Raw genomic sequence first — 60,948 nt, 5'->3', positions numbered from 1 at the left:
GCACTGGCTCCTGCCTGGGCCTTCTCTCCCCCGCCCCCCATCAACTCTCTCTACAAAGGGGCAGGGATTACGGGCAAACCTAGTGCAGGAGGGCCACTCCCACTGTGCAGACAAAAGCCTCATAGTTCTTAAAAGGACATCAAGGGACACGGAACCAGTGTCCTGTTGAAATACTTCCCTTTGGCGAGACAGACAGCAACCCTCGAAAGGAAACTTCCCTTACTGGGCTGTGATTTCCTGAGGATACCACACTTTAGATGTGCCTAGTGACTCAAAAGGAATTAGGAATTTGCAGTTTGTAGTTGTATGTGTTTTTATTTTTGTAACACAAACAGGGAGAGAGGAGGCAAAGGGGCAGGGCGCAGCACTGTCCCCAGCACAGCTTCCGTGGCATACGTTCATATGTGTTTGTTTTCAAAAGGCAATCCTGCGGTCCGTGTTTCAGGGAACTCCCAAGGCTGTCAATCTCAGTGCAAAGAGCTTAAAATAAAAACCTCCGGTCTGCTCACCACATGAGGATCCAACTCAAAATGCAAAACAAGCCTGCTTGGAAAGTGCCCGCCCTTAAAACAAGAGCGAGAGCTTTAAAGACACATTAAACATGGAGTCTTCCAGGAATCAAGTCAGCTGCGGCTTCAGAAAAACCAAACACACCAAACATATCCAACTGCAGAACTGCTGGCTTAAAAAAAAAGGTGGGGGATACTCTACGTAAAAAGGATCACAGAATGACAGGCGGAGAGGGGGGCTCTTCCCCAACACCTGCTTCTTTTTGTTCTGAACACACTTGTGAACCAGAGAGTAGAAACACAGCCTTGGCGAGCAGTGTGGCAGCTCAGTCTCTGGGGAACGGAGGGCGGCTCACTGTTTGCCCGCCTGTCTGCCCGGCTTCTTTTCCGGCTGACCTCTGCCTGTGCCTGGTATCCCACCGCGGCCCCGGCCGCCAAACACACCTGTGAGACAGAGGAGGGGGCTGCAGCAGAGCTGGGTTTGGAAGCCCAGCTGAAAACGTGGGGGTGGTGCTCCAGAAAGTTCTCAGTGTCAACAAGGGACAAGACCAGCTCCGAAGGGCTATGAGGGACGCCAGGGAGGACAGAGGTCAGCTCTACGTCACACTAGGGCTTGGGGCAGGCTTCCTGGGACAGGGAGTGGGGCCAGGGTAGGGGGCAGTCATCAAAAGGACAAAGCTAGATGGTTTCCCAGAAGAGGAAAGCACGAGGCAGAATAGGGGCAGGACTGAGCCCAGGGGGCCAGCCACAGGCCCCCAGCTCTAAGGTTTCCCTCTTTCTCCAGCACTGTCCACATCCACAGAGAAACAACTGGGAGATTGTGTGTGTCCAGCCGAGGAGTAGAGACAGGGGAGCTCCCTGCCTTCTAACCTCGGCCAGCCAGTGAAGGAGCTGTGCTTCTAAGATACGTGGAGCCCAAGGTAGGAGCTGTGTGGGAGGCTGAGTAATCAGAGACAGAACACACCCCAGCTCAGGAGGTCCTAGGAGGACCAGGGTGGCATGGGGACACAGAAGGGCACACATAGTCACCCTTCCACCACAAACATCATGTGGGTCCCACGAGAAGGGAGGCCCATCCCTGCCTGCCCTCGCCATCCCCAGGGGCAAGCCCAGCTTTGCCAAGGGCAGCTCTGCCACACAGGGTGAGATTTCCACCTGCTGCCGAGGGCCCCATGGCCTCTCTTCAGAGTGGCCCAAGCCATCACTCTTCCCTCCCTCCCTCCCTGCTCCTCTGGGCAGCTCACCCAACAGTGGTGGCCCCCAGCGTGAAGAGCCTGGCCCTTAGATATGGAAAGGGCCCTGCTCACCCCTAGTTCTTGGCAACCTCCCCACCTGCAGTGCCCTCCTGACCCCTCCCTCTGTCTCACTCCTGGCTGTCACGTGAGCCTCAGCTCAGGGCCGGCTCTTATATCCTTCCTGGCCCTGCCTGTGAGCCCCCATGGGGGAGCCTGGGCCTGGCACACCGAAGGCTCCTCCAGATGGAAGAGACAAAGCCGGGGCCCTCCAAGAGGAGGGGGGTGAGGGGGGAGGGAGGGTCTGCAGATGGCCTCTAGGCTCAATCCCCAGCTGACTGCACAATAAACTCAACTTTATGCCAGATTTATAGTCTCAGTGGCGCGGGGCGGGGGCAGGTAGGGTGAGGGGAGTTTATCAAAAAGGCATGAACTAGGCCTTGTGAAAAGGAGTGATAGCAGGGAAGGGGCTCGTGCCAGGCCCTGAGCCAGGATCCCCGCCAGCAGCCTTGGTGAGGCGGGGACCACCGGACTCTCCCTGCAGAGGGGCAACGAGCCGGGGAGGTGGCACGCCATTCTCCGAGCACCTGCCAGGAGACACAGGCGGCCATCGGGTGAGGGCTCAAGCCCCAAGTCTGCACGGGCCCAGTGTCTGTCTGCTGGGCCAGAGCCAGGCCTCAGGAGCATGGAGGGCTGCTGCTGGGCACCAGGGCCCGGGGAGTGGGGGAGTCAGCACTGCCCGCTGGGACTACACGAGGCTTCCAGGGCTGGGGCTGCGGGGCCCGGGGCAGGCAGCGAGCAGCAGCACGGCCGCCCCGCACCAGAGGAGGCCTGTGAGTCATAACCCCCAGCTCTGTGGAGGGGGCTCAGAGCCAGGCCTGTGGCACCATGACGGCACCACCCAGGAATGTCAACACTGGGACGGGATGGCTGCCACGTGCTGCAGTCACCCTTCAGCGGCAAGGCCCGGGCAGACTCTTCGGCCTAGCCTGCTGGGCAAGGGGTGGGGTAGCGGGGAGGGAGAGGAGGGGAGAGAAGGACCTACCTCGCCCAGCGCCCCCCATGCCTCGGCCCTTCTGCTGCTTCTGCTGCTGCAGGCCACCGCGGCCGCGGCCCTTGGCCACCACCTCCTCCTTGACCATGTCAATGATCTCGTCGGGGATGCGCAGGTACTTGATGGTGCTGCCGCGGATATAGCACTCTGGCATCCGCCAAAACTTGTCCCCGTCCTGTGTGAGAGGGGGTGAGTCTCGGATCGGGGGTGGGGGGAGGTCCCTGCAGGGTGGGTGCCAAGAACCAGGGCGCATCTGTCCCCTCGTGCCCCCGTTCCCAGCTGGGTCATCGTCCTAGCCTGCCTGTGCCTGGCATCCCCCCTGCACAGTTCTCAGTCCCGGACTTGATGTGGGCGTAGGGGAGCTGTCTTCCAGGGGACTCTCTCCAGACTCGTGGTCCCCTGTTACCCAGGAAGGGGCAAAGAATCCCATCAGCTAGCTTCCTCATCCTCAGCCTGTCCTCCAGTGTGGGATGAGGTTTGTTACCTACAGCCCAAAGCCGAGAAAAGGCTGGGGACCTTCGCACCAGCCACTGCGACAGCCCAGCCACAGCCCAGCTCCTCCACCCTCCTGCCCCCAGCCTTTGGAACCTACCTTCTGGAACCCTCTCTATGTGTCCTGACTCATTCATTCATCCACTTATCTCCTGATGGACTCTGAGGTGGGTGTGGGACACAGGTAAGTGGGATAGAGACTATGTGTGACCAGTGAAGAGGGCGGGAGGTGGGTGGGGAGGTGAGCCCATGGCTGGCCAGGGGCAGTGACCAATGATGCCAGTTTTCAGGGAAGCTAATTAAGGCCAGAGAGATTAGGAAGCTTGCAAAGTCACAGATTCTGGAGCAATGCCAACCCTGAAGGTCCAAGGACGTCAATCACCTCCCTCCCAAGCCCCCACCACCATGTACCCTGTGACCAGCACAAGGCCTTCCTCCACAGCCCCTCCTGTTGCCCTTGGGCAGGAGCCCAGGGCTTCTTCGTTCTCCAGCCCCACCCCTGGTGCCCTGAGCCAGAAGTCTTGGCAGCCCTCTCTGCTCCCCACATCCCTAGAAATCAGACCAAGACATTTCCCTGCTTAGGACCCAATCAGGGCCCCCTTGGCCCAAGGACAAAGTCCAAACTCCTCAGTGTGGCTCCCAAGGGCCCAAGATCCAGCCCCACCCTGGCTGCTCTCACTCAGCTCTCCCTGACGCGCTTTCCAGATGGAAATTTCTGGAACGCATACAATGGGCGTCTTGCCCCCAGCACTTTGCACATGCTGTTCCCACTTTTCTGTGTGTGGCTAACTCTGACCCCCAATAGGTCTTGTTCCTAGCCACCCTGAAAGGCCCAGAGTCCTCAAGCATGACAGTCGTTGGCAGTGCCTGGCTCAGGCTGGTCTGGCACAGCAGAGACACTCAATAGGACAAAGGGAAAGTTCAAAGGCCAACTCTTCCCAGGAATGTGCATAAGCCCCCAACCTACACTGGAACCCCATGAAGTCTCGAGCACTCCTTTCCCAGGAAGGGCAGGCAAAGGCCCAAGTCCTCAGGGATGCAAACTTACAGCCTGACAGATACATAATGATTCCAGGGAAGCTCAGGGCTTGGCGCTCCCTTAGCCGAGGACGAGCTGGGCCCAGCATACTCCCTGCAGGAACCAGAGCTTACTCTGTGTTCCATGGCAAGAGCCAAGCAACTTGAGCTAACCATTCTCCAACCAACCCTGGCTCTCCAGGGCTTTCTCAATCCTGCGTGTCTGCATCCTGCCCACGCTGCTGCCCTGGGGACAGGCTGCTACCCCGTTTACGGGGAGGATTCCGGACAGCCCAAGTGACACTGAACCTCACACCAGCCTCTCCTTGCAACCAGCAGGTCAGAGGGTGGACTACGCAGGATGAGCCACATGTCCAGTCTCCACTGGCTATGGAGGTCGGCCGACCTTGCTCTGCAAACCCGTGGTTGCTTCCAGGTCCCAGAGAGGGACAAAGACCTACTGGCCCCTCGCTCAGCTACGTACTGCAGCAATGGCTGCTATAGTCACACTGGAGCTGCCCAGAGCCCTGCCGCCACAAGTGCAGTAGCCAAACCAGGAGGAAGGTTCTAGTGGAAGACCTCGCATAATATACATCACAAGATGCAGGGCACAGAGCCTCACAGGTGAGGGGAGACGGTCACACTTACCAGTCTGCCTGCTGGATGTGGGCCATCCAGGAGGACAGACCAGGGGCAAGATGGGCTTCCTAGGGCTCTGCTATACTCTGGTATGGCAAGCCTCAGGGACACCTGCCCAGGAGCTCAAGACAGCCTCATCTTGGATGGGCCCGCGAGCACTTTCTTCCCTTGTAATCTAGGGGGCTGTCGCCAAGGCGGTTGGAAACTGGAATCAAGGCAGGAGGCAAGCCCCAGCCCACCCCAGCACAGGTTCACAGGGGGGCGCCCTGCCTTTGCCACGGTCTTCCTCATTGCTCTGAGAGTTTGCAGGAACCAGAGCTTACTCTGTGTTCCATGGCAAGAGCCAAGCAACTTGAGCTTGAGAACTGTTCCCCAGCTCTGGCCCACCAGGTGGTGTTCCTGGCCCTATACTTCCTGATTTCAGGCCTCCGGAGGTAAACAAGTCTCCTGGTCCACAGGGCCACAGGGCTGCCCTCGCCCCCTGGTGGCCTGGATATCCCACGGCCACACCACCCTGGCCTGGTTGGCTGGTGATGTCCACAGCCAGGACCAAAGGCAGCAGGGGCTGACAAGGAAGGTCAGGCCTGTCTTGGAGGCCACCCCTACCTGTACACTAGGGATTTGTAGCCAGAAGTGCCCCCCAGGCCTAAGTCCTTCTTGTTTAGGGCTGGCAGCAGCAGTGGGGCATGGGGCAGCATCCCCATAGGTACAAAGTCCAGGGCACTAGAGGGACTTGGAACCCTGTCCTTCTGCTGGCTGCACCCCCCACCCAGTCCCTCAGGCCCTGCCCCTCCTAAGCCCCACCCATTCCATCAAGCCTCACCGTGGTAGGAAGACCTGGCTGTGCTATGCCCCTCCCTACTCCTCCCACAAGGGCAGGGAGGGGCCTTCACTCCACGGAGGATGCTGAGGGTCTGGGTTGCACTTGGCGGCCACACCACCCACAGTCCCTATGCCAGCCTGGCCCTGCCTGACCTAGTGGGTCAGAGGGCCCTCAGGCGGTGGGCACAGGGCACTTACCCTGGATGTGCAGATCACCTCTCGAAGGTTAATGTTCATCCAGTTATCACAGCTCACCAGATGCCCATTGTATGTCTCCCCATTTTTTAGTTCCACCAACTGTAAGAGAAATGAACCCCAAGTCAGCCATGGGTCCCAAGGAAGGGCAGCCCTACCCCTAAGTCCTGGGTGACTACCACCTGGGGCTCATCCAGACACGGGACCTAGGGGGACTGTCGCCACAGCACATGGTGCCTAGTACTGTCCCCTCCCCCTCTACTGCCCCTAGTGGGCCATCTTATGGGCGACATGATTGGCATCCTCTGTACATTTTGCTGGGCACTGTGGTCTTCTATGATGAAACCAGATTTTTTTGTGCAAACAAAAAAGCAAAAAAACCCACCAAAAAATCCTCTATAAAACTTTAAAGGAAAGAGCGAGTTTAGAGGAACAGTGGCCACTAACTCAGAACAGCCAGGGTGACACGTCTTAGTTGGTCCAGACAGCGGCCTGGGGGCAGGTGTTCTCTGACAGCATGTGTACAAGCCTTGGTGGTCCGGAAACACCTTTTCAGTCCAAGAAATACTCATCTATTCTAATGTGTTCCGGGAAAATACAAAGGTAGCTCATCATCTGAAGCTCCGCTGAGACTTGAGAAAGAATCGACTCAAGGTATCTCCCCAAGAGAAATAAAGGCAAACATCCGTGCAAAAATGTGCGCACAAAGGGCGCATGGGGGGCTCAGTTGGTTAAGCATCTGCCTTGGGCTCAGGTCATGATCCCGGAGTCCAGGGATTGAGCCCCACGTTGGGCTCCTGGCTTAGCAGGGAGTCTGCTTCTCCCTCTGCCCCTTCTCCCACTTGTGTGCTCTTTTTCGCTCTGAAATAAACGAAAAATAAAATTAAAAAAAAATGTGTGCACAAATGTTCATGGCAACCAAAATATTCAAAGACAGGAAGTAAAAACCACCCAAATGTCCATCACCAGCAGACAAGTGAAGACACAAAATGTAGTATGTCCACACAGTATGTTACCACATGGCCAAGGCCATCAGGTAGGAAGCCCTGACACATGGTACAATGTAGCTGAATCTCGAAAAACATGCAGAGTTGAAGAAGCCACATAAAAAAGGCCACACACTATATGATCCCATTTACAGGCAATGTTTAGAACAAGCAAATCCATGGACAGAAAGCAGATTAGTGGTTGCCAGGGACTGGGGAAAGGGGATGGGGACTGCTACTAGGGATGGGGTTTCCTTCTGGGGTGATGGAATGTTCTGGAACTACACAGAGGTGGTGGTTTATGATGCTGTGAATGTACTAAATACCCCTGAGCTCTATATGTTAAAAGGCTGAACTGTAAAGGCGCCTGGTGGGCTCGGTGGGAAGAGCATGTGTATCTTGATCTTGGGATCATGAATTCAAGCCCCATGTTGCGTGCAGAGATGCCTTAAATAAAAGAATAAATAAGAACTTCAGAAGAAAAAAACTGTTATCGTTAATGGCAAAAGTCATTTAGGGAATAACGTGTGTTACGTGATCCCATTTGGGTTTTTAAAAAGTCACATTTGTATCTTTATTTTTTTAAATTTTATTTATTTTTTAAAGATTTTATTTATTTATTCGACAAAGAGAGAAACAGCAAGAGAGGAAACACAAGCAGGGGTAGAGGCAGAGGGAGAAGCAGGCTCCCTGCTGGAGCCTGACGTGGGGTTCGATCCCAGGACCCTGGGACCATGACCTGAGCCGAAGGCTGAGGCTTAACAACAGAGGCAGCCAAGCGCCCTCTCAGATTCCTATTTCTACACGTATGTTAAGCCTGGATGTGCAAGGCACCTGGCTGGCTCAACTGGTGATGCGTGCAACTCTTGATCTTGGCTCTGTGAGTTCAAGCCCCATGTTGGGCACGGAGCTTACTTTAAAAAGAAAAAAAAAAAAAACCATATATCAAAGATGTGGTTAATTTGCTGGCAAGAGTAATGACGAGCTTCTAGTTTCTACGTACCTCCAATGTTTGACATTTTTAATAAGTACGTATTACTTTTATAAGCAGAACTAAAAACAGGTCCTGACACGCGTAGGAGGGAGAAGAGGACAAGCGGCTGTTTTGTGGGCAGGCGGGACGCAGGTATGGCTGGAGGCCCTTCACCCTTGGCCCAGTGTCCCAGTCCCTGCGCTGAGGCTGGTCCCCACTGAAACTCGCTGCCCTTGACAGGCATGTACTCACCATGGGATGATTCTGAGCCGTCTTCAGCAGCGACAAGGGAAGCTGTAAGGGAAACAGAGGCCCGTAACTTGTCTGATCAGCACTGAGGGACGCCAGCCACCCGGGTGGGGCTGGGACTCCAATCTCGCCAATCTGCCACCTTATCGCTGTGCGGGGATACAGGGGCACATGGCCCTAACCCCCTGACAGAAAACGCATGCTCCTAACTCGGCCCAGCCCCAAGACACACACCTGCCTCCCAGTTTAGGACGTAAAGCCTGGAACACTCCCCCGTGCCCAATCTCAGAGGCAGCAGTCATCTGGTCTTGGTGCTGCCCATTCTGGGCGTTTCCTTATAACTCGTGTTACCTACCTATATCCACACTCTTGACAGGAGAGGGCCTAGCCTTCCATGCTGGTCATTAGTGCCACAGCACACGGGTCCTTCTCCTGCCTTCCTTTTTTGTTCGACTGATATCCCTGAGATGCAACCACATTAAACATGTAGCTTTTTTGGAACGCCTGGGTGGCTGAGTAGGATAAGCATCGGACTCCAGCTCAGGTGGTGATCTTGGGGTACTGGGATTGAGCCCCGAGTCAGGCTCTGTGCTCAATGGGCAGTCTGCATATCCCTTGCCCCCCCCCCCGCCCCAATGCACAGGCCCTCTCTCTCTCATATAAATAAATCTTTTTTTTTTTTTTAAGATGCAGCTTTCATTTTCATCCTCATATACGGTTACTGTCACACCTACTTTACAGATGGGGATACCGAGGCTGAAGAGACTGAGGAACTCGCTCGGCACTACAGAGCCAGTAAAGAGAACCCCACTGGCTGGAAGTCAGCTCATTCCAAGCCCACGCCCCAAAGGGCAGCCCCGACTGGACCAAGAGTGATTCTGCCAGGCAGTGGAGTATCAACCTTGATCCATGGTGGCTACATCTGAGCTGGTTTTTCAGAGAGAATTCTTCAGAAAAGGAGAAAAAACATCCCAGGGGGGGAAAAATCTGTCATTATTACAAATGTGATGGCATATAAAAGATGCAATTTTTTAAAATTCACCCACATAAAGTCAGCTTTCAAGATACTAAAAAATATTCTCTTTTCATTTTGGGAACACAAATCACAGTCCATACAACACTGGGGCCTGCGTCTCGGCCTCCAGGAAGATGACTCGGGTGGCAGTGCTTAGGTCCAGGATCCAATGACAGCCCATCCAGCAAGGTCAAATGAAGGTTCTGGTCTGAGGGTCCCACAGATGAGACACTCACTGCCTCGGAGAGGACGGAGCTTTACCACACCTTGCCCCAGCTTTGGAATTCTCAGTCAGCCATCCCCCCAGAAGCTCGCCACAGGGCAGTCTCAGCCTGCCCTCACACTCTCAACGCAGGGTGGCTGCTTCTCTACATGGGGGGAACTGAAGGCCAGAAATGGCCCTCAACCCCCACAGGACAGCTGCCAAGGAAAGGCTCGAGGGGGATTCCCACATCCCACCGCCTTTCCTGAGAAGAGCTGCCTAGGGGAGGTCCAGTGGCTGCAGGAAGCCAGGGCCATGCCCACTTCCTGCACTGGCTTCCTGGTAAAAAGGAAGAAGGGAAACATGGAGAAGGGGTGGCTGCTCAAAGGACCACCAGCAAGCAGGCTGGGGCCCCCAGCCTAACCAACCTGAGGCTCTAGCCCTCTCATTTGGAGTTCATCTGTGCGATGGTACCTGGGTGCCTGCGAGCAGAGAGCCATGGAAAACCAGGAGGCTCCCACTCACGCACTGGGGCCATGAGCCTCAGTTGCCTTTTACTGTTGCGAAGCCTCAGGCTTTCCTGAGCAAGCCTGTTTTCTTGTGTCCAAGACAGGAATGTGGACCAGTGCAATGACACACATGGGTCGTCCTTCCAGATCACCTGAGAGCGGACAGGACAAGGCCTGGAACGCGAGAATGAGGACGGGTTCAGCGGTGAGCCGCGGAGAAGTATAGCCAAGGCCCCTCTAGACAACGGACCAATGACCAGAGTGGGAGGGACCTTCCCAGGGACACCACAGCAAGATCCTGAGAAAGCCCACGAAATTAAGCTGAAGCCTGTCAGCAGGGGCCCCACAGGGGTCCTCTTATGGTGTGTGCAGCTCCTGCGCCCGTGCTGGCCTCTCCCTGCCCTGGAGAACCCATGGCTTCCCTGATTGTCACTGGCAGCGCCCTATTCACAAAACAGCTGAAAGGACGTTTAAGACACAGAAGTGACCAACACCTGCTCCCAACACTCCCCCAACAGAATCACAAGGCCAAGCCAGCTCCAGGAAGTAGCCCCTTCTGTTTCTCACTAGCCACGCCCAATCCTGCCTTCTGACCTTTGTTCCTGCAGTTCCCTCGGCCTGGAGAAGGGCTGTCCTTCCCCAGGCCGGTGGCTGCTCACGTGTCACCTCTTAACTGGCTTGGCCAGGCCCTCATAATAACCTCATCTAGGGGTTGAGATTTCCACCTGGGCCACCCCCTGCTGCTTTCATTATAGGACACTGCCAGTCTCTAATTATCTTGTTTATTATGTCTCCCCACCAGACTGGAAAACTCAAGAGGGTGTGGACTCTGTCCAGTGCCAAGCTCGGGGGCCAGGCACTCAAGAGGGACTCACTAAATATTTGCTGAACAAATACACAAGAAAATGCACACAACATCCAGGGAGGCACATGGCATGGGTGGGAAACCTGCCCCAACCCACAGATAAGAAAAGGAGAGGCTCAGGGGCGCCTAGATGGCTCAGTCAGTTGAGCATCTGCCTTCAGCCCATGATCCCAGGGCCTTGGGATCAAGCCCCAAGTGTGTGGGGCGCGCGGGGGGGGGGGGGGGGGGGGGTTGGTCCTTGCTCAGCAGGGAGCCTGCTTCTCCCTCTGCCTTTGCCTGCCTCTCCGTGCTTGTGCTGGCTATCAAATCAAATTGAATCAGAAAGGAGAGGCTCAGATGGGGAGAGGTGGTTTTGGGAGGGACAGTCCTCCAAGGCTGCAACAGTCTGGAGCAACATTCACATCTTGCCATTTTCCAGATCATCACCCCCAAACTGTTGGAGACGAAGGAGAGAGGAAGGGGAAGATCCCCAAGAACTTAAAAAAACTTGGTGGGGAAGTTCTTGAAGGTGCTGAGATGGGACTGGCTAGAACACTGTTCAGGAGAAGACAGGGCCATCTGGAGTTGGGAAAATCAAAAGCTTCAGGAAAGAGCAGCCTTTTCTCTGGGCTTTTTCAGAATGTCTGGGATCTGGTTGTTATATCTAGACCAATCTAAGACTAGACCATGTGGCTTCCTGAGGCTCCCAATTCAAGAAGATGTTAAAGAGACCCATCTCCTCTCCATACACACCCTCAGACCCCTATTTCCGACACCATCATGACCTTGGGGAACTGGGAATGTACCATGCCTTGTCTCTTCCTGGCTATTCTTCAGGCTGACAGAGTCTGTTCTTTGCACAAGCACTGTTCTAGACTCCAGAAATTTATCAGAGATAACAGGTCCAGTCTCCAAGGAGCTTAAGGAGGAAGGAACCTTCCAGTTCCACCCATCCCCTCAGGCCAACTCCCCTCCAGCACAGAGGAACCCACCCCCTCTCTCATTTCCTGCGCCAGCCAGCAGAGCAGTATTTAGAACGAATCTCCACTAAGCTCTGAAAAACATGTTAGTGACCTGCAGAGTGACTCTGGAGCTGATGGGCCAAGCACTCTCCTGCATCTCTCCTAGGAAGCCTGGCTCTGAATTTGTGTGGTCCTGTTTCCCTTCCATACATTTTTTTTTTTCCCTTAAGCTCGCTCCAGGCCCAACGAGGGGCTTGAACTCACTACGTTGAGATCAAGAGTTCCAGGCTCTACCGACTGAGTCAGCCAGACGCAACTCCCTTCTAAACGCTGAAGACAGAGGCACTCTCTGACCTAAACCTAGAACTTTCAAGATTGGAGAGCAGCATGGTCCTGGAAAGGGCTCCCGTCAGGGCCTCAATTTCTCCTTCACTGAACTGGAAGGATGCAGTTAGTCCACTCCTGGCTCAAAATGCTGCCCCTTCTCCTGAAACTACAACCAGTGTGATCCAGGGAGAAGCCAAACCCCCTCTCTAGGTCTGCTTTTTCAGCCTCAGAATGAGAGGCAGAGAAGATTGTGCTACATTCTAAAGTGCCTTGCAAGGCTTGAAATTCTCAACCTGGTTTAATTTGAAAACTCAAATCGGCCCCTTTTCAATAATATGAAGTTAGACCGCTACGGATACACTCGGAGCCACTCCCCTGTCCGAACTCACTCTGCGGCTTTCACCGGACCCTTTGGCAGGTCCCCACTCTCAAGCCTCGGTTCCCCATCTGCAAAGTGGAAAGACAGCAGCTAGGCTAACACATGATTACACGTTCGTCCGATTCTAAGTCCTCCGGGACTGACAGGCTGGATGCTCTGGGAGACCTCCATGCCCTCTCCGGCCTCAATATGCCCGTCTCATTCCGGGGAGCAGAACCGAGGCCCTGAATGCATGCTAGCTCCGCGTGCCCCTGCCTCAGCGCCCGCCGCGAGGGTCCCCGGCGGCCACGTTCCCCGCCTCCCGGAGAGACTTCGCCGCCTCCCTGCCCTCACCATGTTGTCGGCGGGGAGCGGGCTCGCCGACCACTTCCGCCGCCGCCGCTCACGCGTCCGCCGGTAGCCGCCCTGCCGCGCGCCACTTAGGCTGAAATGAAGTGGCAGCGACACGAGCCAGTCAGAGCAGGGCTCGAGGGAAGAGCAACCAATCCACACGGAGTAGGGAGGGATCAACTAGACACGACGGGCAGGATTGGCTGTGTTCTCGCGGGAGGGAATAAGAGAAAGGGCCGTAAAGTGTCGACGTGAATGCTGAAAAGCGGGGGCGGAGCCAGTGGGCCTGCCCTAGAGGCCTTGTGGGTAAAGACGCATGCGCAGGTGAAAAATCTCGCAGATCTCCTGGGCTCCACACTGTGGGCAAAGCCGGATATTGCTACAATTTGCAAAGGAAGGAGTTGAGGCTCCGTGGTTATTGCGTTGTGTTTAATGCCTCCCTTAGGGCTCCTTCACTTCTGATTTTCATTATTGTAGTTGATCCTTATCCAGGGCATGCCTTTTGGTGGGTTGAAATACTGACTGTGCCTCTCTGAGCCTCGGTTTGCCCCTCTGTAAAATTGGTTTAATGATAGTGTCTGTCCTAGGGTGTAGTGAGGATGAAATGAGTTAAGCCAAGTAAAATCATTTAGAAAAGCGTCTAGCACAAACGGAGCACTTAGAACCCAGGAGTGCAATAGTTATTGAGGACCTGGTATGTACCTGTTCCTGGAAACAGTAAACCAGACAAAACGGGCCCTCCTAGGACTTAGGAGCCCAGTGGGGAGATAGACGGTAAGCAAACTAAATAGGCAAATGTATTCGTTTCCCTGGGCTGCCATAACAAATTACCACAAATTGGATGGCTTAAAACAATATAACTTGATTCATGAGTCTGAAATCAAGGTATCACCAGGGTTGGTTCCTTCTGAAGGTTCTGAGGGACAATGTGTCCCCCACATCTCTCCTAGCTTCTGGTGGCTGTCAGCAGTCCTCACAGTTCTTTGGCTCCCAGAAACATAAATCTCTGCCACTATCTTCACATGGTTTTCTTTGTGTGTCTCCCTATCTCAAGTCTTTGTTTCACTTTGTTATAAGGACAGTATCTTATTATGTCCACCCTAAATCGAGGATAGAATCATCTTGAGATCCTTAATTACATTTGCAAAGATTTTATTTCAAAAAAGGTCCTATTCACAGATATGGGGGTTAGAGCTTACCTATGTTATGTTAGAACATATCTTTTTAGGGGACACTACTTTACCCATTACATCAAGTAATTAACAACTGGATGACCATCAAGGGTTCCTTCTTTTGCCTTGACCTTCAAGCCCCCAAATAAGCAATAGGTGCCCTCCACCAGTGGCTATCCTCCGGGCCTCCCAAGTGTCAGAATTGGCTTGAGAGCCTTTCTTTTTTTCCCTCCCTCTTTCTTCCTCCTTCCTTTTTTTTTTTTAAAATATTTTATTTCTTAAAAAGCAAGAGAAAAAGCAAGAGAGAGAGAGCACGAATGCACAGGCAGGGAAGGCAGAGAAGAAGACTCTCCACTGCTTAGGGAGCCTGTTGTGAAGCTTGATTCCAGGATCCTGGGATCATGACCTGAGCCAACGGCAGACGGTTAACTGACTGAGCCACCCAGGTTCCCAGAGAGCCTTCCTAACAAGACCAGGGCCAAGTTCTTCCAGCTGAAAAAACCCTGTGCTTCTTGGAGCTGGCTTGGGGAGGCCCTCATGCTCACCTTCTCAATAAAAGATTCCCCTGTATCAGGCCTCAGAGACCTGAGCAGAAGAAGATGGGAACCCATAGGCCACAGCTGCTTCCCACCAGAAAGGTTTTAGGCACTGATATTTCTCCTCCAGGATCTAGTGAAGAGAGGGCGGTCTGGATGCCCAGCTCTGCTATAAATGAGCTGAGTGACTCAGGCATGTTTCTCCCTTTCCTCCTCCCTGAAAACAGGAAGAATCGTCTCTACCAACCAGGGTTACCGTGTGAATTGATCAAATGTGGAACCCACATTTAAAAAAAAAAAAAAAAAGTGGAACTCACATAAAGTGCCAAGCACCCAGTAGGCCTGAACAGGCCATTGTCCTTCATATCTTAGTTTGGGGTCTTCCTGCCCACAGAAACCAACCCTGAAATGAAGACTCAAGGGCACAGAGTATTCAGAGGGTGACCTCAAGAAGCCCCCACTGGAGATGGGGAAGGGGACAATCTAGATCTCCACCTGAGAAAGGGAGGGAAGAATTTTTGCAGAGGGAACCAATGAGTAGGCAACACAGTAGGCAACTGGAGACCTCATGGAGACAAAATAAAAGCTGGTCAGGGCAGCTGGGGTATTTATTCAAGTTCCATCTATCATTGGCTTTGGGTTGCTCTTAGGGGTGCTGGTGAGATCTGGGATGTGTGCAGGACCCTGGTAGATGGCTAAATAGTGATGCCAGCTGGGTTAGAAGGATTGGAAGGACCAGCAAAGCTTAATTTATAAACTACAGAAACTGGGGTACAGCGAACTGTCTCAGCATCCACATGGTGGTGGAAGTAGGAAGAACATCATGTGCTGGTACACTCCTTTCTGACTTCTTGACTTCTCTAGGTGCCCTCTTTCTCCTTTCGCTGAGCTAGCAAACTCCTATTCATCCTTGAAAACTCTGCTTGGGTGACCCCATGTGGCAGACTGCGGTCACTGCAGTTTTTGTCAGTTCTTTCAACATAGGGCTGGCCAATCAGAGTTCTCCATGCCCCTGGCCATAGTGATTGGTTAAAGGGGAGCCTGTGACTAACCAAGGGCAGTTAGGTCTCCCTTGGGAGGGATACTGAGGCGGTAGAAGAGGGTTCTGAGGAGGTTGTTAGAACTGAGGCAGTGAAAGCCTCCGATTGATTTTCTGGATGAAGCTTTCTGCGGGGTGAATCCAGCGTACATTACAGCTGCTTTGTGGAAAGGAGGCATGGTGTGAGCCCCCGGATCCAGCTATATCTGAAGCTGTAGGCGTGCCATTCCATTTACATGAGCCCAGGAAGTTGTCCTTTATTAATTATTTTGGAGTCTGGACTTTGTCCCTGGCAATTGGCATAATGTGCACTAATGCGTAGCTGCTCTGACAACACTTCAATGACTGCCCCCCAAATCTAATCATTCCTTCTCATCCATCGAACCTGGGTAGCTTGCACTGATTTTCATCACTACCTGGTTTGTGCCACATTGTCATTGATTGCTTGCACGTTTAAGCCTTCTCAACTCTGACTTGTAGAAACAGTGCTACAAATATGAGAGTTTGCATGGGCCAGTTTGTGGCTGTCAGCCTAGTTCCTTCCCCCATCTCATTATGGACACACGACCCAGAATCAACCAGTCAGAGAGGTTCCCTGGGCCGGTTCTGAAACTGCAGAGCTGGAGTAATGTGAGTCAGATACAGATACTGTCTCTTCAGAATCTTGGCCCTGTTTAATCCTGGATCCAGCCGTACCGGATGTTTCATAAATCCACATCTTACCTTATCCCTTGAATAGTGCAATTTTAAAAATCCACTTTAAAATGTATTTCTGGGGCCGCCTGAGTGGCTCAGTGGATTAAGCCGCTGCCTTCGGCTAAGGTCATGATCTTAGTGTCCTGGGATCGAGCCCTGCTCAGCAGGGAGCCTGCTTCCCCTTCTCTCTCTGCCTGACTCTTTGCCTACTTGTGATCTCTCTCTGAGAGAGAGAGAGATAAATAAATAAATAAATAAATAAATCTATTTTAAAATTTATTTAATTAATTATCATTAATTATAATTATTAATTATAAAATATGATAATATATTATATATAATAAATATGATCATAAAATAATTGGTTGATTATAAATATAATCATTGATTATAATTATAAATATTTAATAAATTTAATAAAATAAATTTATAAATAAATAAATAAAATCTTAAAAAAATAAAATAAAATGTATTTCTGACAGCAGAAACCTCAAGAGTGAAGGTCAATGTACCTATCAAATTAACAAAAACACCCTACCCTCCACTAAAAAGGGTATGTGTGTGTGTGTAAGACCCAACGTTGTCAAACTTGTGGTGAAACTGGTAGACGTATATATCTCTTTTTAAGTGGGGAAAACATTGGCATGATCTGCCAATTACGTCTCAAAGTCCATAAAAGTGTTATGCCCTTCAACTCAGTAAGCCATTTCTGAAATTTTATACTAAGGAGGTCTTGGAAATGAAGGGAAACATTCGATGCCAAGGCCTTGCAGCAATGTTGCCAATTGTAAAAGAGCAGAAAGAACAGCAGTGGACTTGTTGAGTAAACTATGGTTTACCCACTAGACAGAATATTTTCCATTCATTAAAAATTATAGGTAACCTCACCACCATCACCAAGGGTGGGCTGGGCTCAGTGACTCACTTTCAAAGAATAGAGTAGAGAAAAGGGGTAAATAGTGACTTGACAGTAGAGACTTGTGATAGTTACCACACGCACTGGGCTGAGGGGCAGGTCCCTAAAGACATACCCACGTCCTAGCTCCAGAACCTGTGAATGGGACCTTATTTGGAGAAAGAGTCTTTTCAGATTTAAGTTAAGGATCCTGCGATGAGGTTGTCTGGAGTTTAGGCTGGAAATAAAACTAAATGACTGATGTCCTTCTAAGAGAAACACAGAGGGAGATTTGAGACACAGAGAAAACAGAGGCAAGGGGTTGGAGCCATGCTAACATAAGCTAAGGAACCCGCAGAACCTGGAAGATATAAAGAAGGTTCCTCCCTGGAGCCTCCAGAGGGAATATGGCCCTGATGACACATGGATGTTGTACTCCTGGTCTCCTGAACTCTGAGAGAATGAATTTATGTTGTTTTAAGCCAAGTCTGTGGTCATTTGTTACAGAAGCCACAGGAAACTCATACACCACCTGCACCAAGGGATCCAGATTACGCCACTATGATAAATTGAGAGGATGTCAGGAACCCCTCATATGGTGAGATAAAAGGGGCATCTCACCTCTGTGGTCTTCCCCAAGCACCCACAGCCCCATTCCAATCACAACAAGAACACCAAACAGACCCAGATCGGGGGCATCCCTTAGGACACCTGGCCAGGCTTCCTCAAGACTGCTAAAGTCATGGGGTTCCTAGGTAGCTCACTCAGTTAAGCAGCTGACTCTTGATCTCAGCTCAGGCTTGATCTTGGGCTTTTGAGTTCAAGCCTCCAAGCCCAGCATGGAGTCTAGTTTAAAAAAAGCAGGGGATACCTGGGTGCCTCAGTCAGTTAAGCATCTGCCTTCAGCTTAGGTCATGATCTCAGGGTCCTGGGTTTGAGCCCTGTGTTGGGCTCCCTGCTCTATTGGGAGTCTCCTCCCCCACCCCTGTTTAGGAGCTCTTTCTCTCTCTACCAAATAAATAAAATCTTAAAAAAAAAAAAACCCAAAAAACAAAACAAAACAAAAAAAACAACTGCTAAGGTTATGAACAGCAAGGAAAGATACAAATTTCATTTTATTAAAAAAAAAAAAAAGGATGCTCCATTCTGTATGACCACGTTGCTATCCAGGCTAATATTCCTATTTTAGATTTTACCTTCCCTCCCGGTACTCTCTAGGTAACCCCCCGCCGCAATCTGTAATCCCCATTTTACAGAAGAGGAAATTGAGGCTTGGAATGGGAAAGTAGCTCATCTGAGGGCATGCATTTGAACTCAAGCCAACTGGCTCTAACCACCACACTTGCTGTCTTCCATTCTCTCCCTAAGAAAATCGCATAAACATTTTATTTATTTATTTTTAAAAGAATTTATTTATTTATTTATTTTAAAGATTTTATTTACTTATTTGTCAGAGAGAGAGAGAGCACAGCAGGGGGAGCGGCAGGCAGAGAGAGAAGCAGGTTCCCTGCTGAGCAAGGAGCTCAATGTGGGATGTGATCTCAGGAGCCTAGAATCATGACCTGAACTGAAGGCAGTCCCTTAACCAACTGAGCCACTCAGGCGTCCCTTATTTATTTATTTGACAGAGAGAGAGAGACATCAAAAGAGGTAATATAAGCAGGGGAATGGGACAAGGAGAAGCAGGGAGCCCAGTGCGGGGCTTGATCCCAGAGCCAAAGGCAGATGGTTATGGACTGAGCCACCCAGGCGCCCCTTCTATTTATTTTTTAAAATATTTTATTTATTTATTCAAGAGAGAGCAAGAGAGGGCATTAGTGATGGGAGGGGGAGAGGGAGAAGCAGGTTCCCTGCTAAGCAGGGAGCCTGATATGGGGCTCAACCCCAGTACCCTGTCATCACCACCTGAGCTAAAGGCCATGTTTAACTAATTGACTGAGCCACCCAGGCACCCCTTGCATATAATTTTTTTTTTTTTAGTTTTTTTAAAAGATTTAATTTATTTATTTGACTGAGAGATTACAAGTAGGCAGAGAGGCAGGCAGAGAGAGAGGGGGAAGCAGGCTCCCTGCTGAGCAGAGGCCCGGATGCAGGGCTCGATCCCAGGACCCTGAGACCATGACCTGAGCCAAAGGCAGAGGCTTAAACCACTGAGCCACCCAGGCACCCCCTTGCATAAACATTTTAAAAGAAACAATTATTTACAAATGAAATTGTTTTTATCTTCCAGCAACTCTGGGAAATTAGGTGTGGTTCCTGAGACAATTACATTATACCAATGTCAATTTCTTGTTTGACAAAAGTTTAGTAAGATAGACCAGTTCACTGGGGGAAGCTGAGTTAAAGGTTCATGGAAATGCTATTTTTCCAACTTTGTATTAGTCTTATTAAGTTATTTCATAATAAGAAGTTATAAAAGCTAGGTGGCCAAAAGAATTGAAAGCAGGGTCTTGAAGAGATATTTGTATACCCATGTTCTTAGAAGCTCTATTCATGATGGCCAAAAGGGGGAAGCTACCCAAGTGTCCAAGAGTGGATGAGTGGGTAAACTAAATGTTATATTCATGCAAGGGTTTTTGTTTTTTTGTTTTTTTTTTGTTTTTTTTTTTAAGATTTATTTATTTGACAGAGAGAAATCACAAGTAGACAGAGAGGCAGCCAGAGAGAGAGAGAGAGGGAAGCAGGCTCCCTGCTGAGCAGAGAGCCCGATGCGGGACTCAATCCCAGGACCCTGAGATCATGACCTGAGCCGAAGGTGGCGGCTTAATCCACTGAGCCACCCAGGCGCCCCTCATGCAAGGGTTTTTTATCAGCCTTAAACAGGAAGGAAATTCTGACCGATGCGAAAACGTGGATGAACCTTAACACATCCTTAAGCTGCTAACTGAAATAAGCCAGTCACAAAAAAGACAAAGACTGCATGATTCTACTTACATGATGACCCTAAGGTCGTCAGGTAGAATGGTGGGTGCTTGGGCTGGGGGAGAGGGAATGGGGAATTACTGTTTAATGGGGACAGAGTTTTCATTTTACAAGATGAAAAGAGTTCTGAAGTTGCATGACAACGTGAATGTACTTTTCACACTACTGAAAGGTACACTTAAAAATGACAAATTTTATGTGTATTTTACCACAATTAAAGAAAAAACACCGGGGCACCTGGGTGTCTCAGTCAGTTAGGCATCTGACTCTTGATTTTTGACTCAGGTCATGATCTCAGGGTTGTGAGATCGAGACTGACATCAGGGTCTGCGCTGGGCATGGAATCTGCTTAAGTTTCTCTTTCTCCCTTTACCCCTAAAAATAACAATATCACCAAAAGCCTAGTGGCATTTTTTAAAAAAGATTTTATTTATTTATTTGACAGAGAGAGCGAGAGAGCACAACCAAGGGAAGCAGCGGAAGGAGAGGGAGAAGCAGGCTCTCCGTGGAGCAGAGAGCCTGACGCAGGGCTCGATCCCAGGACCCTGGGATCATGACCTGAGCTGAAGGCAGAGGCTTAACCTACTGAGCCACCCAGACTTCCCTAGTGGCATTTTTTAAAAGCAAAAGTTTCTGAATTATATTTATTTATGAGCACAGGTATACCCAAGTTTTTTTTTTTTTTTTTAAAGATTCTATTTATTTACTTGACAGAGAGAGATCACAGCAGACAGAGAGGCAGGCAGAGAGAGAAAGAGAGGGAAGCAGGCTCCCCTTCGAGCAGAGAGCCCGATGCAGGACTCAATCCCAGGACCCTGAGATCATGACCTGAGCCGAAGGCAGCGGCCCAACCCACTGAGCCACCCAGGTGCCCTATACCCAAGTTTTTGAAAGTTCACGTTAAGTCATTTGCTTTTACAAAATACCTACACATTAGTATCTGTTTTCCCTAACTGGAAAAGATCTGAAGGGGCTTTGGCTCTGAGGAAAGAGTGAAGGGCAAAGATAGCCTTCAGAGCTCATTCTTCAGCAAGTCCTGATAGAGCTAGCCTAGGTCCTTCTCTGAGAATTGCACTCAGCATCCCGGCATCAACCCACCAGAGCACTAAACTGTGGCTGTGAGCGTCTGCGTTTTAACTGATTTTGTGTATCTGTTAACAGGATGTGCCCTCAGGTACCAGAAAAGCCTGAGAAAGGTTATTTTGGCGGGGGGTGTCTGGGAATGTTCAAAATGTTTCCCATATAAATGAGTGGCGATTGCTTCCTCGCCATCTCCGCTTCCTATAAGGGTTCACAGAAATGCTCTACTTTCAGACAGCAGCGGACACCTGTAGTGGATGTATGTACCTCGTGCAAGAAGCGTGTTCGCAGGGCTCCTCTGCTGCCCCCACTGTCACACCTCCCCCATCCTGGTTCTCTCCGGGAAAGTCTTATCAAATTTCTTGCTTTTCCTTCCTGAGATATTTTCTGTCTTCGCAAACACATTTGTGTGTGTGTTTCTAACTTTACATTAGCTTTTCATTCCGTAAATGCTTCCACGCTGGCTTTCCTTTTTCTTTTTAAATATTTTATTTATTTATTTATTTATTTATTTATTTTTAAAGTAAAACTACACCAAACTTGGGGCTTGAGCTTAGGACCCCAAGATCAAGAGTTCCACACTCTACCCACTGAGCCACCCAGGAGCCTCTCCTCCCCTTTCCTTTCTTTTTTTTCCTTTCCTTTCTCTCTCTCTCTCTCTCTTTCTTTCCCTTTCTTTCCTTCCTTCCTTTCCTCTTTCTTTCTATAAAATTCACATAACATAAAACTTAACACTTAACCAATTTTCTTTTTTCTTTTTTAAAGATTTTATTTATTTATTTGACAAGGAGAGAGATCACAAGTAGGCAGAGAGAGAGGAGGAAGCAGGGCCCCTGCCAAGCAGAGAGCCCAATGCATGGCTTGATCCAGGACCCTGAGATCATGACCGGAGCCAAAGGCAGAGGCTTAACCCACTGAGCCACCCAGACGCCCCACACTGAAACCATTTTAAAGTATACAATTCATTGGCATTGAATACATCCACCGTGTTGTGCAACCGTCACCTCTATCTAGTTCTGGAACATTTTCATCACCTAAAAGCAAACACCATCCCCGTGAATGGTCACTCCCTGCCCTCCTCCCCCAGCCGCTGGTGACCATTAACCTCCCTTCTCTGTCTACGGACTTCCCTGTTCTGGAGGATTCATGTAAGTGGAATCTTACACCCTGTGGCCTTTTGTAACTGGCTTCCTTCACTAGGCATGATGTTTTCAAGGTTCATCCATGCGTGTATCAAAAAAACTCCCTTTGTATAACTGAGTAATATTCCATTCCTGGATAGACCAATTTTTTCCCCATTCATCTGTCGATGGACGTTTGTTTGTTTGTACTGACCTTTTTTTTTTTTTAAGATTTTATTTATTTATTTATTGGATAGAGAGAGAGAGAGATCACAAGTAGGCAGAGAGGCAGGTAGAGAGAGAGGGAGAAGCAGGCTCCCTGCTGAGCAAAGAGCCCGATGCGGGGGCTCCATCCCAGGACTTTGGGATCATGGCCTGAGCCGAAGGCAAAGGCTTAACCCACTGAGTCACCCAGGTGCCCCGGTACTGACCTTTCAACAATTAAGTATTGTCATGACCACTCATGTACAAGTATTTGTTTGAAAACCTCTTTGCAATTATTTGGGATTTATGCCTAGGAGTGGAATTGCTGGTCGTCCAGTAAGTATGTTGAACTTGAGGAACTGCCAAGCTTTTCCATGTAGCAGAAGCCCTTTATTGCACTTGGCTTTCCAATATAACCATCTTGTGTTTTTTTTTTTTTTTCAAGACTTATTTATTTGAGAAAGACAGAGAGTGCACATGAGCAGGGGGCTGGGCAAAGAAAGAGGAAGAGAGAGAACCCTCAAGCAGATTTCCCGTTGAATACGGAGTTCTAAGTGGGGCTCGATCCCGGGCCCATGAGATCATGACCCGAGCCGAAGGCAGAGGCTTTAACCCACTGAGCCACCCAGGCGCCCCCCCCATCTTGCTTTTTAAAAAAATTTTTTTAAGGTGCGCTCTATCTCTTCATCTATCCCGCCACTGTTGCAAAGCAGATCCTGGAGTGCAGACCTCGGAAGCACCAGCCAGGATATTTTGGGGGCTGCTTGTCCTCCCTAAGGACAGGCCTATTTACTCCTGCTCCAAATCCCTGTCCCTCGCACATGTGATCCTGGGACAAATGACTGAGTTGCTCTGGGCCTGTTTCCATACTTGAAAAATGGGGTCAGAACAGTCCTCCCTTGAAGTGGTTTGTGAGATTAAGAAAGAAAACCCAAGTGATATGCTCAGACAGGAACGGAGTGTGGTGTGGGCTACCTGTGTATCTGAGCCTTTCTCCCATCCAGTCTCAGCGGTAGTGTATGACTCAGTTTCTCCCCATCAGCACTCACTCTGGATGTTATATAGGTTTCCTCCCTTTTGTATGGTGGGATGAGGGAAAATGATGTGGCTTCCCTCCCTCCACAACCCTGGCTTCAGGAACATGTGCAGACACTTATTACATGTCGGAGTTATGAAACCTGATCCTTGCTGAGATTTTTGTTCTGTTCTCTTCTCCCACTTGGCTTGGGTCTTGCTCCCACAGCTGGTTCAGGCCGGCTCTCAGATTTTCTGAATTCTACCTGAAGCTGCCAGAGACCAAAATAGCCACTGAGTATGTGACCTCTGTTCTGTGCTCGCAGACCAGGGCTCCAGGCCAGCCCAGTGAACTCTGCCCTGGGTATTCTGAGACCAGGGCCAGAGGTAGATGGCTCTTGAGTTGGCATCCTAGCTAATCCGGGGCCAAGGCTGCTTGAAATGAGATGTCAGTGACCCAAGTCCAGGGTCTAGCCCTGTTTTCTGATGATGTGGCCAGACACTCAGCCTTATTTTTCTGGCCATTTTGGAGAAATCTGATCAACATTAGTGGGTGACTTACTGTATGCCAGGCACATATTGGGTGCACTGATATGGTTGTAATGGAGACACATCCTTGCTCTGGAAGTCCTAATCTCTATGTCAGAAGAAATGGGAAACAAACCAGAAAAGCAGTGTCTATAATGGAGTGTGATCACTGCGACAAACAGGATGAAATAAGGAAAGGAGATGATCTGTTCACAGAGGATGAGAAGTATGGTGGGAGATCTCAGCCAGGTAGGGTAAGTAGAACCCCTAGGAAGAGGTGAAGTTCCCCTGAACTTTGAAGGAAGAGAAGCAGCTAGATAACTTGCAGAGCATGCTCCGGGCATAAGCAACAGGAAGTGCAAAGGCCCTGGGGTGGGACCCCGCTAGGCCCTTAAAGTACTGTTGGGGCTAGAAGTGAATTGAGTGTTGGGGAGATGTTGAGAGGGGAGGCCGAGGTCTGTGGCGCCACATCAGCCTCCTTCTTTGCAACATGGGAGCCTGCAGAGGACCTCCGGCAACATCTTACTGTGGTGTTGGGTTTTCACTTTATTCCGTTCCCCTCTAAACCTCCGGGTCTTCATGCATGCCACTTCTCTGACTCCAGGAGGCTCTAGTAGAGCAGCCCTTAGAACCGTGCTTCAGGTTCTTCCTCTGCAAAACGAAGTGAATAACCGAGTCTTACGGGAGGTGGCGGGCGAGGGAGAGCCAGATTATCCCCAGGAGAGGGCGGATAGCGGCGCTCAGTGAACACGCGGAATGAAATGACGCGCTCGTCGCAGCGCCTGACTCAAGTGAGTTCAAGCGGCCACATCGTACGAAACAAACTGTCCCCATCTTACAAGGGGGAAACCGAACTTGGGGAAGGTGCGGGTCCGGAGTTCCAAGGGCGCGTGTTGGAGTCGGGGCGCGCACGCCGCGCCTCGGGCTGCGGGGCGCGCACGCCGAGCGGCCCGGCTGGGGGCGGGGCCAGGGCCGGGGCTGGGGGCGGGCCCGGGGGCGGGGCGGCGCGGGGTCCCGGCGGCTGCGGCGGCCGACTTGCCAGTCCCGACTGGAGCGGGTCAGAGGCGGCGCCCGAGCCCGCCATGGAGCAGCCCAGGAAGGCGGTGGTGGTGACGGGTACGCTGATGGCGGCCGCGGCGATAGCGACCGCGGGCAGGGGCGGGTTGGGCGGCTCCAGAGCCGGCGGGGTTGGTAGGGGCGCGGTGGCCCGGCAGGGGCAGGTGCTAGAAGTCGTCCCAGGTTTGGAAGATGTCATCGCCCAGCTTGTTCCGCGCAACACGTAGAAAGTGGAGAAGGGGCGCCCCTCTGGCCCCACTGTCAGGGGTCGGGGCAAGCAGGGGTGTGAGGGTCCAGCCAAGTGCCCCGCGCAGAACAGGCCCCTCTGGCGTCCTTCCTTCCCCGGGTGAGGACAGTGGTTCTCTGGGCACCTGTCTGTTCCGTCTGACCAGCCGGTGGGCAGGACTGGACTTCTCCCTGCCCCTCCCGAGGTCGGTTCTGTCCCCACCCACGGCCCCAGGGGACAAAGGCCGATTTGCGGGCAGGAAGTGCCCCAGTGACAAATGAACCTCCTGCCAGCCACTGCTCCCCCAGCCCTGTGCTAATGGGGGGGCTGTTCTCCCGAGGCAAGAACAGGTGGAGGTCGGGGAACCTCGGGTGGCCAGCTGCTGTTTCTGTTGTCCCCAGGACCGTGAGGGTCAAAAATCTCCACACACCCCCACCCCTCCCCGAGCTGTTTATGGGTGAGCCCGTGCCTGCTGTCACTAACTCCCCGAAACTAACTGTTCCTCCTGGGGAAGACTCCGCCTCAGGGCCACGTGAACGTCAACTTCCGCTGGCCTCTGGTTGGGGGGGGGGTGTCATTTTGGCCTGCTCTCTAGAGGGGTCAGAGTGGGAGATCCAGCTAAGCTTCCCACAAGTGTTTTCTGGCCTGGGGAGGGTGAGGCTGATCCTGGCATTCCCAGGAAGGTGGAAGAAGCACTCACTTAACAGGTGTGCCTAATTGCAGGGAGAGTTGCTGCCGCCACCCCCCCCCCCTTCCCCGCCCCGCAGCCCTCCTGTATCTGGTAATCTGTTCCTCTAGTGCTGGGCTCTGTAGGTAGCCACCGGACTGGGCATTTTCCTTGCATGAATTCATTACATCTGTACCATCTCCATTTTGCACAGAGGAAACTGAGGCTTACAGAGGTCACCCTGTTTGTAGGTGGTGGAGCTGGGACTCAAACTTAGTCTCTACAGGAGAAGATAAGGGGTGGAGAGGTCCTGCCCCACTGTGGGGGAGGCTCTGCTGTTCCAAGGTGCAGCTTCCCTCCCAAGGCCACGACACCACCTGGGACCCTCAGTACAGCTGGAGTGACCCCCAGTTCCAGGGCATCCTCTCTTGGAGATATTCCTTTCTAGGCAGGGGGACAGGGTGATTAGAAGAGAAGAGTTGTGAATTCTCATGGGCCTGGTTTCGAATCCCAGCTCTTCTGCCTTCTTGGTCTGTGACCCTGGGCAGTGGTTTTCACCTATCTGTGCCTTAGTCCTGCTCCTGTAAAAGGGGTGCAGAAAATAGCCTTGCCTGAAAAGCACTCAGGGAGGCTGAAGGCCACAGTGCAGGCAGAACCCTTAACGCATCCTCTGACCACTCCCTCAGTTTGTAAGTGGGACTTGGAGTTCGAGCAAGCAGGGAAGAGGGTGGCAGGAGGTTGTCTGGACAGCCTGGCCTAGGAGACACCCACATGTATCCCTTAAGGGCCATTCCTCACTTGGTGGTGATTCACGGAGCACAGAGGCCCTGCACAAAGACGGTGGTAAAATAATTATAGATGGGGATCAGGGATAGTGGAAAAAATCGAAAGGGGGAAAAAGGCCAGCCCTTTTGGGGGCAACAGGAGGCCACTGGCCCCTTGGAAGGCACGAGGGTTGGGCAAAGGGGAAGATAGGAAAGGACAGTTAAAAGCAGTTAAGAGGGGCGCCTGGGTGGCTCAGTGGGTTAAGGCTCTGCCTTCAGCTCAGGTGGTGATCTCAGAGTCCTGAGATCAAGCCCCGCATTGGGCTCTCTGCTTGGCAGGGAGCCTGCTTTTCCCTCTCTCTGCCTGCTGCTCTGCCTACTTGTGATCTCCCCCTCTGTCAAATAAATAAATAAAATCTTTTAAAAATAATAATAAAAGCAGTTAAGAGTGAGAAATAGGGAGGCTCTCTGAAGGGCCCTGGGTGTGCCCCAGATAGCAGGACCAGGCCTCTGACATTGGCCCTGGTGGCAGCTGCTGCCCAAGTTCCCCGTTCCTTTCCGCTGGGTGGAGGCAGCAACGCAACCCTGGGCAGGCTACAAGAGGTCACTGGGTGGTGATATGTGGCTTCTCCTGTTTTCTCTTTCAGGATTTGGCCCTTTTGGAGAACACACCGTGAACGCCAGCTGGATTGCAGTCCAGGTAACTTGGATCTGGAGGGTAGGAATCAGACTCAGGGCTGGGCTCCCCGTGGACATATATGGCACCAAAGAGAGGAAGGAACCTATGAAAGAGAACGGGTCCCTTGAAGCTTCCAGCAAAACATTTAAGTCTGATATCCACACCTTTCCAGATGGTGACCAGTATGACCACATTTGTTGGCTTGCTGTGTACGAAGCACTCTGAATTTCCCTCACAGCCTTTGCATGGTTGGGTGTACTCATTCTTGTGCCCACGCTCCTGATTGGGCAACCGGGGGTCCCCGGAGAGTTATCTGAGGTCACACAGTCAGGAAACGGGAGTGGCAGTGACTCAAAAGTGTCCCCTGCCCCAGCCAGGTTTTGGGGGGAACCAGGCAGGGATGTTGGGGGGTTGTATTAGCCTTTTAGAGAAGGTATAGTGACCCTCACTGTTGCCTCCCAGCAGTTGTGGGAGGAGAAGGCTGCTGATTGGGGGGTAGGGGGTGTCTTTCCCACTGTCCTGAGCAGGTTGTCAGCCTGTGAGCCTTCCACTTTCTTTGTCAGATGGGGCATTTGGAGAGACAGACGGGAACAATGGGGAGAGAGAAAGAGAGAACCGTTTTCTTCTTATATAAATCAGGTCTGCAGAGACCGGAGCCAAACTCATGTTAATCCTAGCCCATTAGCTGCTTGATTTAAAGCATCCCCTGCTTTTCATGCCAGAGCCCTGAATTTGGAGAAAAATCCAAGTTGAAACCTCCATGTGTCCACCCCTAGTTTTGCCCCGCCCACACACTTTTTTATATCACCCCAAGTAGAGACCTCAAAATCTTGGCTGCTTTTCTTTTTCTATTAAAAAACATTTCACCCCACTTTGTGAGCAGGACAGAGGGACAGGGTCCCCAGGACCCTGCAGATGGGAGCGTGTCCCAGGCTCTGCTCGTCGTACCCTCTCCCTGGAGCCCCAGACAAAAAGGAAACAGCGTGTTTCTGAAGACGTTGTGTGTCTGGCTTTGTGCGAGTTTCAGACAGGAGCCTTCACGGGGCTGAGTGGACACAAAGCCGTGTGTCTGAATTCCTGGGCCCCAGACACTATGATCTGCATCTAAATAGGAGAAAAATCAATTAAACAATCTTTGGAAATCCCTCTGAGCTTTGGGATGCGGATGGTGGAGGGTGGCAGCTTTTTCATTCTGCTGCTGGAGGGGAAGTGCCCCTGATATTTTGGTTGCCCATCTTGCCAGACCTTGCCTCTGGAAGTCTTTCCATTTTCTACCTCAAGCCTGTGAAACAATAAGAGAAGATTCTCTACCATTCCATGGATTAAAAAAAAAAAAAAAAAAAAAAGACACCAACTTTCCCAAGATGTGATTGTTCCCCTTAAAACCAAAACCAAAAGCTAGAGTTGCACATACATATGCTGAGTGATTGCCTCATGTAACTCCATGAAATTTCACGCATGTGCACCTCCGTGCTACCCGCATCTGGATCAAGATCTAGAACATTCCTAGCCCCTTTCTCATCACAGAAGCTCCTTGTGGCCCTTCTTAGCTATTTCTCCCCAGGTGTAAACATCTCTGCTGACTTTCTCTCTTTTTTTTTTTTCTGCCACGTGGGTGTCACCTGTTCTAGAACTTGGCGTCAGTGGACTTGTGCTTGGGTCCGTCGCCTTCCGCAAAGCGCAGTGTGTGCGGGATCTGTCTGTGGGGTTGCTGGGAGCTGCCCTTGGTGTGTTTTAGTTGACCTGGATGAAACAGACTTGCGCATGAAAAGGCATCCAGTTGGATGGGTCCAATCTGTCCCTCAGGAAAATATGGCTTGGAGTGTTCTTGGTGGGATCCAGACGTGAGATCAGGTGGCAGTTCACGGTGATCGGCTCAAGCTGAAGATGGGAGTTTCGTGTCCCAGAGTGAGCAGCAGTTAACTTCCTGTCCCCATGGATTTTTCAGAAGCCCAAACTGTCCCCTGTAGAAGGAACGCCTCCTCTCTCAGGGACCCACTCATTTCTCTTTTTTCTCCCCTTCTCTATCTGTCTTTCTGTCTCTGTCTCTCTGAGCCTCCCTCTGGTCTCTCCCTCTCTCCCCTTACGTCTCTGTAGCACTCTCCATCTCTGGCTCTCTCCCCTTGTGTCCCCCTCTCTCAGTTTCATTTGGTCTTTCTGTGGGTCTCCGTTTCTCTCTTTTCGTGTCTCCCTCCCCTTATGTCTCCATCTCTCTGTGTCTCTGTCTGTCACTGTCTCCTCTCTCCCCTGGCCCTCCCCTGGTCCCTCTCTCATCTAACCTTCCTTCTTCACGCCTTCCGTGAACTTGTGCTCTAGTGCAGAATGAACTGTCTCCCACCAGCTACATTGGGGAGGTGGGAGTGTGGAGACAGAGGGCACCCCCTTTTCCTCATTCCCCAGCATGGCACTGCCCCTAAGCACCTCGCACAGGACGGACTTCGTTTTTGGAGCGTCCTGTCTTCTTCTAGGTCTAGGGTGGTGGATGTAGGACGCTGGCCGCAGGTCTCTCTCTTCCTAGGAGGCTCAGGTGGGTGTCAAGGGCCGGGACCCCCTTGTTTGGCCGTCCGGAGTGTTCCCTGCCCAAGCACAGCGAGGAGGAGCTGGGTCACAGGTCCTGGTGACATCATGGGACAATTACTGCCACAGTGAGTCTAGACAGACCTGCTAAGGATATTAACCAGGGAACAAAGGGGGTCTTTGTTGTGGGGTCAAGGGAATTGGTCAGATGCGGCCTTGCGGCAGGGTCTTGTCAGGTAGACCGGGGTGTAGACAATGCGCCGTCTGGGGGTGTGTGAGCCCTGTTCCTTTCACGGTATGTGTGCGGGGCGGCTGTGCTTGCTGCGGTGCGCTCGCTGCCGTGTCATGGGACTTGGGGGATGCTGCCACCCGCCTCCTCCCACAGGAGAACCGCCCAGCTCTCTTGGATCAGAAAGTGTCCAGAGGCAAGAGTTCAGCTAGATTACAGACCACCTATTTCTGATAACTCCCCCTGAACTTTGATAGCTTGTTCCTTCCCCTCCGTTGCCTGGTTTAAAATTGGAAGCAATTTGCATAAAGTGATACTGACAGGTCTCCGTACCCCTGTCACTGCGGGGAAGAGTATTTCTATCCATATCCCTTCTGCTTCAATGAGGATAGTGAACAATTCTGTCAACCTGGAATGTTCCCTCCCACCCCCGCTTCCCCAGCATTCCCCACCCTGCCTGGGAGGCAGCTGCTCTCCTGACCTCGGTCATCTTAGAGGAGTTTGACTGGTCTCAAGCTGCCAGTGGACAGGCGGGTATGGAGTCTGTGTCCCCCCCAGGTGCCAGCTGCTACTTGCTTAGCCTGAATTGGGGTGGGGGGGCAGCTGGCTCTTTTTCCTACTGACCCCCTACTCCCACTCCCATTGGCACTGGCGGGGGGGGGGGCTTCCATAATGAACAGAGACGCTCCTCTCCGGGTGTTTGATGAACAGGTGGTTTGCCTCACTGTGGGGATGCTGTGGGCGGGAGATAGCACGGGGTGGGTGTGCTGGTGTATATTTTTGGAGGCTGTTTCATTTTGTTTTTTTCTTAAGATTTTAATTTATTTATTTGAGAGAGACAGAGAGAGTAACAGAGAAAGCGAGAAATAGGGGGGAAACATGCTCCCCGCTGAGCAGGGAGCCCCTGGGATCATGATCTGAGTGGAAGGCAGATGCTTAACTCACGGAACCACCCAGCCGCCCCTATGGTGGCAGTTTTCTTAGTTTAGATTTTTTTTCCGCTGGTGAGGGGAGCATAGCTGAGGGCCCAGAGGACGTGAGGAGCAAAGTTTAGGATGAGAAGGTGACTCGCAGGGCACCTGGCTGGCTTCGTCAGTAGGAGACGTGACTCTTGATCTCAGAGTCGGGAATTCAAGCCCCAAGTGAGGCATGGAGCCTACGTTAAAAAAAAAAAAGTTGGAAAAAGAAGGTGACTCAGTCTGTGATCTCCTGGTGATGATGTCAGCTCATTTCCTACTACTGAGAACTGATGTGGGCGTGTGGCCATCCCACTAATGCTCAAAGAAATATCACCCAGTGGGGACAGCCGTTAAGTCACTCTGGGCAAGGGAGGTGGCTCAGCGCCATTGGACTGCCCATTCTGCCAGGCAGAGAGGATCCGTGGGAGGGTTTGCTGTTCCAAGCCAGGCATCCAGCCTTGGCATATTACATGTCTTTTTTTTTTTTTTTTAAGATTTTATTTATTTATTGACAGAGAGTGAGCACAAGCAGGGGGAGTGGTAGACAGAGGGAGAAGCAGGCTCCCCGCTGAGCAGAGAGCCCGATGTGGGATTCGATCCCAGGACCCTGGGATCATGACCTGAGCCGAAGGCAGACGCTTAATGACTGAGCACCCAGGGACCCCAGCACATCATGTGTCATAGTGACCTGGAGTGGGGGTGTGTGTGGTTATCGTGCCCCAGAGGTGTCTTGGGTTGGTCACTGATCGAGTTGGCATCCTGAGTGCCCCTGTGCACGGAGGTGGTTTCATGAAGTACAGTGCCTGGGCTTGTGGGGGGCCTGGTCCGTGGACAGCAGGCTTAACTGGGGACAGCTCCCCAGCTGGACCCAAACAAGTAAAGGTGATCCATTGAAGTCCTCAGTGTAAGTCCAAGAGATGGATTCTTTTAATTCCTGGCTTTTTAACATATTTTCACTTGCCAGAAAGGTCTGCCAGAGCCACAGTAAAATAAAAGGGTTGGTGGGGAGAGTCGTAAAGAGTGGAATCTTGGTGAGAGCAGGTCAAGATAGACAGATTAGCGACCTCATTCCAAGATAAAAGTCTTTGCTGGAGGCTCTCCCAGCCCTGGGGGCAGAAGAAGCAACCTTCCTTCTACTAATTCCACTGAAAGAACAATTTTGACCAGTTATAGAAGAGGGCGGAGAAGTAGTCCTTCCGTAACCAGATTTCCTCAAACGTTAGCATCGTATTACATTTGCTCTTTCTCTAAGGATAAATGAGATAGATAAGTATAATGTAAAAAAAATTTTTTTGACTTCCAAGTCATCTTATTTTATTGTGGTAAAATATATATAACATAACATTTACCATCTTAATTATCTTTAAGTGTACAGTTCGGCAGCATTAAACACATTCACACTGGTGTGCCACCGTCACCACGATCCCTCTCCAGAACTTTCTCGCATCTTCCCACACTGACGCTCGGTCCCCATTAAACGCGGACTTCCCCGTTGCCCTCCCTCGGCCCCAGCCCCTCCCTTCTGTGTCCTGTGTGGGTAATGATTTGGTGACTCTCGGGACTCCTATCAGTGGAACATTACAGGGTTTGTCCTCTTGGCGACTGGCTGATTTCAGGCAGCATAATGTCCTCAAGGTTCATCCACGACGTAGCCTCAGTCAGAATTTTTTTCCTTTTTTAAGACTGAATAATATGCCACCGCGTGGCTATACCACCTTTTGCTTATCCCCGTGCATCCACTGATAGACACCTGTGTGGCTTCCATATCTTAGCTATAGTGTTGAGCCCTGCTGCGAACATGGGCATACAAATATTTAAAAGGCTGCTTTCTTTCTTTCTTTCTTTTTTTTTTTTTGAAGATTTTATTTATTTATTTGACAGACAGAGATCACAAGTAGGCAGAGAGGCAGGCAGAGAGAGAGGAGGAAGCAGGCTCCCTGCTGAGAAGAGAGCCCCATTCGATACGGGGCTCCATCCCAGGACCTTGAGATCATGACCTGAGCGGAAGGCAGAAACTTTAACCCCCTGAGCCACCCAGGCGCCCCAAGAGGCTGTTTTCAATATACACCCAGAAATGGAATTGCTGGATCATATTATAATAATGTTTAATTGTTTGAGGAATTGCCCTGTTCCAAGTCATACATTCATTCATTTATCTATCTATTTAGGTTTATTTGTTTATGCAAATCTACACCCAGTGTGGGGCTCAAACTCATGACCCTAAGATCAAGACCCACATGCTCCACCAAGCCAGTCAGGCACCCCTGTTCTGAGTCATTTCTTTCTTTTTTCTTTTTTCTTTTTTTAATTTTATATATTTGACAGTGAGAGAGAGAGAAAGAGAGAGCACAAGCAAGGGGAGCTGCAGGCAGAGAGTGAGGAAGAAGCAGGCTTCCTACGAGCAAAGAGCCAGATGTGGGGCTCGATCCTAGAACCCTGAGATCATGACCTGAGCTGAAGGCAGAGGCTTAACCATCTGAGCCAGCCAGGTGCCCCTGTTCTGAATCACTTAAAGGTCAGTTGCAGACATGATACCCCCCCTTTTTTAATTAAAGATTTTATTTATTTATTTATTTATTTGACAGAGAGACAGTGAGAGAGGGAACACAAGCAAGGGCAGAGGGAGAGGGAGAAGCAGGCTCCCCACTGAGCAGGCAGTCCAACATGGGGCTTAATCCCAGGATGCTGGGATCAGGACCTGAGTCGAACGCAGATGCCCAACGACTGAGCCAACCAGACGCCCCACAGACACGATACCCCTTGTCTCCCTAAATAATTCATTGTGTTTTTCCTAAAACACAGGCTCAGCGCAGTGATTAAAATCAGACTCATTTAACATAGATACAATTCTAGAATCTACAGGTCTTCTTCAGATTTTACCAACACCTATTTAATATTTATTACTAAATTGTTAATACTTAATTATTAATAAGTGATTAATTACTAATGCATCACTTGATCATTGATTTATTAATGATAAAATTCTATCATATGTTGTGTTCAGTTGTTTACCTCTTTAATCCACTGTAATCTGGAAGTTTCCTCAGTCTGTCTTTGTGTCAAACACGACGAGGTTTGCTGGGAACTGCTCACTCCTTGGTGGTGTCTTTCAGGATGGATGGTTTGCTGTTTCCTCGTGATTGTACTGAGGCTGTTGGTTTTGGCAGGAATCCCACAGAAGTGTTGTGTCTTTCTTGGTGCATTGTATCAGGAGGCATCAGAGTTTGAAGTATTGCCGTGTTGTTGCCCTTGATCACTTGCTACAAAAGATGAGATCTGGTAGTTTTCTCTTCTTGTGCTTTTAATTGAAAAGTGTCCTGTCATATGATACTTTGTACCATACAAATACTTCTTTAGACTTCCCCACACTCCTTTTAGCATCTCTTGCTGAGTCTTGCCTGAATCTGTTATATTTTATTTTATTTATTTATTTGACAGACAGAGATCACAAGTGCAGAGAAGCAGGCAGAGAGAGAGGAGGAAGCAGGCTCCTTGCTGAGCAGAGAGCCCGATGTGGGGCTCGATTCTAAGACCCTAAGATCATGACCTGAGCCAAAGGCAGAGGCTTTAACCCACTAAGCCACCCAGGCACCCCTGAATCTGTTATATTTTAGTTGATGAATACCAAATGGTGGTTTTCTAATCCACCATTCTTTCTTTTTTCTTTCTTTCTTTTTTTAAGATGCGGGGCTCCATCCCAGGACCCTGAGATCATGACCTAGCCAAAGGAAGAGGCTTTAACCCACTGAGCCACCAGGTGCCTCTAATTCCATCTTTCCTTTGACATTTTTATGGCCTTTGCTGTAGGAGTCTATTTGTATCCGTGTAGACTCATGGATACTTACTGTCCTCAATATGTGACAATTGCTTACTGTCCTATTTTAATATTCAAATTGTCCCAGACTTGGCTCATGGCGGCCCCTTCCAGCTGGCTCCTGTGTCCTTTTGCTGTGTTCCTATCTTCTTCCGTGCATATCTTTCTTTCTTTGGTCCTAGGCTCACTTTTTGTAAATCAGCTTTATTTCAGAATAATTTTAGAGATGAATTTAGGAGTTTAGAAAGATTACAAAGAGAATACAAAGAGTTCTTGTCTGTGCCTCACTTGATCTCCCCTGGTGTTAACATCTCTTGTAACTACTACATTTCCGCAAAATGAAGAACCCTGCTGCTCCATTACTAAAACTAAAGTCGAGACTTTATTCAGGTTCATGGATTTTTCCCACCAATGTCCTTCTTCTGTTCCATGATCTCATCCAGTCTCTTCACTGCATTTGTCAGACATCCCTTTCTTTTTTCCTTTCTGGTTTCTACCTAAGTATTGGATATCAGGTGCTTCATGTCATTTAAAAAACAAAAACAAAAACAAGATAGAGGGGGTGCCTGGGTGGCTCAGTGGATTAAGCCATTGACCGTTGGTTACGGCTCAGGGTGTGACCTCAAGGTTGTGAAACCAGGCTCCCTGCTCAGCATGGAGTCTGCTTGAGAATCTTTCTGGCTTATCTTCTCTCTTGAATGAATAAAATTTTAAAAAAATTAAATAAAAACCAAACTATAATCTAATTGAAATATAATCACATACCATAAAATTCACCCTTTTGAAATAAATACTTTTGTGGGGTTTTTAAAAGTATATTCACAGAATTGTATAACCATCACCACTAATCTAATTCCAGAACATTTTCATCGCTCCAGAAAGAAACCCCATGCCATTAACTGTCACTCCCCATTCCTCCTTTCCACCGTGCCTGGTAATGACTAATTTACTTTCTGTCTCTGTGGATTTGCCAGTTCTGGATATTTTATGTGGAATCATACGGCATGCGGCCTTTTATGTCTGGCTTCTTTCACTCAGTGTTATGTTTTCAAGCCTTGTCCATGCTGTAGTGTGTATACGTCCAAGCTTCATTCCTTTTTATGGCCGAGTAATATTCCATTATATGGACGTACTGCATTTTGACTAGTCATTCATTCCCTGATGGATATTTGGGCTCTTTCCACCTTCCGGTTGTTGTGAAGGGTGCTGCTGTGGATATTCGCATACACATTTTTGTATGGACATAGGCTTTCATTTCTCTTGGGTATACATATGTGTCGGAAGGGAACAGAAAGGTCCTATGGGAACTCCAGGTTCACCCATGTTCTTTTCCAGCTGCAGCCTTGAAATTAGCAATTTTGACATAAAGCCTTCATTTTTGTCTTCGGTAATAACATTTAAAAACCAGGAGCTGGGGGTTGGGTGTGCTCACTGCTACTGGGGTGTCATTACCTCTTGAGCTCTGTCAGGGAGCAGAGGTGGAAAACACACACACTCACGCGTGCACACACACACACACACACACCCTTACCTGTACCCATTTCTGTGTCAAAACCCTGGAGTTTACACAGATAACCTCCAATTTTTTTTTTAACCCCAAAGATTTTTATTTATTTATTCAAGAGAGACAGAGAGAGAGGGAGAGGAGCAGAAGCAGAGGGAGAAGCAGGCCCCACAGAGCAGGGAGCCTGACATGGGACTCAATCCCAGGATTCTGGGATCCTGATGCGAGCCAAAGGCAGACGCTGAACTGACTGAGCCACCCAGGCATCCCCAGGCCACTTCTTATTAGCATTGATGCCTCACACACAGATGCAAGAAATGTACACAGGATGTTCGAGGTGGCATGGCCTGTAATTGTGGAAACTTGGAAGCCACTTAAATATTCCAGTGTAGCAAAATATGTAAATCTACGGCAGCTCATGTCTGAGATGGAGTACTGGGCTCCAGGGAAAAGGGAAGGAAAGAGATCTACATGGAACAATCTAGCTAGACCTCTTCAACAATGACTGAGTAGAGAAAACAAGCTGAAGGATACAGTTGATGTACAAAGAATACTGTGTTTTCTCAGGTCTGCACAGGTGTGTGTGCTGTTTACAGTGCTTACGGGTGAAGTCTGGGGATGAGATCTAGACGGGGTTTCCTCAGACTTGATCTGTATGGATTTTTAAAATATGCTGCATTTTTTAAAAAGATTTTATTTATTTATTTGATAGAGATCACAAGTAGGCAGAGAGGCAGGCAGAGAGGCAGGCAGAGAGGCAGGCAGAGAGGCAGGCAGAGAGAGAGGAGGAAGCAGGCTCCCCGCTGAGCAGAGAGCCTGATGCGGGGCTCCATCCCAGGACCCTGAGATCATGACCTGAGCCGAAGGCAGAGGTTTAAGCCACTGAGCCGCCCAGGTGCCCCTATGCTGCATTTTTTTAAAAAAGATTTTATTTATTTATTTGACAGAGATCACAAGTAGGCAGAGAGGCAGGCAGAGAGAGAAGAGGAAGCAGGCTCCCTGCTGAGCCGAGAGCCCGATGTGGGGCTCAATCCCAGGACCCTGAGACCCTGACCCGAGCCGAAGGCAGAGGCTTAACCCACTGAGCTACCCAGGCACCTCAATATGCTGCTTTAATGTCTTTTTTTTTTTAAGATTTTATTTATTTATTTGATAGAGATCACAAGTAGGCAGAGAGGGGGCAGGGGAAGCAGGCTCCCTGCCGAGCAGAGAGCCCATTATGGGGCTCAATCCCAGGACCCTGGGATCATGACCTGAGCCAAAGGCAGAGGCTTAACCCACTGAGCCACCCAGGCACCCCAGCTTTAATGTCTTTAAATATTAATTAATTCTAGCATCTCTGTTGTTTCTGGGCATGTTTCTAGTAATTGATTTTTCTCCTCATTATGGGTCTTAATTTTCTGCTTCTTTGCTTCTCCGGTGAATTTTGGTTTAATGCCAGACCTAGTGGATTTTACCTTGTGGCCCACCGGATACTTTTTAATTTCCTCTGCGTGTTCTTGAGCTTTGTTCTGGGATACAATAAAGTTGCTGGAAATAGTTTGATCCTTTCCAGCCTTGCTGTTAAGTTTTGCGAGGCAGGACCAGAATAGTCCTTTATTCTGGGGCTAATTTTTCCCCCCTTCCTTAAGAAGTTTTTCCACTCTGACTGGGAGGAACACGAAGTATTTACACCCTGTGTGAACTCTGAGGGTTTTTCCCTCTGCTGCTTTCAAGTAGCTCTGTCCCTGGTCTCGCACCTATATATGCCCATTAGTTCTCAGACCCTCAACAGATCTCCGCATTACTGAGCTCTTCCCTCCCCTTCCCCTTAGCTGTCTTCTTTCCAGAATTCCACTCTGCAAACTGTAGCCTTCTTACCCTTTCTAGAACCCCAGCTTTAACTCCTCAAGGTCAGAAAAGTGTTATTTTACACGCTTTGTCTATTTTTTTCCCCAGTTGTTCCAGATCGGGGGCGAGGGGCATAAAAATCTGATTCCTGAGGTTCCATTTTAGCCAGAAGAAATTTCTCTCTTTTTTTTTTAAGATTTTATTTATTTATTTGACACAGAGAGAGAGAGATCACAAGTAGGCAGAGAGGCAGGCAGAGAGAGAGGAGGAAGCAGGCTCCCCGCTGAGCAGAGAGCCCGATGTGGGGCTCGATCCCAAGACCCTGAGATCATGACCTGAGCTGAAGGCAGAGGCTTAACCCACTGAGCCACCCAGGTGCCCCAGCCAGAAGAAATTCCTTTGATTTTTTCTTTTTAAAGGAAGCACATACATGTTTTATTTATTTATTTATTTATTTATTTATTTTTAATTTTTTTTTTTAAGATTTTATTTATTTACTTGACAGAGAGAAATCACAAGTAGATGGAGAGGCAGGCAGAGAGAGAGAGAGGAGGAAGCAGGCTCCCTGCTGAGCAGAGAGCCCGATGCGGGCCTCGATCCCAGGACCCTGAGATCATGACCTGAGCCGAAGGCAGCGGCTTAACCCACTGAGCCACCCAGGCGCCCTACATGTTTTAAAATATAGTTTAAGTTAACATCTTTGGAGCCATTTTTAGGCACTATGCCTTTTATGTATATTGTTTTATTTTTCCTCCCTGTGACAGGGGTACTGCTGTTAATCCCATTTACAGATGAGAAAACAGAGGCACAGAGTAGGTGAATGACTTGCCCAAGGTCACCCAGCCAGTGAGTGGTAGGAAGAAAGAACAAAGGTGGTTACCTGGCTCTGGAGGCTGTGACTCCTACCTTCCACCATCCATGCAGTTAAGAGCTACTTTTTTCTCTCTTTTCTTTGTTTACTGAGATGAAATTTACATACTATAAAAGTAACTGTTTTAAAATGAACAATTCAGTGGCATTTAGTACGTTCACAATGTTGTCCAACCACCACCTCTATCCAGTTCCAGAACGTTTCTGTCACCCCAAAGGAAATCCCATCTCCATCAGTAGCCACTCCCTATGCTGCCTTCTCCAGTGCCTGACAACCTCTAGTTCCCTTTCTGTGTCTATGGATTTGGCTGTTCTGGACATTTCATGTACATGAAATCATACACTGTGTGGCCTCCTGTATCTGGCTTCTTTCACTCAGTACACTGTTTTCATGGTTCATCCACATCATAGCATGAATCAGGGCTCCATTCCTTTCCATGGCTGAATAATATTCAATCATGTGGCTAGATTGCATTTAATTTATTTATGCTTTTATCCACTGATGGGCGCTTGGGCTGTCTCTGTCTCTTCATTATTGTGCATAGTGAGGAGTTACTTTTTAAATTTATCTTAAAAGGTTGTTCAAATAATATCTACACCTATCGTGGGGCTCAAACTCATGACCTTGAGATCAAGAGTCACATGCCCTTCTGACTAAGTCAGCCTGGCAACCCAGGAACTACTTTTGAATGTAAGAATGGATGAAAAGAAAAGAGAGGGTTCAAGGTAGCAGCTAGTCCAAACCCACATTTATAGTTGAGGAAAGTGGGCACTTAGGTCTACATTTTGCCTAGTCTACGCTTGAGCTGGTCAATTGTTCAGCCAATATTCACGAGCACCTGCTCTGTGTATGTCCTGTCCTGGGGCAAGGACACCACCTTATGGGGCTAGAAGTGCTTCTCAGGAGGCTGAGACATGAAGGCTAAGGAGAGAGTCCACTGACCGGAAAGTGAGGGGAAGAGTGTTCCACACAGCGAGAACAGCCAGTGCAAAGGTCCTGAGGCAGGTGTGAATCTGGTGTGCGGGAGGCTATGTGGGGAGGCTGAAGGAGGTGAACCAGGGAGGGGGGATGACGGGAGAGGAGGGCAAGGAAGTTGGCAATGTCCTGCTCCCACAGGGCCTCATAGACCATGGTGGGGAGTTAGGATTTTTATTCTGAATGTGGCAGGAGGCAAAAACAGAGTGGGAGCCGAGGAAGGGTAGGATGTGATTTTTGATTCTGCCTTGGGAGGCAAGAGGTTGGGGCAGTGTGGGGTGGGAGACCACGGGGCTTGGGTCTCCAAATCAATTTGCCAAACAAAACTTAGGGTACCCCAAACCCTCCTACGCTGTTGGTGGGAATGCAAGCTGGTGCAGCCACTCTGGAAAATAGTATGGAGGTTCCTCAAAAAGTTGAAAATAGAGCTACCCTACAACCCAGCAATCGCACTACTGGGTATTTACCCTAAAGATACAAACATAGTGATCCGAAGGGGCTCGTGCACCCGAATGTTTATAGCAGCAATGTCCACAATAACCAAACTATGGGAAGAACCTAGATGTCCATCAACAGATGAATAGATAAAGAAGATTGGATATATAAAAAAATACATATACATACATACAGTGGAATACTATGCAGCCATCAAAAACAAAATCTTGCCATTTGCAACAACGTGGATGGAACTAGAGAGTATTATGCTGAGCAAAATAAGTCAATCAGAGAAAGACAATTATCATATGATCTCTCTGATATAACGAATTTGAGAGGCAGAGCGGGGGACTGTGGGGTGTAGGGAAGGACAAACTGGAAACAAGATGGGATCAGGAGGGAGACAAACCATAAGAGATTCTTAATCTCACGAAACAAACTCAGGGTTGCTGGGGGGTCATGCGGGGAGGGACAGGGTGGCTGGCTGATGGACATTGGGGAGGGTATGTGCTATGGTGAGTGCTGTGAAATGTGTAAGCCTGATGATTCACAGACCTGTACCCCTGGGGCAAATAATACATCATATGTTCATTAAAAAAAACTTGGTGGGGGGGCGCCTGGGTGGCTCAGTGGGTTAAAGCCTCTGCCTTCAGCTCAGGTCATGATCCCAGTGTCCTGGGATCGAGCCCCACGTCGGGCTCTCTGCTCAGCGGAGAGCCTGCTTCCTTTCCTCTTGCTCTGCCTGCCTCTCTGCCTAATTGCGATCTCTGTCTGTCAAATAAATAAATAAAATCTTTAAAAAAAAAAGTTGGGGTACCCCATAAATCCCACGGGTGGATCTCTCTGATATCCACCAGGGTAGCATTTTCAAATCACTGAGTGAGATCTGGGAGTTCTATGAAACAGCCCTACTGATAATTATTACTCGGAGTATTCACTTTACTATGAAGAATGCTCAAGGAGAAGAGGGTCCGTCCATGCTTGTGTGGTCATTTGAAACCCTCACTCCAGGCCCACGGCACGCAGCAAGCCAGTGAGCGTTTATGAATCGGTGGAAATGGAAACAGGGATCCCAGATGTAAAGCCTTCTAGGGGATTCCACTGGCAAGCCCCCTTGCCTGCTTCATCTCCAGGTGCCCACACCCTTTACAGAATGTCCACCCTGATCCCACTGCACAGTCCAGGAAGGTGAGGCTTAGATGAGAGGGGAACGTGCAGAGTAAAAATACTGATGACAGAGAAATCATTGTAACCATTTACAAAGTTTCTCTTAAGGTATGTTTTAAATGTCTTGAAATTGACTTCACAGACAATGTCACCCCTCTCGCCTCCCAGCCACGTGCCTCAGCAGCGGTCTGCAGCCCACCCGGGCACCAGTGTTTGCCCTCATCGGTCTGGCCATGAGATTTCCTGGGGGGCTGGGCTCTTTCTGATCATGCACATCATTGGGCTTTGTGACAAGAATGGGGTCCCAGTTCCCTGTGTTGGCGTTTGAGACTCCCCCCACACATACACCTCATCCCACCTACCCTCCAGGTGTCCTTGTCTCCAAGTGACCTTGATGCACTTTCTTGGGGAAGTAATTTGGAATGATCTGTCCATAAGGAGGTGCCTGCCTTGCCAAGTGTTGGCTACTTTCCAGCCACTGCGGTCAAATGAGCATGACGTTGGGACAGCGTGGATAGCAAGGTCAAGGCAACCAGATAAAGAAATCCTGAAGCCACTTAAGGAGATGCGGGAACTCACCTGCAGTGAATTAATTCAGTGAGGCCAAGCGCGTGCAAAAAAACCTTTGCCTGGGACCCATCCATAGAACCTTCCCGTGACATCCACCAGCAGTAGCATTTTCAAGGCAGTACATGAGACTGGAGAATGAAAGGAGACAATCCTGCCAATAATCGTTATTCAGAGTATTAATTTTACTGTGAAAAATACTCAGCGTTTCATGTTGAGCCAAAACCTTCATCGCCAAAAACCTTCATCTCCCTGCCCCTGGGTCCTGGGAGTGGAGGGATCACTGTTCCTACTGTGCCTTGGGCCGTCTGGGGAAAGAGACCTGGTCCTAGGCTCTACCCACAGGGAATAAAGAAGTGGACACTTGCTGGACCACATGGAGAATCCAAGGAAAGAAAGCATCAATATTTCCCCCAGAAAGGGGCACATGTAGCCCAGTTTTGTGCACAATTTGTGATGTTTCTAAGCCACCTCATGCTCAAGGTCCTTAGGGGGTCCCTAAGGAGGTAGATCCCTCTGTAAACACATTCTGTGAGACCCTGCTATGTAGCAAGCACCAAATCTATAAATAATTCTCTTTTTAAAAAAAGATTTTTATTTATTTATTTGACAGAGATCACAAGTAGGCAGAGAGAGAGAGGAGGAAGCAGGCTCCCAGCGGAACAGAGAGCCCGATGCAGGGCTCGATCCCAAGACCCTGGGATCATGACCTGAGCTGAAGGCAAAGGATTTAACCCACTGAGCCACCCAGGCACCCCTATAAATAATTCTTAACAGGTGTAACGAAGAGGAAAGTGTAATGACAATAGCAAAAACAAATGTGGTAATGGTAGCCAATATTAGTTGAGCACTTGCTATGTGCCGGGCATGGCTTAGAATTCTTTGTATGAACTTGTTCATTTAATTCTTACAGCTACCTTATGAATTAAGTACTTTTTTGTCCTGATTTTATGGATGAGGAAGCTGAGGCTCAGAGAGGTTAAGTAACTTGCCCAAGGTCACACAGCATTCAAACTGGGCTGCTTAGCTCTGAAGACTGCAGAGTTATGCTGCTGCCCGTGGAGATGTGGAGAGAGTTTGAGATTGGGGGGGAGGGGAAGTGGGGGGAGGGAGGAGCTTTGGGGCAGACCAGTCCCAAAGGGCACCTTCCCTTCTACTCTGCACACTGAGTCAGGAGCCCCACCTGGTTTCTGAGGATGGGTCAGTGTATCCCCTGGGAGCTTATTCACCTTGCAGCCCTTGCCTAATGCCACAACACTCTTATCTCCTCTCCCTTCCAGGAGCTGGAGAAGCTCGGGCTTGGTGACAGTGTGGACCTGCACGTGTATGAGATTCCCGTCGAGTACCAGACGGTCCAGAGGCTCATCCCTGCCCTGTGGGAGAAGCACAGCCCACAGGTGAGTGGGGCGAAGGCAGGTGCTCCCTCATCAGGACCCGCAGGTGGGCACCCCACACATGGATGATTTGTTAGTGGCTTTGTTCCTGCTTCATTCGTGTGCCTGATGACATGGCCTCGTCCCCCAAAAGGGCCATACTTTCCTGGGTTACCTGTGGATGTCCGGGAGGAAAGCAAACATTTGGGACCTCCCATAGCCTGGCTCTGTCCCACTGGACAGTCAGTTTCAGTCATGACATGTTTGGCTATATGTGACAGTCAAAACACACCTTAGCTCAGCTTAAACGCCAGCATTGTATGCTTCAGGTATAGCTTGATCCAGGCACTCTCCCAGTGCTATCAGCATTCCCTCCTGGCCATTCAGCTTTGCTTTGCTCTTCATTTTTGCTTTGGCAAAGACAGATGGCTGCTGGGTGATACCCTCCCAACTGAGCCCCTCAGCGGAAGGAGAACAACCTCCCTCTTGATAATTTCCCAGAGTCCATGGTTGATTCTCACTGGTGCACCTGGGTCCCACACCAGTCCCTGAACCAAGCACTACGGCTGGGGGGTTCGAGGAAGGACGAAATGCTCTCATTTATGAGGCCTGGTCACATGCCTACTTTGGTGGCCAGGAAGTGGCATCACCTCCGTCCAAACCTAGTTGAAGGAGAAGGGGGACTTGGGAGTTCCACAAAGGGAGCATGAGAATGGCAGGGAACTGGCTCTTGCCAGATACGGTGGAATGGAAAAGCAGGAGCTACATCCTCCCACCACAGATACATGCGACCAGCCCAGACAATGGACTTGGAGAGCCCCAGGGGGTCAGGAGTGAAAGTTGCCTGGAAAGTTGGGGGGGGTGCTGGCCTCTCTGATGGGTGGGGTACTGGTGGCCTGTGGGGGCCGCGCCCAGCTTCCCAGCTAGCCTGCCCTTCTGGATTTTCCAGGGTCAACCCCTGGAAACCTCCTTCCTCAGGAGCTCTTCTGTCGGGTCTCAAATGGAATCCGTCCCTTTGTAGAGGGCGACCTGGAGGCTTAGTGAGATGTCCCTGAAGCCTCTGTGAGAGGGCATTTTCCTCTCTGTCTGTGCCCTCTGGCCTCTTTCTAGTTAAACAAACAAAATTACCCTAAAGGATGAACCTGTTGTTTCTTTTTAAAGATTTTATTTATTTGACAGACAGAGATCACAGGTGGGCAGAGAGGCAGGCAGAGAGGGGGGGGGGGGAAGCAGGCTCCCCGCTGAGCAGAGAGCCCGATGGGGGGGCCAGATCCCAGGACCCCAGGACCATGACCTGAGCCAAAGGCAGAGACTTTAACCCACTGAACACCCAGGCGCCCCTGAACATGTTTTTGTTTGTTCGTTCCTTTGTTTGTTTGTTTTGTTTGTTTGTTTTTAATTTCCGTGCCCGAGAGTCAGCCCTGGTGAGTCACCAGGCACCACGGTTACGGCTGTCACTCACACGCGCAGGTGCCCATACGCACGCGCGGTTGAAAGCAGTCCACGTGGACGCGGTTCCTGGGTCTGCTGTAGCAGACGCTGTAGACACTTAGAACAGCAGAAATGGGTTCTCCCATTCCTGGAGGCCGGAAGTCCACGATCCGGGCCTCAGCAGCGGCACCCCTGCCCGCCTGGTCTCCTCCAGCTTCTGGGGGCTCCACGTTCCTTGGCTTGTAGCGGGGTCTCTCGCGTGTCTGCGTCTGCGGTCACACGGACTTCCCCCACGTGTCTCTGCCTTTGCTTCCTGCGTCTCTGAAGGACACACGTCAGTGGATTTGGGACCCACCCACACAATGCATGGGGGTCTCCTCCCGTGATCCTTTACTTTTTTGCGTCTGTGAAAAACCCTTTTTCCAAATAAGGTCTCGGTCACGGTTTCCTGGCAGTGGAACAGGGACAGTTTTTTTTGGTTTGTTTTTGTTTTTTGGCGGGGGGAGGGTTGGTATGAGGGGAGTATCACCATTCAGCTCATTATACTACAGCTGCTTTTTTGTTTTCATGTTCCCCGATTCTGTTTATGGAGCACCAGGTGTGGGCCGTCCAGTCAGTGAATGAACTTTGTAACTCCAGAGAGTTCCATTCTGCACCGGAGTGGCCCCCTAGACGTTAGCACGCCATTCCCTAGGACCCTTTAAATGTCCCACTAGGAACCTTTTAAAAATGTCAGAATAAATGGGTGAAATAAATTTTAATAATATTTTCAGTCGGGGCGCCTGGGTGGCTCAGTTGTTAAGTGACTGCCTTTGGCTGAGGTCAAGTTCTCAGGGTCCTAAGATCAAGCCCCTCATCGGGCTCTCTGCTCAGTGGGGAGCCTGCTTCCCCCTCTCTCTCTGCCTACTTGTGATCTCTGTCTGTCTGTCAAATAAATAAATAAAATCTTTTTTAAAAATATAAATTAAAAAATTATCTCGACCATAATCAACTTTAAAAGAGTTATTATGGAGATATCTTACGTTCCTTTGTGTATGTAGGTGCCCAGCCTCCAGAACCTGGTGTGTGTTCCACACTGATGTCACATCTCAGTTCATACCAGCCACATTTTCAGTGCCCACTAGCCATGTGCCCCCCCCCCCAACCACGGCCACCTAGAATGCTCCTCAGCCCCTACTTTAAATGTCTACATATATAAATGTTTACGTTTGTATTGCCCTTTCTGTGCGTAAGCATATACACAATTAATAGTTGAGATTCAACTGTATTCTTTGAGGTCTTCTGCCTTTTATAAATATTTTATCATGAGCATCTTAATTACCTGGTCATGAAAGTCTCCCTTACGTTATTCCTTTTTGTTTTTTTGTTTTGTTTTGTTTTCAAATTAAATTCAATTAGCCAATGTACAGTACTTCATTAGTTTCAGATGTAGTGCTCAATAACTTATCTCCCTGTCGTCATTGTAACAGCTGGGCAATTTTTAGTAATGAATATAACTGTTTTTCCATTATTGAGCCTGTGTTTTCGGTTTTTTTTTTTTTTTTTCTCATTTTTAGAAAAAACACTGAAGTGACAACTGACAGATTATTACCTCTTTGCAGTCAAATGCTCTGCCACTTAGCTATATCCCCAGATTATGACCTCTTGGAACGTAGGTTAGATTCCTTGAGGTTACACCTTGTCTTGGGTATTTGGCAATATGTCTTGAAGATCCTTCCTTACAGAACTGCTTTTGGGGAGCACCTGGGAGGCTCAGTCGGTTAAGCATCTGCCTTCAGCTCAGGTCATAATCTCAGGGTCTTGGGTTCGAACCCCACATTGGACTCCCTGGGGAGTCTGCTTCTCCTTCTCCTTCTTCCCCTCCCACCACTCATGCTCTCTCTCTCTCTCCCTCTGTCTCAAATAAATAAATAAAATCTTAAAAAGAAAAAAAAAACTGCTTTTGGCACGTTAACAGCTACCTGGTAGCTCCTAATTTATTAGCCAGCCCCCTGGTAGTGGCCAATGAGGTGGTTTCTGGTGTTGGCTCGGGGTAACACAGCTGCAATGAACATCCTGGCATGTTGCACATCCGGGCATGTTTTCTGGGCAGACCTTTCAGTGGGGTGACTGTATGATCTCTTCCTGCAGCCGGGGGCCAGAAACAATGTGACCCTGGGCAGAGCCCCGGGGAGGATGCTGTCATTGTCTTGGTCTGGGGTAGGGGGAATGGGACCCACAGTCTCATGGCCAAACCCAGTTAAGCCCTGCCCGTCTGTCTGCAGCTCGTGGTGCATGTGGGGGTGTCGGGCATGGCGACCACGGTCACACTGGAGAAGTGCGGGCATAACAAGGGCTACAAGGGGCTGGACAACTGTCGCTTCTGCCCTGGCTCCCAGTGCTGCGTGGAGGACGGCCCGGAAAGCATTGATTCCATCATCGACATGGACGCTGTCTGTAAGAGGGTCACGACGCTGGGCCTGGATGTGTCTGTGACCATTTCACAGGATGCCGGCAGGTAGGGCTCCTGGGGGTGAGTGTGAGTGGTGGTTTCCCTCGTCTACTGGCCCAGGCTAGCAATGGGCAAGCCAAGTGTGTTGACTTTGGCCTCTGTGGGCCGAGCACTCACCAGTCATGAGCCTCGGAATAAGTATATGCTCCAAGAGGTCCCACTCATTCTGCTTCCAAGGCTCATGATGTGTGGGTCTGCCCATGTGGCCTCACCCAAGTCCTGGCTTCTGCTGCGTGGGCACTGCCCCAGCCACCTCTCTGGTGGTCCTCCTGCCTCTCTGCCCGGGCCTAGACAGTCCTCCCCCTCTAAGCATTTGGTTTTTGTGGTAGTTTTCTGTGGCTGTCATGACAAAGCCCATCAACTTGGTCGCTTAGGACAACCAAGATTCATGCTCTTCTAGTTCTGGAGGCTAAAAGTCCAAAGCCAAGTCCAAAGTCCAGATCCTTCTGTTGGCAACATTTACTCCTTCTGGAGGCTCTGAGGGAGACTGTTCCCAGCTTTTTGGTGGCTGCTGGTAACACTGGGTGTTCCTTGGCTTGGGGCTGTGTCACCCCAATCTCTGCCTCCATCTCCCCATGACCTTCTTCCCTGCGTGCATGTGTTCACGTGGCCTGCTTCCGAGGACCCCGTTGCTGGATTTAGGACCCACCCAAGTCCGGCAGGATGTCATCTTAACTAATTATATCTGCAAGACCCTTGTATCCAAATAAGGTCGCATCTTAAGGTTCAGGGTAAACATTATTTTGAGGAAGAAATAGCCTCTTACAAGTCTTTTACACATTTAAATCAGATGGTATCCTAGAATAAAATCCCAATCTATCTCCAGCACCCACAGGGCATGTGTGGTTTGGCCCTTGCCACCTCTCCCCGCTCATCTACCTTTGCTCTCCCTGCCCCTACTGCACACCAGTCCCACCAACCAGCCTCCTCTGGCACGCTCATTCTAGCCTCAGGGCCTTTGCTCATGCTGTGGCCGCTGCTCAGAACTCATCTCCCTTTGATAAGGCGTCTTTCAGGCCTTAGCTCCAACAGGTGGCCTTCTTGGCGGGGGGGTCTCCTCAACCCCCTAGACCAAGTTGAGTCCTCTCTGTTCTGGGTCTTGTCAGCACGAGTGTCTCCGTTTCTCAGCACTTTGTATACTTCTCCAGCCCAAAGGCGGCAGGTGGCAGATTCAGTTGACTGAATGGAGTAACCGAATTCGCCACCATTCTGTTTTTAAAACTAATTCTAAATTGCACAGATAATTCTGGAATATCTTCTCATATGTTCCCATCGTGAAAAATTCTCTCGCCTTCTCTCCTTCTCCCCAGCAATCCCTCTATTAGATCTGAGACTTAATTGTAAAACATCCTACACCTTTCCATAGACAACTAACCCTTGGACAGTGTGGGGGGAGGGGTGCTGACCATCCCCCTGTGTAATTGAAAATTGTGTAACATTTGACTCCCCATCCCCCAAATTTAGCTACTAATAGCCCGCTGCTGACAGGAAACTTACCAGTCACATAAACAGTGGGTTAATATATATTGTGTTGGTTGTATGTGTTCTGTACTGTATTCTTAGTCAGCCTGAGAAAAGAAAATGTTATTAAGAAAATCATGAGGAGAGGCACCTGGCTGGCTCAGTCGTAGAGTGTGCAACTCTTGATCTCTGTGAGTTTGAGCCCAGTGTGGAGCATAGTGCTTACGTTAAGAAAAAAAAAAAATCATAAGGAGATGAAAGCAGCCACGTATGCATTGGCTGATGAATGGATAAGATGTGAGATATATCTGTATAGAGATACAGACACACACACATAGGAATATTACTCAGCAAACAAAAAGAATGAAATCCAGCTGTTTGCAGCAACACAGACAGAGCTAGAGACTATTATGCTAAGTGAAATAAACCAGAGAAAGATAAAGACCCTGTGATTTAGTCATGCGTGGAATTTAAGAAACAGAACAAACAAGCCGAGGAGAAAAGAGAGAGAGAAACCAAAAAACATTTTCTTTCTTTATTCGACACATAGAGCCCAAGTAGACAGAGTGGCAGGCAGAGGGAAGGGGAGAAGACGACTCCCCACGGAGCAGGGATGTCCCGCGCAGGGCTCCATCCCAGGACCCTGGGATCACGACCTGAGCGCATCAAGAAATAGATGGTTAGCTATAGAGAACAAGCTGCGGTTTACCAGCGGGGAGTGAGGGAAATAGGTGGTGGCCATGAAGGAGGGGGACTTCTCATGCTGAGAGGCCGGTGATGGATGGACGTGTTGAATCACTATATCACACGCTGAAACTAATAGGACACTGTAGGGGCGCCTGGGCGGCTCAGTGGGTTAAGTGTCTGCCTTCGGTTCAGGTCATGATCCCGGGGTCCTGGGATCGAGCCCCACATCGGACTCCCAGCTCAGCGGGGAGCCTGCTTCCCCCTCTCCCCCCTGCTCATGATCTCTCTCTCAAATAGATAAATAAAATCTTTTAAAAAATAATAGAACACTATATATGAACTGGAATTAAAATAAAAACTTAAAGGAGAAAATCATGAGAAGATACATTTACAGTACTGTCTTCTGTTTCTTGAAAACGGTCCTTGAAGACGTGGGTCCTTGTAGTTCGAACCCATGTTCAAGGGTCAGCTGCCTAGGGAACGCTTGGAGTGCTGCTTTAGGATTCTGTCCTAATTTGCTCTGCTTTTCTGTGGATAAAGTGACAGGAGGTGCCTTTTCCTGAGAGCCCCCTTCCTCAGTTTCACTCGCGGGCACCCAACACGGGTCTTGGCGGAATCTCTGCTCCCCTCCGGGGCCTACTGCATGCTTTGCAAACGGCTACATGGTACTCATTCCTCGGTGTGGCTATGTGTCAAGCCACACCTCTCTCTGTAGACAAGTCATGTTGTGCCCCAGCCCCTTCGTTATGCTCTAAGAAAACACCACCGACCGGGCAGCTTATAAGCACCCAAGAGTGATGGCTTACAGTTTCGGAGGCTGGGAAGTTCAAGATCATGGCGCCAGCCTGGCCACGTTCTGCTGAAGGCCTCCTTCTAGGTTGCAGACTGCTGACTTCTTGCTGCATCCGCACGTGGCAGGAGGAGGAGGACAGCCCTCTGGGATGTCCTTTATAAGGGCACTCGTGCCATTCGTGAGGGCTCTCGCTTCCCAAGGGCCTTGCCTCTTAATTCCATCCCATGGGGAGCTGGGATTTCAACACTGAATTTGAGGAGGGACATGCAGACCCCAGCAGGTTGCTTCTTATTCTGCCTTTATACTTAGCCGTGCAGCGAATACCTTCTTCATCTGTCTTGTGCCCTCCTGCAGATGGCTTCTGAAGGTAGATTCTCCAAAACCAGCAAGAACCTGTCATCCAACCCAGGCCTTTGCCATGTTCCTAGTCTGCCCAATCCTCCCCCTGGGGCAACTAGCTGTATCCCACTCCCTCCTTGGTCCCATACACACCAGCACTCCGAGTTACCGGATTTGTTCATTTTTGCCAACCTGGAGAGCCAGGGTGGGGAGGGTAGGGGGGACAAGCATATTCCGTCTTGTAGATTTCTGGCGAGGTTGGGGGTCTGGATGGAGGCTGTCCCATTACTGACTCTCTGACCCCATTTTGGTCTTCCTCCTGCCCCCGATGCCCTGAAACTCAGGTACCTCTGTGACTTCACCTACTACACCTCGCTGTACCAGAGTCATGGCCGCTCAGCCTTTGTTCACGTGCCTCCCCTGGGCAAGCCCTACAATGCAGACCAGCTGGGCAGGGCGCTGCGGGCCATCATCGAGGAGATGCTGGATTTCCTGGAGCAGTCAGAAGGCAAAATCAGCTGTCGCCACAAACACTGAGAGCCTCTTGGGCCTCCCAAGATCTTGTCCTACTAGAGACCCCGGGAGGGATGTCCACCCTCCTGGCCAAGGAGGATCAGCGCATCAGCTGGGGATCTGATTTGGATCAATATTCCAACTTACACACTTCCTCTTCCTTCTTCTCCACGAAAGGGCTGGTCGCCTGGAAGGAGGTGGCTGAAAATTTTTTTCTCTATTTCCCTTTGCATCTGGGGACACAGCCCCAGCGGCTGGGAAGCTGGTGGCTTCTGATCTCTGCAGGGAATCCCGGTCAGGTGGGTCTTTGCTCTTGAGCCCTCAGCTGGGGCCACCTGCTCACCTGCTTTTCTAAGTCCCTGATGAAGGGATTCTGGAGTTCCCTCCGTCCATGACTGGTTTTTCCCAAACTTAAAACCTCCTTGAAGAGTCTTTGCCCTGAACCACATCCCAACAGTCTGGATGGCCCCAGAAAGGGCTGCCTTGGGATATGGCTGGGGCTTTTTTTTTCTTCTCTTTCTTATCCTCTTTTTTAAAAACAATAGTGCTAGTTTGGGCACAGAGGAATTTATATTCCCTTTGGTTAAAAGGCGGGATTTCCTGGACAGCAACGTGTCTTTTCTTTTTCCTGGGATGCAGCCCTGTTTTGCCTCTTTCTCTGAAAACAGGACCCACGTCTTTGTATTGGAGCTGACATCGAGTTCCCTTTCCTCAGAGCCAGTGGGGCCTTTAGCCAGGCCGTGGGAGGGAGGTGGGGGAGAGGGGGGTGGAAGCTGCTGCCCCAGGTGGTTAAAAAGGTGAGCTGACCCTTTTGACGCTGTACCCTTGGGGACTCTGGAGCAGGGGTGGGAAAACAGCCCTTGTCATTTTGACCTTGCACATGACTTTTTTTTTTTTTAAATATGTAAAAATCTGTAGCAGCTGCAAACCCACCCCACATGTGACCCAGAGTTTTGCAGGCTTGGTGCTGGCGACCAGCTCTTGTTCTCCTTAAGTGGGGGTGGGGAGGCACAGAATGGGGCCCGGGGGCTGGAGTTTGCTGGTCTCCATGTGTGCTGGCGTGTTTGAGCAGGAGGGTGGTGGAGTAGCCAGTGGGCTTCTGTATAGATGGTTCTGGAGACTCAGGAGTAAATTTTGATCTCACTCCCTGGCAACTTCGAACTTAGCAACCAGGGATGAGAGGAACGTCCCCCCCCCCCCCCGGGAGGCCACTGAACTCAGCGGGACCTTGATATCCGTCAGAGGAAACGAATGACAACAGCAGCCGTGCTGCCAACTGAGGAAAACACACATTTTGGAAGTGTTCTCCTATTTGGGGGGTGGGGTGGGAGGAAGACGGGTTTTTATAATTTCCCGAAGTGCGAGGTGTGCTGGAGTCTGATGCGGGTTGGATCTTGTCAGTGTTACCCAGCATGCAGTTCTTCCTAAAACAGATGTGATGCTTGTTCTGTTTCGTTTTCTTAAACACTCACCTTCTTGGCCTCTTGTTCTCATGGCCAGGGGAGTTCCTGCCTCGGCTGAGCGGCTATGCCGCTTGGGAACCAGGTGGACGGGTTTCTGAGTTCAATGCATTTTCTGGATCCTGGGTTTTCTCTGGAGGGGAAAGTGGCTCCAGGTGGGTGACTCGGGGCCTGCACTTGGCAGTGAGAGTGGCCTGTGGCTGGCAGGTTGAACTGATTGGGACTCTGCAGGCATGCCAGCCCACCGTCTGCCAGAAATGCCCTGTTTACATCCCCCGGCTGAGATTGTCATCTCCTGAGAAATCTGCTGTGTAGGGTTCTGTGAGCAGAAATTGTGGCCGTTCTGGATGTGGGGAGCTCGGGAAGATACCCCCAGAGGTCTCATTGAGAACATGAGGCTTCATCTAGCTCTGTTCCCCAGAGGTCTGATCTGCAGGGGTGTGAAGGAGGAAACGAATTCGGGCAGGATGAGGAGGGAAAAGAGGGGGAACCTGGAGATGAGCCAGGCCTCAGCTTAGCTGGGTACCCACTAGAACCCGCACACACCATCCCCAAACTCCACATTTTCGTCTTTCCTTTGTCTTCATTTTGCCTCTCTGTTTAAAGCACCATGTGATTCAGAAATTTAGAAGTATAACTTATTGTCTGATCATGTGTTGAGTGTATGTGTGTCATTTTTGTGTTTCTGCAATGGTTTTAGGTTTTCTCATCAAGTCAAGCTGGAATCCTGTCCTCGTCCACGACGCAGAGCATTTCGCTCATTCTCATTTAATCACACCGCCATTAAACACTTCACTCACTTACTGCCAGCTTTTTTTTTTTTTTTTTTAACTGTGATTTTCCACTTTAAAAATTGGAAAAATGTTTCTTCTTTTGGGCAAACTCATCTGTTCTCTCCATGGTGTGTCTGTCTGCATTCACTGGGTCTCCGACTGAAATGTCTCCCCGTGAGAAGGGAGAACCTAGGCCCATTCTTGCCCCCTTGTTCTTTGCAGAGTCTCAGGCGGAGGCGGGCACAGAATGGGGCGGAGGGATGGGGCTGTGAAGTGGGTGTGGCTTGGCAGGGTTTGGAGGGGAGAGATGCGAATGGTTAGGTGGCAGGTGTTCTAGGAAGAAGAATGGGCAGAGGGATGTGGTGGGAAGGCTGCTGGGGGAATTTCTTGTAAGAAAGCGGAGTGGGGGCCTCCCCCTGGCCCCCCGTGGGGGTAGCCGAGGCTGGGGGAGCGGGGCAGCAATGGTCATCTGGGTGTCTGGTGGTCACGTCTCCTTTATGATGTCAGACCCTCTACACCTGATACCTTTCTTCCTCTCTCGGCCCCTTCGGCTCCCCCTTTGCTTACTGAAAAGAAGGCCAGTGGTAGGGACATGATCTCGTAGCTTGAAAAAGAAGTATGGAGACGTTAGTAAGAAGGAAAGGTGGGAAGAAGCAGGAATTGGAGTTGGTGGACTGGGTTTGTGCCACCTGGGCCACATGGTCCAGTCAAGGAACAGCCAAGGTCCCTTGGCCATGGGGAGAGACAAGAGCAGGTGGGGGACAGAAATCATGGCTTCCCAAGAGGCCTTTGAGGGATCGTCTGATTGCAGTGGTTTTGGCAAGGAAAGTCGTTTTCAGCCGCCTTGCTCTTGACTGGCATAGTGACTTCTAGAACAGAAAAGGCTTGACCAGGGGGATGGCTGGAAAAGGAGATTCAGGATGCCTTTTTTTGTCTTAGAAGTGTCTGCCAGGAAGCCAGGCCAGCTGGGGTGTGTGTGTGTGTGTGTGTGCGCGTGTGTGTGTGTGTGTGTGTGTGTCTGCTCCCATGCCTGTGTGCCCTAGGGTGGGGGTGGGGGGCGACTGGGCCAGGGAGGGGAGCTGCGCCTGGAAATCCGCCCACTGCCCTGGCCTCTTTTCTGCTGCCACTGTCTAGACTGTTGACCTTTGACCTCTCCTCCCCTTGGAGTGTTTAAACCCCAAAGTCCCCTTTGCGGGGACAAAGCCCCATTCTTCTCCTCGGGCTCCAGCCTCCGAGGCAGCCTGCAGCCGGTGTGGGGCGCTGGTGGTCCCTGTGGGCAGAGCCTGGACACTCATTCCCAGGTGGCTCCCCGAGGCCACAAATCCCACCGTATCCAGCAGACCGAAGAGGGCTTTTGGTTTTATATCCCAGATGAAATTTCCCTTCCCAGGCACAAGTGCCTCATAAGGGCCTCGGGCTGCTGGCCAGGAGGGAGAGCATCTCTATTTTTGCAGCAGGGAAGGGAGGTCCAGCCCTGAGCTCCCCTGGCCATTTTTCTTCCCTTCCCACTCCCCTCCCCCACCCCAGGCCTTATTTTCAGCTGCCCTGAGACCCACAGAAGTGCCTGCCTCTCCAGTAAGCTTGGGACTCAGAGAAAGGGGATGAGCTGGGAAAGAGAGAAGAAACCCCAGGCCGGGGGGTCCTGGTCCCCCCAGGGCCCAGCCCAGGGTCACCAGAGCCATTTATAGAGCTGGGGGTCTTGGGTGAGTGACTTCTGAGGCTGTCACAGTTTGTCCCTAGCGAATCCCAGAGAAAGCCAGTTTGGAATTGGGCTCTCTGCTCCCAAGGCCTGTGGCGTCCCCAGGGACCAGGGAAGACACATCTGGGTCTTGGGAAACAGAGCTGGCTTTCTGCCCACCCTGGGGGGACCTGGCACGCTTCTGGGGCTCCCTTAACATCTCAGGTTTCTAGCTCATCCTAAATGTCTCTTTAGGAAAAGCCTTTCCTACCTAAGGTAACTGGGTTTTCTGTCCCCCCAGGTGGGCCTGGCCCCTGAGCCCCGGGGTGGCCTCTCCCTGACCCCCAGAGTTCCCTATGAGTGCCTTGTCTGAAACGGTCCTGTCTGGGAGCCCAGGCTGGGGAAGGGTCTGCCATGACTTTGCTGGGGGCTGGGCTCTGGAAGGTCCCAAACTTGACACCCCAGGAAGCAAATAAAACAGTTGAAATATGTGATTTCTTGTGTGTCTTTGTGAGAGGTTAGTGTCTACTGGGGTCCCCCTCCGCCCGATGGCCTGAATGGGCGGAATGGGGGCCCTGATTCACTGGGATTTCTGTCACTGGTATATGACCTGGGGCTCAGTCTGTGGCCAATGTTATGATTGCACTGAGTTAAGAATGATAAGATTTTTGTATGAATGAGGAGAGGATTTCTGTACTGAACAGTCTCCCTTCCACAACCCAGAGCCTTTGTTCTGATGCACAGAGAGGCTGAGTAACTTCCTGCAGTCACACAGCAAGCTGGTGGGGTGCTGGGATTTAAATCACGATTATTTAGACCTCCAGCTTGTGCCAAGTTCCCACTCACAACCCTGGGGTGGCGGGGGCAGGTTCCGTTACCCCCTTTTACAGACAGGGAAACTGAGGCTCTGCCAGGTGAAGACTCTTGTCCTACGTGTCATGGCCAGGTTGTGGAGAGGCAGGGAACCCGCCAGGTTCTCTGGAGCTAAGTAGTTTGAACCAGAAACAGGATTTGGTCATTCCCCTATGTATATCCTCAGGATGAAGACATTTTAAGCATCAGTGGCTTTCAAAGAATAGATCTCTGAAACCAAAAGGACTTGTCTTGGAGAACGTGGGTTCCAAGGGAGGGGAGACACAGTGTCTTTGCACCCTCAGAGCAAGTGTCCTTTGCACCCGGGGCAGCCCCAGGCATGTAACTGGTGTGTAATAAACCATGGGAGGACATAGGAAAAGGGGTGAGTGCTCGGTGTTCCGTGCTGAGGCCAGCAGGGGGCGCAGAGAGGCGGTGGAGCCTCCTGAGAGCGGAAGACCTGCCCCAGAAGGCCAGCTTCCTTCTCCAGTGGACCTGCCTGCGCTGTGTTTTCCTTGCCTTATCCTGTGGCTGCCTTGGTCACTTATAAAGTGCCTACTGGGCATTGGTTCCTGGGGCTGGGGACACATCAGGGATCCAGCAGTTTCCAGGCTGGGAGTACAGCGCAGGGGACCCAGAAATAATGAGAGTCACACAGGCAGCTGAACAGTCCAAGGCAGATAGGGGCAGGTTCATTGGAGGGTAAGACTTAGAAAGGCCTTGCTTGACCCCATTTTAGAGAGGCCTCGCGTGGCCCCATTCACCAGTTTCCTTCAGCTCTTGGACACCAGTCTCACCTATTGGTCCACCCCATCCTGGGGATCTAATGGGGGTTCCTCCCCACCTCTCATACCCTCCATGGCTCCCTTTGGCTTCCAGGAGAAAGCTAAACTCCTGGGCATTTGAATCTCCATTTTCTTCTTACCACTGACCCCAATCAGGCCCCTCTGCCTGGAAGACCCCCTGCCCCCATTTATATCTGGAGAACTCCTATGCATACCTCAAAACCCAACATCTTGGAACACATTGAGTGTGAAGTCCTGGGTAGGTATGGGGGGGTGGGGAGTACTGAACCGGAAATCCCAAAGTCCTTCCCCCACACCCTCTTTCACTATCCCCTCCTTTCTGCGCTGGCAGTTTGCCACCAGGCATTCAGCAGTTTCTACAAGGAGCGTCTCAGACCTGCCTGGACATGTCCAGGTCCCCTGGAAAGGGTGAGGGGCAGGCTCAGGTGGCATCCCCCCCCCACACACACACACACTGTGTGGTGCTGATGGGAGAGGAGGGGAGGCTAAGACAAAGACACTATGAGAGACTGAAACGCAGAAATGCAGAGAGAGCAAGGGAGAGACTGAAATAGGAGCAGGGAGACAATGTGGAAACTCCCTAGATATTTTCTCTTCCCAAGTCCCGTGTTTAGAGTGAGAACAGTGAGGGGCAGAGAGGGCCCTAGCCAGCCAAGGAAAAGGATTTGATACGTTGGGTGAGACGGGGGTGGGGGGGTGCCCTGCTGCGGGCCTCAGTTCTCCCTCGGGAAGGCGATGACACCCAACTCCACCCCCACCCCCACTCCGGGCAGGCTTGTACGTCCCCGCTCCCCTCCACCCCGCTCCCCCCCTGTCCTTTCCGCACCATCCACACCCCCCACTATGCAAAACAGGTGCTTCATAAGCGCACACTGCCGTTGGCAGGGCCAATAGAGGAGCGCACGTGTGCAAACCTCCCGCGTGCAAACCGGGGTGCTGGAGCCCGGCGGGGGAGGGAGCGCAGGCTCTCGGGGTTACCCCTGCCTAACATTCCGGTCAGAGAACACGTGGGGTCCAGAAGCCTGCTGCCTCAGCTGACCCACTTCCTGCCCGGCTCACTCTGCCCTTAGCCCCCCTCGGCCGGGAACCCACACAGCCGGTCCCAGAGGCTGAGCCAACCACTTCCGCTCCAGGCAGTTTGGCCCCGGGTGACTCACACTCCGCTGCTCTCCGCAACCCTCCCCCACGGAGCCTCAGTTGGGGGCAAGCGGGGGTAGGGGGAGCTGGCGGTCACCCAAGCCCGGAATGTGGAGAGGTCAGGCTGGAAGCATCAGGGAGGAGAGCCATGCTCCAGTCTTACTGGCACGTGAAAACCCACCCTTGCCAAGTTTGGGGGGGGGATAATAATAATTGGGCCATTTGGGATACACCAAACAGATGTCCTACTTTTGGACACACACACACACACACAAAAATCCATAAAGAAATTGAGAGGACAAGCCAGGGACTGAGAGATGTCTGTCGGGCATTTAACTGATCGAGGAGTAGCTTCCAGAACATATGAAGACACCCTAGACCAGAGAAAAAGATATTAAGATGGGCGGATGACATTGTTTCATGGGGCGGCCATAAGAGTCACCCGGAACTGGTGGCTTAAAGGAGCAGAAATGTATTCTCTTATGGTGTAGAGGCCACAAGTCCCAGATCTGAGTGTGGTCAGGGCTGGCGGCTGAGACGGAGAATTGGTCCCAGCCCCCTCTTGCGGCTTCTGCGGGTTTCCAGCACTGCTGGATGGCCTCTGGCTTCTGGATCCATCATTCGTATCTCTGCCGTTTTCTCACAGCCTTCTTGGAAGGACCCCAGTCTCTGGACTGAGGGCCCGGGCTCCTCTAGGGTGACCTCATTTTAATGTAAGTAATTATATCTCAAAGACCCTAAAAGTCACCATCTGAGGTTCCAGGTGGACGAGAATCTGGGGACACAGTAGTCAATGAAGTACTGGCAGAAACAGGTGATTCAGGGAAGGTGAATCAGGACAATGCAAACCAGGAGATCAGGGAACGAAAATCACCCAGAGGCCTCTCCTCCGCCCTAGGGAGGCTCCCAGGCAGGCCCTAGAGACAACGGGCAGGGGTCAGTGGGAGTGCACCCATGACGGATGAGGGAATCCGTCTGACCATGTTAAAGAGTAATTTGCCCACACTAGTGCTGCTGAGGACGGCGGGACCCTCCTACCTGGCCCTTCTGCTGCTGGTGTGAATCCCAGGAAAATTCAACGTGTCTGTCTTCCCCGCTGCCTGGTTTAACGAGGAGTTGGAGCCCAGAAAACCACCAGGGGACTCTTAAACTGTGGAATACTCTATAGCCCAGAAAAAGAATGAGGCAGACTTCCAGGCAATAATTTCCAAACCAGAACCTTGGCTGAAAATAGAAGCAGGTTGCAAAAGGGAACAAACAGTGTGATACCAATGTTATAAAGGTGTTCTTTTTAATTTGCATTTTTGTATTGTGATAAAATATACAGAAGTCAACATTTTTGGTTTTAACTGTTTCTAAGTGTACTGTTTGGTGGCATCAGTACCTTCACAAGGTTGAATACACACAGTACCAGACCTCTATTTAATTCCAAAACTTTTCCATCACCCCCAGATGGAAACTCTTTAACTGTTAAGCAGTAATTCCTCATTCCTGTTTCTCCTCCTCCAGCCCCAGGTAACCTCTAATCCACTTTCTTTTTTTTTTTTTTTAAGATTTTTTTATTTGACAGACAGAGATCACAAGCAGGCAGAGAGGCAGGCAGAGAGAGAGAGGAGGAGGAAGCAGGCTCCCTGCTGAGCAGAGAGCCCGATGCGGGGCTCGATCCCAGAACCCTAGGATCATGACCTGAGCCGAAGGCAGAGGCTTAACCCACTGAGCCACCCAGGCGCCCCTCTAATCCACTTTCTTCTGTCTCTATGGATTTGCATATTCTAGATATTTCTTATTAGTGTAGCCATATAATGCTTGCCTGTCTCTGACTTATTTCACTCAGCATGTTTTTTATTTTTATCAATTTTATTTTATTTTATTTTATATTTATTTTATTTATCTCTCTCAGCAAGAGAGGGAACACAAGCAGAGAGAGGGAGAAGCAGAGGGAGAAGTAGGCTTCCTGCGGAGCAGAGAGCCCAGTGCATGGCTCCATCCCAGAACCCTGGGATCATGACCTGAGCTGAAGACAGATGCTTAACAACTGAGCCACCCAGATACCCCTAATGCAGATGAACGCGTCAGGCTCCCTGCTCAGTGGGAAGTCTGCTTCTCCCTCCCACTGCCCCTCCCCCTGCTTGTGTGCATGCTCTCTCTCTCGCTCTCTCTCAAATAAATAAATAAGATCTTAAAAAAATAAATTTCATCATTGTATCATGGATCCATACTTCATTCTTTTTTATGGCTAAGTAATCCTCCATTACCTAGACATACCACATTTTGTTTATCCATTCAGCCCGTGATGGATCCTTCAGCGATCTCCACCTTTGGGCTGTAGTGAATAGTGCTACAATGAACATCGGTGTACATGCTCCGTTTCAGTCCCTGCTTTCAGTTCTTTTGGATATACACCCAGAAGCAGAATTGCTGGATCATATGATAATTCTATGTTTATGGTTTTGAAGAACCACCAAAATGCACAGCAGCTGCGCCATTTTACATCCCCACCAGCGGTATAAGAATGTTCCAATTTCTCAACATCAACACATTATTATTATTTTTTAAAGATTTTATTTATTTATTTGACAGATCACAAGCAGGCAGAGAGACAGGCAGAGAGAGGAGGAAGCAGGCTCCCTGCTAAGAAGAGAGCCCAATGCGGGGCTCGATCCCAGAATCCTAGGATCATGACCTGAGCTGAAGACAGAGGCTTAACCCACTGAGCCACCCAGGTGCCCTCAACACATTATTATTTTTTTTCCAACACATTATTTTTTATAATAACCACGTTACTGAGTGTGAAGTGGTATCTCATTGTGGTTTCCATTTGCATTTTCCTAATGTCCGGTGTTGTTGAGTGTCTTGTTAGGTGTTAATTGCCCATTTATATAGTTTTCTTGGGATAATATGTATTCAAGACCTTTGCCCATTTTTAAATTGGGTCGTTTGTCTTTTTGTTG

The 60,948-nt window shown here is 50.2% G+C and overlaps 2 protein-coding genes and 1 long non-coding RNA gene across 6 annotated transcripts; 2 read left to right on the top strand and 1 right to left on the bottom strand.

Moving 5' to 3' along the window:
- Positions 1–295: 295 nt before the first annotated feature.
- On the bottom strand, positions 296–12,896 carry LSM4 (LSM4 homolog, U6 small nuclear RNA and mRNA degradation associated). Of its 2 annotated transcripts, none has more exons than XM_004760949.3 (5): positions 12,740–12,896; positions 8,172–8,213; positions 5,964–6,062; positions 2,787–2,970; positions 296–953 (listed from the first exon to the last, which is right to left on the bottom strand). In XM_004760949.3, exons 1-5 carry the CDS (start codon positions 12,740–12,742, stop codon positions 862–864), a joined length of 420 nt encoding a protein of 139 aa, XP_004761006.1. In that variant the 5' UTR covers positions 12,743–12,896; the 3' UTR covers positions 296–861. The 2 variants fall into 2 exon arrangements, with proteins under 2 accessions (XP_004761006.1, XP_044937498.1); XM_045081563.1 differs by lacking the exon at positions 12,740–12,896 and adding an exon at positions 8,524–8,608.
- Positions 2,966–9,226, top strand: LOC106006637. The gene is made up of 3 exons (XR_001180851.2): positions 2,966–4,928; positions 7,998–8,072; positions 8,910–9,226. It is a non-coding gene; the product is annotated as an uncharacterized LOC106006637 (long non-coding RNA).
- Positions 12,897–24,938: 12,042 nt separating the features above from the next.
- On the top strand, positions 24,939–55,696 carry PGPEP1 (pyroglutamyl-peptidase I). Of its 3 annotated transcripts, none has more exons than XM_004760948.2 (5): positions 24,939–25,059; positions 27,304–27,356; positions 43,484–43,600; positions 47,272–47,504; positions 51,123–55,696. In XM_004760948.2, exons 1-5 carry the CDS (start codon positions 25,026–25,028, stop codon positions 51,313–51,315), a joined length of 630 nt encoding a protein of 209 aa, XP_004761005.1. In that variant the 5' UTR covers positions 24,939–25,025; the 3' UTR covers positions 51,316–55,696. The 3 variants fall into 3 exon arrangements, with proteins under 3 accessions (XP_004761005.1, XP_044937492.1, XP_044937483.1); XM_045081557.1 differs by lacking the exons at positions 24,939–25,059; positions 27,304–27,356 and adding exons at positions 29,163–29,243; positions 29,854–29,980 and having other exon boundaries at positions 43,484–43,643; XM_045081548.1 differs by lacking the exons at positions 24,939–25,059; positions 27,304–27,356 and adding exons at positions 29,227–29,243; positions 29,854–29,980.
- Positions 55,697–60,948: the final 5,252 nt, after the last annotated feature.

Source organism: Mustela putorius, unplaced genomic scaffold, assembly GCF_011764305.1.
Source record: "Mustela putorius furo isolate JIRA1106 unplaced genomic scaffold, ASM1176430v1.1 tig00000095_pilon_pilon_pilon, whole genome shotgun sequence".
Classification (NCBI taxonomy): domain Eukaryota; kingdom Metazoa; phylum Chordata; class Mammalia; order Carnivora; family Mustelidae; genus Mustela; species Mustela putorius.
Note: the sequence above shows the minus strand (reverse complement) of the source record. Positions and strands in the feature narration are given on the sequence as shown.

Bases quoted from the DNA above. Each gene is read 5' to 3' on its own strand.
- LSM4 (XM_004760949.3), bottom strand. The intron at 2,971-5,963 runs GTAAGTGCCCTG...CCTCTCACACAG, and splicing joins AGGTGATCTGCACATCCAGG to GACGGGGACAAGTTTTGGCG. The intron at 954-2,786 runs GTAGGTCCTTCT...TCTGTCTCACAG, and splicing joins CATGGGGGGCGCTGGGCGAG to GTGTGTTTGGCGGCCGGGGC.
- PGPEP1 (XM_004760948.2), top strand. From the start codon at position 25,026: ATGGAGCAGCCCAGGAAGGCGGTGGTGGTGACGG. The intron at 25,060-27,303 runs GTACGCTGATGG...TTTCTCTTTCAG, and splicing joins GAAGGCGGTGGTGGTGACGG to GATTTGGCCCTTTTGGAGAA. The intron at 27,357-43,483 runs GTAACTTGGATC...TCTCCCTTCCAG, and splicing joins CCAGCTGGATTGCAGTCCAG to GAGCTGGAGAAGCTCGGGCT.